The 72,089-nt window shown below is 42.3% G+C and overlaps 1 protein-coding gene across 1 annotated transcript; it reads left to right on the top strand.

The window, feature by feature from the left end:
- Positions 1-36,552: 36,552 nt before the first annotated feature.
- LOC131949394 (BUD13 homolog) lies at positions 36,553-55,053 on the top strand. The gene is made up of 7 exons (XM_059311264.1): positions 36,553-36,895; positions 42,686-42,867; positions 44,771-45,587; positions 49,560-49,719; positions 50,226-50,380; positions 53,327-53,526; positions 54,738-55,053. The coding sequence occupies exons 1-7, from the start codon at positions 36,777-36,779 to the stop codon at positions 54,911-54,913; spliced, it is 1,809 nt and encodes a 602-aa protein (XP_059167247.1). The 5' UTR covers positions 36,553-36,776; the 3' UTR covers positions 54,914-55,053.
- Positions 55,054-72,089: the final 17,036 nt, after the last annotated feature.

The following is a 72,089-nucleotide window of genomic DNA, read 5'->3' as shown; positions in this document are numbered from 1 at the left end:
GGTGTAGGGTAGAGGTGTAGGGTACAGGTGTAGGGTAGAGGTGTAGGGTACAGGTGTAGGGTAGAGGTGTAGGGTACAGGTGTAGGGTAGAGGTGTAGGGTAGAGGTGTAGGGTACAGGTGTAGGGTAGAGGTGTAGGGTAGAGGTGTAGGGTAGAGGTGTAGAGTAGAGGTGTAGGGTACAGGTGTAGGGTACAGGTGTAGGGTACAGGTGTACATTAGAGGTGTAGGGTAGAGGTGTACATTAGAGGTGTAGGGTAGAGGTGTACATTAGAGGTGTAGGGTAGAGGTGTACATTAGAGGTGTAGAGTAGAGGTGTAGGGTAGAGGTGTACATTAGAGGTGTAGGGTAGAGGTGTAGGGTAGAGGTGTAGGGTAGAGGTGTAGGGTAGAGGTGTAGGGTAGAGGTGTAGGGTAGAGGTGTAGGGTAGAGGTGTAGGGTAGAGGTGTAGGGTAGAGGTGTAGGGTAGAGGTGTAGGGTAGAGGTGTAGGGTAGAGGTGTAGGGTAGAGGTGTAGGGTAGAGGTGTAGGGTAGAGGTGTAGGGTAGAGGTGTAGGGTAGAGGTGTAGGGTAGAGGTGTAGGGTAGAGGTGTAGGGTAGAGGTGGAGGGTAGAGGTGTAGGGTAGAGGTGTAGAGTAGAGGTGTAGGGTAGAGGTGTAGGGTAGAGGTGTAAGGTAGATGTGTAGGGTAGAGGTGTAGGGTAGAGGTGGAGGGTAGAGGTGTAGGGTAGAGGTGTAGAGTAGAGGTGTAGGGTAGAGGTGTAGGGTAGAGGTGTACATTAGAGGTGTAGATTAGAGGTGTAGGGTAGATGTGTAGGGTAGAGGTGTAGGGTAGAGGTGGAGGGTAGAGGTGTAGGGTAGAGGTGTAGAGTAGAGGTGTACATTAGAGGTGTAGGGTAGATGTGTAGGGTAGAGGTGTAGGGTAGAGGTGTAGGGTAGAGACATAGGGTAGAGGAGTAGGGTAGAGGTGTAGGGTAGAGGTGTGGGGTAGAGGTGTAGGGTAGAGGTGTAGGGTAGAGGTGTAGGGTAGAGGTGTAGGGTAGAGGTGTAGGGTAGAGGTGTACATAAGAGGTGTAGGGTAGAGGTGTACATTAGAGGTGTAGGGTAGAGGTGTACATTAGAGGTGTAGGGTAGAGGTGTACATTAGAGGTGTAGGGTAGAGGTGTACATTAGAGGTGTAGGGTAGAGGTGTAGAGTAGTGTACATTAGAGGTGTAGGGTAGAGGTGTAGGGTACAGGTGTAGGGTAGAGGTGTAGGGTAGAGGTGTAGGGTAGAGGTGTAGGGTAGAGGTGTACATTAGAGGTGTTTTGTAGATGTGTAGGGTAGAGGTGTAGGGTAGAGGTGTAGGGTAGAGGTGTAGGGTAGAGGTGTAGGGTAGAGGTGTAGGGTAGAGGTGTAGGGTAGAGGTGTAGGGTAGAGGTGTAGGGTAGAGGTGTAGGGTAGAGGTGTACATTAGAGGTGTAGGGTAGATGTGTAGGGTAGAGGTGTAGGGTAGAGGTGGAGGGTAGAGGTGTAGGGTAGAGGTGTAGAGTAGAGGTGTACATTAGAGGTGTAGGGTAGATGTGTAGGGTAGAGGTGTGAGGTAGAGGTGTACATTAGAGGTGTAGGGTAGAGGTGTAGGGTAGAGGTGTAGGGTAGAGGTGTAGGGTAGAGGTGTAGGGTAGAGGTGTAGGGTAGAGGTGGAGGGTAGAGGTGTAGAGTAGAGGTGTACATTAGAGATTTAGGGTAGATGTGTAGGGTAGAGGTGTAGGGTAGAGGTGGAGGGTAGAGGTGTAGAGTAGAGGTGTACATTAGAGGTGTAGGGTAGATGTGTAGGGTAGAGGTGTAGGGTAGAGGTGTACATTAGAGGTGTAGGGTAGAGGTGTAGGGTAGAGGTGTAGGGTAGAGGTGTAGGGTAGAGGTGTAGGGTAGAGGTGTAGGGTAGCGGTGTAGGGTAGAGGTGTACATTAGAGGTTTAGGGTAGATGTGTAGGGTAGAGGTGTAGGGTAGAGGTGGAGGGTAGAGGTGTACATTAGAGGTGTAGGGTAGAGGTGTACATTAGAGGTGTAGGGTAGAGGTGTAGGGTAGAGGTGTAGGGTAGAGGTGTAGGGTAGAGGTGTAGGGTAGCGGTGTAGGGTAGAGGTGTACATTAGAGGTTTAGGGTAGATGTGTAGGGTAGAGGTGTAGGGTAGAGGTGTAGGGTAGAGGTGTAGAGTAGAGGTGTAGGGTAGAGGTGTACATTAGAGGTGTAGGGTAGAGGTGTAGGGTAGAGGTGTAGGGTACAGGTGTAGGGTAGAGGTGTAGGGTAGAGGTGTAGGGTAGAGGTGTAGGGTAGAGGTGTAGAGTAGAGGTGTAGGGTAGAGGTGTACATTAGAGGTGTAGGGTAGAGGTGTACATTAGAGGTGTAGGGTAGAGGTGTAGGGTAGAGGTGTAGGGTAGAGGTGTAGGGTAGAGGTGTAGGGTAGAGGTGTAGGGTAGAGGTGTAGGGTAGAGGTGTAGGGTAGAGGTGTAGAGTAGAGGTGTAGGGTAGAGGTGTACATTAGAGGTGTAGGGTAGAGGTGTAGGGTAGAGGTGTAGGGTAGAGGTGTAGGGTAGAGGTGTAGGGTAGAGGTGTAGGGTAGAGGTGTAGGGTAGAGGTGTAGAGTAGAGGTGTAGGGTAGAGGTGTACATTAGAGGTGTAGGGTAGATGTGTAGGGTAGAGGTGTAGGGTAGAGGTGGAGGGTAGAGGTGTAGGGTAGAGGTGTAGGGTAGAGGTGTACATTAGAGGTGTAGGGTAGATGTGTAGGGTAGAGGTGTAGGGTAGAGGTGGAGGGTAGAGGTGTAGGGTAGAGGTGTAGAGTAGAGGTGTACATTAGAGGTGTAGGGTAGAGGTGTAGGGTAGAGGTGTAGGGTAGAGGTGTACATTAGAGGTGTAGGGTAGTGTAGGGTAGAGCTGTAGGGTAGAGGTGTAGGGTAGAGGTGTAGGGTAGAGGTGTAGGGTAGAGGTGTAGGGTAGAGGTGTAGGGTAGAGGTGTAGGGTAGAGGTGTAGGGTAGAGGTGTAGGGTAGAGGTGTAGGGTACAGGTGTAGGGTAGAGGTGTAGGGTAGAGGTGTAGGGTAGAGGTGTAGGGTAGAGGTGTACATTAGAGGTGTAGGGTAGAGGTGTAGGGTAGAGGTGTAGGGTAGAGGTGTAGGGTAGAGGTGTAGGGTACAGGTGTAGGGTAGAGGTGTAGGGTACAGGTGTAGGGTAGAGGTGTAGGGTAGAGGTGTAGGGTAGAGGTGTAGGGTAGAGATGTAGGGTAGAGGTGTAGGGTAGAGGTGTAAGGTAGAGGTGTAGGGTAGAGGTGTAGGATAGTGGTGTAGGTTAGAGGTGTAGGGTACAGGTGTACATTAGAGGTGTAGGGTAGAGGTGTAGGGTAGAGGTGTACATTAGAGGTGTAGGGTAGAGGTGTAGGGTAGAGGTGTAGGGTAGAGGTGTAGGGTAGAGGTGTTGGGTAGAGGTGTAGGGTAGAGGTGTAGGGTAGAGGTGTAGGGTAGAGGTGTAGGGTAGAGGTGTAGGGTAGAGGTGTACATTAGAGGTGTAGGGTAGAGGTGTAGGGTAGAGGTGTAGGGTAGAGGTGTAGGGTAGAGGTGTAGGATAGTGGTGTAGGTTAGAGGTGTAGGGTACAGGTGTACATTAGAGGTGTAGGGTAGAGGTGTAGGGTAGAGGTGTACATTAGAGGTGTAGGGTAGAGGTGTTGGGTAGAGGTGTAGGGTAGAGGTGTAGGGTAGAGGTGTAGGGTAGAGGTGTAGGGTAGAGGTGTAGGGTAGAGGTGTACATTAGAGGTGTAGGGTAGAGGTGTACATTAGAGGTGTAGGGTAGAGGTGTAGGGTAGAGGTGTAGGATAGAGGTGTAGGGTAGAGGTGTACATTAGAGGTGTAGGGTAGAGGTGTAGGGTAGAGGTGTAGGGTAGAGGTGTAGGGTAGAGGTGTAGGGTAGAGGTGTAGGATAGAGGTGTAGGGTAGAGGTGTAGGGTAGAGGTGTAGGGTAGAGGTGTAGGGTAGAGGTGTAGGGTAGAGGTGTAGGGTAGAGGTGTAGGGTAGAGGTGTAGGGTAGAGGTGTAGGATAGAGGTGTAGGATAGAGGTGTGGGGTAGAGGTGTAAGGTAGAGGTGTAGGGTAGTGTAGACTGACAGAAATAGATTCCCTCACAAAGATACCATCATAGACTGACAGAAATAGATTCCCACACAAAGATACCATTATGGTGTAGGGTAGAGGTGTAGGGTAGAGGTGTAGGGTAGAGGTGTACATAAGAGGTGTAGGGTAGAGGTGTACATTAGAGGTGTAGGGTAGAGGTGTACATTAGAGGTGTAGGGTAGAGGTGTAGGGTAGAGGTGTAGGGTAGAGGTGTAGGGTAGAGGTGTACATAAGAGGTGTAGGGTAGAGGTGTACATTAGAGGTGTAGGGTAGAGGTGTACATTAGAGGTGTAGGGTAGAGGTGTACATTAGAGGTGTAGGGTAGAGGTGTACATTAGAGGTGTAGGGTAGAGGTGTAGGGTAGAGGTGTAGGGTAGAGGTGTAGGGTAGAGGTGTAGGGTAGAGGTGTAGGGTAGAGGTGTACATTAGAGGTGTTTTGTAGATGTGTAGGGTAGAGGTGTAGGGTAGAGGTGTAGGGTAGAGGTGTAGGGTAGAGGTGTAGGGTAGAGGTGTAGGGTAGAGGTGTAGGGTAGAGGTGTAGGGTAGAGGTGTAGGGTAGAGGTGTAGGGTAGAGGTGTAGGGTAGAGGTGTAGGGTAGAGGTGTAGGGTAGAGGTGTAGGGTAGAGGTGTAGGGTAGAGGTGTAGGGTAGAGGTGTACATTAGAGGTGTAGGGTAGAGGTGTACATTAGAGGTGTAGGGTAGAGGTGTACATTAGAGGTGTAGGGTAGAGGTGTAGGGTAGAGGTGTAGGGTAGAGGTGTAGGGTAGAGGTGTAGGGTAGAGGTGTAGGGTAGAGGTGTAGGGTAGAGGTGTAGGGTAGAGGTGTAGGGTAGAGGTGTACATTAGAGGTGTAGGGTAGAGGTGTACATTAGAGGTGTAGGGTAGAGGTGTACATTAGAGGTGTAGGGTAGAGGTGTAGGGTAGAGGTGTAGGGTAGAGGTGTAGGGTAGAGGTGTAGGGTAGAGGTGTACATTAGAGGTGTAGGGTAGAGGTGTACATTAGAGGTGTAGGGTAGAGGTGTACATTAGAGGTGTAGGGTAGAGGTGTAGGGTAGAGGTGTAGGGTAGAGGTGTAGGGTAGAGGTGTAGGGTAGAGGTGTAGGGTAGAGGTGTAGGGTAGAGGTGTACATTAGAGGTGTAGGGTAGAGGTGTACATTAGAGGTGTAGGGTAGAGGTGTACATTAGAGGTGTAGGGTAGAGGTGTAGGGTAGAGGTGTAGGGTAGAGGTGTAGGGTAGAGGTGTAGGGTAGAGGTGTAGGGTAGAGGTGTAGGGTAGAGGTGTAGGGTAGAGGTGTAGGGTAGAGGTGTAGGGTAGAGGTGTAGGGTAGAGGTGTAGGGTAGAGGTGTAGGGTAGAGGTGTAGGATAGAGGTGTAGGATAGAGGTGTGGGGTAGAGGTGTAAGGTAGAGGTGTAGTGTAGTGTAGACTGACAGAAATAGATTCCCTCACAAAGATACCATCATAGACTGACAGAAATAGATTCCCACACAAAGATACCATTATGGTGTAGGGTAGAGGTGTAGGGTAGAGGTGTAGGGTAGAGGTGTACATAAGAGGTGTAGGGTAGAGGTGTACATTAGAGGTGTAGGGTAGAGGTGTACATTAGAGGTGTAGGGTAGAGGTGTAGGGTAGAGGTGTAGGGTAGAGGTGTAGGGTAGAGGTGTACATAAGAGGTGTAGGGTAGAGGTGTACATTAGAGGTGTAGGGTAGAGGTGTACATTAGAGGTGTAGGGTAGAGGTGTACATTAGAGGTGTAGGGTAGAGGTGTACATTAGAGGTGTAGGGTAGAGGTGTAGGGTAGAGGTGTAGGGTAGAGGTGTAGGGTAGAGGTGTAGGGTAGAGGTGTAGGGTAGAGGTGTACATTAGAGGTGTTTTGTAGATGTGTAGGGTAGAGGTGTAGGGTAGAGGTGTAGGGTAGAGGTGTAGGGTAGAGGTGTAGGGTAGAGGTGTAGGGTAGAGGTGTAGGGTAGAGGTGTAGGGTAGAGGTGTAGGGTAGAGGTGTAGGGTAGAGGTGTAGGGTAGAGGTGTAGGGTAGAGGTGTAGGGTAGAGGTGTAGGGTAGAGGTGTAGGGTAGAGGTGTAGGGTAGAGGTGTACATTAGAGGTGTAGGGTAGATGTGTAGGGTAGAGGTGTAGGGTAGAGGTGGAGGGTAGAGGTGTAGGGTAGAGGTGTAGGGTAGAGGTGTACATTAGAGGTGTAGGGTAGAGGTGTAGGGTAGAGGTGTAGGGTAGAGGTGTAGGGTAGAGGTGTAGGGTAGAGGTGTAGGGTAGAGGTGTAGAGTAGAGGTGTACATTAGAGGTGTTGGGTAGATGTGTAGGGTAGAGGTGTAGGGTAGAGGTGTACATTAGAGGTGTAGGGTAGAGGTGTAGGGTAGAGGTGTAGGGTAGAGGTGTAGGGTAGAGGTGTAGGGTAGAGGTGTAGGGTAGAGGTGTACATTAGAGATTTAGGGTAGATGTGTAGGGTAGAGGTGTAGGGTAGAGGTGGAGGGTAGAGGTGTAGAGTAGAGGTGTACATTAGAGGTGTAGGGTAGATGTGTAGGGTAGAGGTGTAGGGTAGAGGTGTACATTAGAGGTGTAGGGTAGAGGTGTAGGGTAGAGGTGTAGGGTAGAGGTGTAGGGTAGAGGTGTAGGGTAGAGGTGTAGGGTAGAGGTGTAGGGTAGAGGTGTAGGGTAGAGGTGTAGGGTAGCGGTGTAGGGTAGAGGTGTACATTAGAGGTTTAGGGTAGATGTGTAGGGTAGAGGTGTAGGGTAGAGGTGGAGGGTAGAGGTGTACATTAGAGGTGTAGGGTAGAGGTGTACATTAGAGGTGTAGGGTAGAGGTGTAGGGTAGAGGTGTAGGGTAGAGGTGTAGGGTAGAGGTGTAGGGTAGAGGTGTAGGGTAGCGGTGTAGGGTAGAGGTGTACATTAGAGGTGTAGGGTAGAGGTGTAGGGTAGAGGTGTAGGGTAGAGGTGTAGGGTAGAGGTGTAGGGTAGAGGTGTAGGGTAGAGGTGTAGGGTAGAGGTGTAGGGTAGAGGTGTAGGGTAGAGGTGTAGGGTAGAGGTGTAGGGTAGAGGTGTAGGGTAGAGGTGTAGGGTAGAGGTGTAGAGTAGAGGTGTAGGGTAGAGGTGTACATTAGAGGTGTAGGGTAGAGGTGTAGGGTAGAGGTGTAGGGTACAGGTGTAGGGTAGAGGTGTACATTAGAGGTGTAGGGTAGAGCTGTAGGGTAGAGGTGTAGGGTAGAGGTGTAGGGTACAGGTGTAGGGTAGAGGTGTAGGGTAGAGGTGTAGGGTAGAGGTGTAGGGTAGAGGTGTAGAGTAGAGGTGTAGGGTAGAGGTGTACATTAGAGGTGTAGGGTAGAGGTGTACATTAGAGGTGTAGGGTAGAGGTGTAGGGTAGAGGTGTAGGGTAGAGGTGTAGGGTAGAGGTGTAGGGTAGAGGTGTAGGGTAGAGGTGTAGGGTAGAGGTGTAGGGTAGAGGTGTAGAGTAGAGGTGTAGGGTAGAGGTGTACATTAGAGGTGTAGGGTAGAGGTGTAGGGTAGAGGTGTAGGGTAGAGGTGTAGGGTAGAGGTGTAGGGTAGAGGTGTAGGGTACAGGTGTAGGGTAGAGGTGTAGAGTAGAGGTGTAGGGTAGAGGTGTACATTAGAGGTGTAGGGTAGATGTGTAGGGTAGAGGTGTAGGGTAGAGGTGGAGGGTAGAGGTGTAGGGTAGAGGTGTAGGGTAGAGGTGTACATTAGAGGTGTAGGGTAGATGTGTAGGGTAGAGGTGTAGGGTAGAGGTGGAGGGTAGAGGTGTAGGGTAGAGGTGTAGAGTAGAGGTGTACATTAGAGGTGTAGGGTAGAGGTGTAGGGTAGAGGTGTAGGGTAGAGGTGTACATTAGAGGTGTAGGGTAGTGTAGGGTAGAGCTGTAGGGTAGAGGTGTAGGGTAGAGGTGTAGGGTAGAGGTGTAGGGTAGAGGTGTAGGGTAGAGGTGTAGGGTAGAGGTGTAGGGTAGAGGTGTAGGGTAGAGGTGTAGGGTAGAGGTGTAGGGTACAGGTGTAGGGTAGAGGTGTAGGGTAGAGGTGTAGGGTAGAGGTGTAGGGTAGAGGTGTACATTAGAGGTGTAGGGTAGAGGTGTAGGGTAGAGGTGTAGGGTAGAGGTGTAGGGTAGAGGTGTAGGGTAGAGGTGTAGGGTAGAGGTGTAGGATAGTGTAGGGTAGGGGTGTAGGGTAGAGTGTAGGGTAGAGGTGTAGGGTAGAGGTGTAGGGTAGAGGTGTACATTAGAGGTGTAGGGTAGAGGTGTAGGGTAGAGGTGTAGGGTAGAGGTGTAGGGTAAAGGTGTAGGGTAGAGGTGTAGGGTAGAGGTGTAGGGTATAGGTGTACATTAGAGGTGTAGGGTAGAGGTGTACATTAGAGGTGTAGGTTAGATGTGTAGGGTAGAGGTGTACATTAGAGGTGTAGGGTAGAGGTGTAGGGTAGAGGTGTAGGGTAGAGGTGTAGGGTAGAGGTGTAGGGTAGATGTGTAGGATAGTGTAGGGTAGAGGTGTAGGGTAGAGGTGTAGGGTAGATGTGTAGGGTAGAGGTGTAGGGTAGAGGTGTAGGGTACAGGTGTAGGATAGTGTAGGGTAGAGGTGTAGGGTAGAGGTGTAGGGTAGATGTGTAGGGTAGAGGTGTAGGGTACAGGTGTAGGGTAGACGTGTACATTAGAGGTGTAGGGTAGAGGTGTAGGGTAGAGGTGTAGGGTAGAGGTGTACATTAGAGGTGTAGGGTAGAGGTGTAGGGTAGAGGTGTAGGGTAGAGGTGTAGGGTAGAGGTGTACATTAGAGGTGTAGGGTAGAGGTGTAGGGTAGAGGTGTAGGGTAGAGGTGTAGGGTAGAGGTGTAGGGTACAGGTGTAGGATAGTGTAGGGTAGAGGTGTAGGGTAGAGGTGTAGGGTAGAGGAGTAGGGTAGAGGTGTAGGGTAGAGGTGTAGGGTAGAGGTGTAGGGTAGAGGTGTAGGGTACAGGTGTAGGGTACAGGTGTAGGATAGTGTAGGGTAGAGGTGTAGGGTAGAGGTGTAGGGTAGAGGTGTAGGGTAGAGGTGTACATTAGAGGTGTAGGGTAGAGGTGTAGGGTAGAGGTGTAGGGTAGAGGTGTAGGGTACAGGTGTAGGGTAGAGGTGTAGGGTAGAGGTGTAGGGTACAGGTGTAGGGTAGAGGTGTAGGGTAGAGGTGTAGGGTAGAGGTGTACATTAGAGGTGTAGGGTAGAGGTGTAGGGTAGAGGTGTAGGGTAGAGGTGTAGGGTAGAGGTGGAGGGTAGAGGTGTAGGGTAGAGGTGTAGGGTACAGGTGTAGGGTAGAGGTGTAGGGTAGAGGTGTAGGGTACAGGTGTACATTAGAGGTGTAGGGTAGAGGTGTACATTAGAGGTGTAGGGTAGAGGTGTAGGGTAGAGGTGTAGGGTAGAGGTGTAGGGTACAGGTGTAGGGTAGAGGTGTAGGGTAGAGGTGTAGGGTACAGGTGTAGGGTAGAGGTGTAGGGTAGAGGTGTAGGGTACAGGTGTACATTAGAGGTGTAGGGTAGAGGTGTAGGGTAGAGGTGTAGGGTAGAGGTGTAGGGTAGAGGTGTAGGGTAGAGGTGTAGGGTAGAGGTGTAGGGTAGAGGTGTAGGGTACAGGTGTACATTAGAGGTGTAGGGTAGAGGTGTAGGGTAGAGGTGTAGGGTAGAGGTGTAGGGTAGAGGTGTAGGGTAGAGGTGGAGGGTAGAGGTGTAGGGTAGAGGTGTAGGGTACAGGTGTAGGGTAGAGGTGTAGGGTAGAGGTGTAGGGTACAGGTGTAGGGTACAGGTGTAGGATAGAGGTGTAGGGTAGAGGTGTAGAGTAGAGGTGTACATTAGAGGTGTAGGGTAGAGGTGTAGGGTAGAGGTGTAGGGTAGAGGTGTAGGGTAGAGGTGTAGGGTAGAGGTGTACATTAGAGGTGTAGGGTAGAGGTGTAGGGTAGAGGTGTAGGGTAGAGGTGTAGGGTAGAGGTGTAGGGTAGAGGTGTAGGGTAGAGGTGTAGGGTAGAGGTGTACATTAGAGGTGTAGGGTAGAGGTGTAGGGTAGAGGTGTAGGGTAGAGGTGTAGGGTAGAGGTGTAGGGTAGAGGTGTAGGGTAGAGGTGTATATTAGAGGTGTAGGGTAGAGGTGTACATTAGAGGTGTAGGGTAGAGGTGTACATTAGAGGTGTGGGGTAGAGGTGTAGGGTAGAGGTGTAGGGTAGAGGTGTAGGGTAGAGGTGTAGGGTAGAGGTGTAGGGTAGAGGTGTAGGGTAGAGGTGTAGGGTAGAGGTGTACATTAGAGGTGTAGGGTAGAGGTGTAGGGTAGAGGTGTAGGGTAGAGGTGTAGGGAGAGGTGTAGGGTAGAGGTGTAGAGTAGAGGTGTACATTAGAGGTGTAGGGTAGAGGTGTAGGGTAGAGGTGTAGGGTAGAGGTGTAGGGAGAGGTGTAGGGTAGAGGTGTAGAGTAGAGGTGTACATTAGAGGTGTAAGGTAGAGGTGTAGGGTAGAGGTGTAGGATAGTGGTGTAGGTTAGAGGTGTAGGGTACAGGTGTACATTAGAGGTGTAGGGTAGAGGTGTAGGGTAGAGGTGTAGGATAGTGGTGTAGGTTAGAGGTGTAGGGTAGAGGTGTTGGGTAGAGGTGTAGGGTAGAGGTGTAGGGTAGAGGTGTAGGGTAGAGGTGTAGGGTAGAGGTGTAGGGTAGAGGTGTAGGGTAGAGGTGTAGGGTAGAGGTGTAGGGTAGAGGTGTAGGGTAGAGGTGTGGGGTAGAGGTGTAGGGTAGAGGTGTAGGGTAGAGGTGTAGGGTAGAGGTGTAGGGTAGAGGTGTAGGGTAGAGGTGTAGGGTAGAGGTGTAGGGTAGAGGTGTAGGGTAGAGGTGTAGGGTAGAGGTGTAGGGTAGAGGTGTAGGATAGAGGTGTAGGGTAGAGGTGTACATTAGAGGTGTAGGGTAGAGGTGTAGGGTAGAGGTGTAGGGTAGAGGTGTAGGATAGAGGTGTAGGGTAGAGGTGTAGGGTAGAGGTGTAGGGTAGAGGTGTAGGGTAGAGGTGTAGGGTAGAGGTGTAGGATAGAGGTGTAGGGTAGAGGTGTAGGGTAGAGGTGTAGGGTAGAGGTGTAGGGTAGAGGTGTAGGGTAGAGGTGTAGGGTAGAGGTGTAGGGTAGAGGTGTAGGGTAGAGGTGTAGGATAGAGGTGTAGGATAGAGGTGTGGGGTAGAGGTGTAAGGTAGAGGTGTAGGGTAGTGTAGACTGACAGAAATAGATTCCCTCACAAAGATACCATCATAGACTGACAGAAATAGATTCCCACACAAAGATACCATTATAGACTGACGGAGAAATGATCAGAGCAAAAACACCCTGAAACCCCCACCAAGAGAATCGATGACGTCATGAGGAGTGGACTGATAAAACGACTCTAAAATGACCCGACCGATGGACGTCTGACCACCAAAGCTGCTCTCTCGGGGCGCTCCCCGGGGAGCGGGGCGGAATGAAATCTTCTGTTTCACAATGTTCCGTCCGTGATTGTTCGCGAGGCTGGCGATTGGTGTGTGGGGGGGGGGGGGGGGGGGAGGGGGGGAGAGGGGGCGTTAAGCTGTGCTATGTTGAATCGGTTATAGATTGGTTAGTGTTTGGTTAAGGTTATGGTTAGGTTAAGGTTTAGGTATAGGTATAGGTTTTAAAAAATTGTAATTAAATCATAAAAAAGAATTAGGCATCATTTATCATTTGTTTTTCCCTTTTTAGTGCATCATTAAATGCAAGCTTGTAAGTAAAACGTTTTTTATGCTATTTCTTTTCAGTACTTCAATTTTTTTTACAATAGAGTTGCATGACTAAAATCTATTGCCTACCAAATGAACATGAAAACTAATTTCAGAAAATTTTAATTCATTTGTAAAACTTAATTAGGCATCCAATTAAGTCAAATTTAAAGTCTGCATTATCTTAAAGTATTAACGCTTTAATAACAAGCTTGCATGTAATAATGCACAAAAGAAGGAGAAAATAAATGATTTTCTTTAAATACATAATAATACACTACTATTTAAATAACTATAAAGTCTGTCTATTTGTCTGACTGTCTTCGTCTGTCTGTCTACCCGCCCAACAGTCTGCCTGCCTCCCCTGGGCTAGGATTAGAGACGTTATGTTTATGCAGAGGCACCGAGACACATCATTTTAGGGGGGGGGGGGGGGTCACACACCAAGACGAAAAATTGCAAAATACATGGAAGAAAAATGCTGTTTGCCTGACAGTTAATGAATAATTCGTGTTTAAAAGTCTTGTAAGTACACTTGACCATTTCGACTATACATACACACTCACACACACACACACCCCACGTATATATATATATATATATATATATATATATATATATATATATATATATATATATATATATATATATATATATACTTTTTTCCCTTTGGTGTTGGGGGGGGGGGTGATACCATGAAGTGCCGCACTGAGCGACACCTGACCTAGCGACGTCATTTGGGCTTATGATAGTATAATGTAGCAGCTATCTTTAGCAGAGTGTAGCAACTAGCTTTAGTGGAGTGTAGCAACTAGCTTTAGTGGAGTGTAGCAACTAGCTTAAGTGGAGTGTAGCAACTAGCTTTAGTGGAGTGTAGCAACTAGCTTAAGTGGAGTGTAGCAACTAGCTTTAGAAGAGTGTAGCAACTAGATTTAGTAGAGTGTAGCAACTAGCTTTAGTGGAGTGTAGCAACTAGCTTTAGAAGAGTGTAGCAACTAGCTTTAGTGGAGTGTAGTAATTAGCTTTAGAAGAGTGTAGCAACTAGCTTTAGAAGAGTGTAGCAACTAGCTTTAGTAGAGTGTAGCAATTAGAATTAGCAGAGTGTAGCGACTAGATTTAGCTGAATGTAGCAACTAGCTTTAGCAGAGTGTAGCAGCTAGCTTTAGTAGAGTGTAGCAGCTAGCTTTAGTAGAGTGTATCAACTAGATTTAGCAGAGTGTAGCAACTAGCTTTAGTAGAGTGTAGCAACTAGCTTTAGCAGAGTGTAGCACCTAGCTTTAGTAGAGTGTAGCAACTAGCTTTAGCAGAGTGTAGCAGCTAGCGTGAGTAGAATGTAGCAACTAAGAGTAACATCTGTTGTATGTTATATGTTTTATGTCTTTACTCGGCCTGGGCCATTTGGCATTCACAAAAGTTTATAAATCTACTTGGCGTCCAATTGGGTACGTTCTGAAGTAGAGAATAAATCTAGGCACACGGATGTGTGTTGCCATGACGACGACTGGCTCGGCGAGCACATTGTTTATTCCATGCCATGATTCATCAATATCGGGCTAACTACTAACACGTCACATCCGATCTCTCGCTCCATCATTTTCTTTCTTGCTCAATGTCCATGCGTCATTCTGGCTGAAATGGTCGAGTTTCAGCCCGGCCTCATGGCCAAGCTGACTTCCATATCAATTGTTTATGACTTGATCTGCCCGTCGACCCAGAGTCAACTCCTGGTTCCGGCCTGTCTATTCCTGGCAGTTTGGGATTCCTGTTATCTCATTTGGCACACGGGCGAAATTTTACTCCGTCAATGTTTACCTCATTCATCCTGTGCGCGGTGTGACGGAGAGAGGGAAGGTGAGGGGGAGGGGGGAGGGCAAGGCAGGTAGTTCACGAGGCCAGAAAAAAAAATTGGTAGGTCGTAAAAATGAACATTTATAGCTTCATTGAACCAACACCACCACCTAAGACATTCAAACACAAGTCACCACCAAACCAGCATAACAGCCCTACAGTTACGACAGCGATGACAATAAATAGCACGTTATTGGATCTACTGACAGGATCTTAAAGCTTACAACCACCACACCCTTTTCAACCACCAGAAAGCTAAGCTGGCAAAAATCACATCAAACAACCACACACCTGACAACCACACACCAGAACAACCACACACCTGACATTTGACAACCACACACCTAACAACCACACACCTGACAACTGACAACCACACACCAGACAACCACACACCTGACAACTGACAACCACACACCTGACATCTAACAACCACACACCAGACAACCACACACCTGACAACCACACACCTGACATCTAACAACCCCATACCTGACAACCACACACCAGACATCTAACAACCACACACCAGACAACCACACACCTGACAACCACACACCTGACATCTAACAACCCCATGCCTGACAACCACACACCTGACATCTAACAACCACACACCAGACAACCACACACCTGACAAACACACACCTGACATCTAACAACCACACACCAGACAACCACACACCTGACAACCACACACCTGACAACTGACAACCACACACCAAACAACCACACACCTGACAACTGACAACCACACACCTGACACCTGACAACCACACACCAGACAACCACACACCAGACAACCACACACCTGACAACTGACAACCACACACCTGACATCTAACAACCCCATACCTGACAACCACACACCTGACATCTAACAACCACACACCAGACAACCACACACCTGACAAACACACACCTGACATCTAACAACCACACACCAGACAACCACACACCTGACAACCACACACCTGACAACTGACAACCACACACCAAACAACCACACACCTGACAACTGACAACCACACACCTGACACCTGACAACCACACACCAGACAACCACACACCAGACAACCACACACCTGACAACTGACAACCACACACCTGACATCTAACAACCACATACATGACAACCACACACCAGACATCTAACAACCACACACCAGACAACCACACACCTGACATCTAACAACCACACACCAGACAACCACACACCTTACAACCACACACATGACATCTGACAACCACACACCTAACAACCACACATCAAACAACCACACACCAGACAACCACACACATGACATCTGACAACCACACACCAGACAACTACACACCAGACAACCACACACCAGACAACCACATACCTGACAACTGACAACCACACACCAGACAACCACATACCTAACAACTGACAACCACACACCTGACATCTAACAACCACATACCTGACAACCACACACCAGACAACCACATACCTGACATCTCACAACCACACACCTGACATCTGACAACCACACACCTGACATCTGACAGCCACACACCTAACAACCACACTTTACAACCACACACCAGACAACCACATACATGACATCTGACAACCACACACCAGACAACTACACACCGGACAACCACACACCTGACATCTGACAACCACACACCTGACATCACACAACCACACACCAATAACCCAACAAATACTTCATACAATAACCCTATCCCTGCAACAAATACAAACGCCTGCCATGCATTAGCGTGCAGCTTACCAGTTATTTACCTATTTACCACTTATGTACCAATTAGTTACCACTTATTTGCATACCCTAACCCTAACCCTTAACTACTACCCCACTTACCCCTACTGCGCCTTGCCCCGCCATTGAGCCACGACCACGGGGCCGCCAATTCTACCAGGGGATTACTTTTTCTAAGCAATTTCCGGGTAGAAAATGGCGTCTCAGCACTGCTTGCTGATTGGCTGGATCTGAGCTGACGTCTGATCAACGAGACGTAATTGAAAAGGGCGGTGTCCACCTAGCTGATACACGGCCACAGTAGCTTGCAAACCCAACCACACTCAATCACACCAACACCAACCTCGGTGGTTCACACGCCAACCCAAGTGGTTCTCAAGCCAACCCCAAAGGTTCACACACAAGCCAAATGGGTTGACAAGTTCAACCAATAGGACAAACATTTTAATATCCAGTAACCCAAGTCTGGACAACCACGTGTACAACCACGTGAACAACCACGTGGACAACCACGTGGACAACCACAAAGACAACAGGAAATACAACCACAAAGACAACAGGAAATACAACAACAAGAACTAAATGAGACTCCGTAAGCGTGGCTTACCTCCCTACTTGAATGCTGAACGAAAGCTGAAAAAAAAAAGAGGTGATAACTCTGGAATAGCTATGCTAATACAGAAGTCAATGCATTTGCCATCGTCATTCAAAGAAGAGAGGGACAAGAGTTAGGTCTCCTGCTATTCATGATGAATCACAACAGTTAGGTCCCCTGCTATTAATGATAACTCAATGACAAGAAAGGTCCCTTTCTATTCATGATAACTCAATGACAAGAAAGGCAGCGTTTTGAAATAATTTGTTGTCATTTTTATTTTAAGGACCAGCCAGCAGTCACAACCCACTAAAGTCATAAAACCCACTGATAGACAGTAGTTAGAACGCACCCCCAACATCAGACCCCACCCCTAACGTCAGACCCCACCCCTAACGTCAGACCCCACACCTAACGTCAGACCACACCCCTAACGTCAGACCCCACCCCTAACGTCAGAACACACCTCTAACGTCAGGCCCCACCCCTAACGTCAGACCCCACCCCTAACGTCAGGCCACACCCCTAACGTCTGGCCCCACCCCTAACGTCTGGCCCCACCCCTAACGTCAGGCCACACCCCTAACGTCTTGCCCCACCCCTAACGTCTGGCCCCACCCCTAATGTCAGGCCCCACCTCTAACGTCAGACCCCACCCCTAACGTCAGACCCCACCACTAACGTCAGAACACACCCCTAACGTCATGCCCCATTCCTAACGTCAGGCCACACCCCTAACGTCAGGCCCCACCCCTAACGTCAGACCCCACCACTAACGTCAGACCCCACCACTATCGTCAAACCACACCCCTAACGTCTGGCCCCACCCCTAATGTCAGGCCCCACCACTAACGTCAGAACACACCCCTAACGCCAGACCCCACCACTAAAGTCAGAACACACCCCTAACGTCAGGCCCCACCCCTAACGTCAGACCCCACCCCTAACGTCAGGCCACACCCCTAACGTCAGACCCCACCCCTAACGTCAGACCCCACCCTTAACGTCAGACCACACCCCTAACGTCAGACCCCCACCCCTAACGTCAGAACAAACCCCTAACGTCAGACCACACGCCTAATGTCAGACCCCACCCCTAACGTCCGACCCCACCCCTAACGAAAGACCACACCCCTAGCGTCACAACGCACCCCAAATCCCGCTCTGATCAATGGTGCCATCTGGGCTAAATAAAACTAGGTCAGGTTAGTTTACGCAAGTTTCTTGCAGAAGACGCTATCCCACTGATCTGGCGTCTGAAGGGAAGATTGGTTTCGAATATGTGTGTGTTTGATTCGTATCGTAAACTCGGGTATAGTTGTTAAACCTTTGCTAAATGGGTTATATGTCGATGTTCAGTACAAAAAGTGTAAAAGTTGAATGAAATAAAACAAACATCAAATCTATACCGTAAAGTTCAAATGGACTCAAATGTATCTTTGTATCAGAAATGTTTGTTGGTAATCAACAAGCATATAGTAAAATATCGACGGGATCACAATTGTATACTACTTTTAAGGTGTTAATATTTGTACTAAAATCTCACTTGATGTCTTGATAACTCACTTAGGATCATTTTCAAAATACATTTTTCATTTTACAACTCAACATTTTAATTGACTTACAGTGCGGAGAACAAAATCAAACTAAATGTATTACCCTTCCCAAAATTCTAATTTGCTCTGAAATATTATACAAATTACATCCCTTTGTACCAATAATTCCCATGGTCGGAATATATAAACAAACAAAAGAAGAAAAAAAAAACACATCGGAAAAAGAATTACGTCCGTTTAGTTAGTTTTCAAGTAAGGAAAGACATTTTTTAGATGAATAACGTTTAATAAAGTGCAATTTGGTAGCTAAAACAGGTATTTGGAATACTACATTTAAAAAAATGTAAACACTGAATGTACTTCTCCTAAATGTCCTTTTTTGCGTTTGCATTATTACAAGCCTTTATTTAACTCACTTCCTCGTCAGTCTGTCTAGATGGAAACGCCGGAGCGAAAATTCGGACACTTCTACTTGACGAATACGGTTCACAATTGGCACGTGGGTAAAGACATGAAGACAATGTAGTCTGAAATTAAATTTGACTTAATTGGATGCCTAATTAATTTTTTATGAATTAATTAAAATTTGGACCAAATTAGTAGGCATGTTTATCCAACCACATCACACGCGTATCACGTTCAATAGCTGCGGTCTCTTCTCAAATATTAGTAAAGGTATCCAATAGGTACTAAATTGACCCACGCTTTTTTAAATAGTAATTTAAATAGTAAAGTATAATTTATTTTCTACTTTTTAGTGCATTATTACATAAAAGCTTGTTATTAAAACGTTTTTGATTAATTATTTTTTTGCGTTTAAGTTTGCGTTTATGATTATGTCTGATTTTATGTTTGCGTTTATATTTGCGTTTGTGTTAACATTTTCCCATAAGTCCATATTTACATGTATACGTTTAATTAATTTTTTTAGATATTTCCAAAACCCAAGGGGGCGTAGGGTATATGCTGCTTAATTAGCATACAAATAACAATAATTTAAAGATAAGTTTATCACAAATGCCAGGATCTGGCCGGTACGTCAAGTACTTCTTAAAATAAGCTTTAAAAAAAACTAAAACAAAGTTTTAAAAAGAAAATTAAAACGAAAGTATGCACCATAGTGCTCACAGGATAGCCCAGGGCGACAAGTCGAAACGTGCCGGGGCGCCGGCGGACGCGCCCGTTTTAATTTATTGAACAATTATAATACCCCACGCTTATCCTCAAACGGAAAGAAGTAAACATAGAGGATATTTAGGAGCTGGCTTCTGCATTGCTATTGATTTAAAAAATTATTAGTAAATAGTACTTTCAGTGCATAAAATTCTAAGGCAGTATTTAAAATACCTACAACATAGTAGGCCTACTTCTCTGTATAGTGTATAAATTTATTTTCTCTTTTTACTTTCTCGTATATACGAAGTAGAGAGAAAGTCTTGTAATCGTGCACAAAAAAAATCGAGATTTTTACAAATCTCGACGTTTTACATCTCACTGATACGGAAAAACATAATTTTGCAATCTTGTCCGTATGTCTGTGTGTCTGTCTGTCTGTGTGTCTGTGTGTGTGTAAACACGATAAGTACCGTTACAGCTAGGTTGATGAAATTTTATATATAAGTATTTTATCAAAATCGTAGATCTGTATCAACTTTTGTGCGATTTCCAATAAACGGAAGTGGTACTTTTTCTACTTTGAATTTTTCAAAAGCCTATAACTTGAGTACTATTTCAGATAGATAAATGAAATTTCACATGTAAGTAGATAGATAATTGAAATTTCACATGTAAGTAAAAGATCTAAGTCTCTACCTTCTGTCAAATTTTGAGTAATTTCCGTTGAACGGCAGTACTAATTTACGCTATTTCCGATTTCTCAAAAAACTAATGTAAATTTTTAAAGTACTAATAATATTGCGCACTATTATGCACTTTTTTATTTGGCATTCACTTGGTGTGCAATTCTTTTGTCTATGAGATTTTATTCTATTTTTAAAACTTTAAGTATTTAAAATTGATTAAAAATCATGTCTATAGCCCGAGTTCCCATCCCCTGTTGTTTTATATACGAATATTCGAGAAAGTTTAGGGGAGATCACTCCCGGTTTATTTAGTTAATTATTACATAAAAGCTTGTTATTAAAACGTTTTTACAAGCTTTTATTTAACTCACTTCCTCTGTCTGTCGTCAGTCGTCAGTCTAGATCGAAACACCGGAGCGAAATTGCAGGCACTTCTGCTTGACAGATACGGTTCGTAATTGGTACGTGGGTCAAGACATGAAGACAATGCATCGCGACATCAAATTGGACTTAGCTGGATGCCTAATTAATTTTTTATGAATTTATAAAAAATTTGACCAAATTAGTAGCCATTTCTAAGAGAACGTGGCGCCTTATCGCTGGACTAGAGGGTTGTGGAACCAATAGGTCTCAGGCCCCACTTCGCACTGACTCAAAGGTCGCCTCCATGGACGAGGACGAGGACTCTGTCGCAATCTTCAACGAGTTTTTCGCCACAGCGAGCGAGCGAATAGAACAATGTGCACGAACCGTGGAGGTTGAAGGTTTATTGAGCACGGCGGAGAAGGTGGAGCCGGCGGTTCCCGATCCTCTCTTTTGCTCCCCATTTACGATGTCTGAGCTACAGAGAGCAAGGCCAAAAACGGAAAGGCACCAAGACCCGACTTGGTGTCAAACGAAATGCTTAGCAGCTGGGGCCGGAAAGTAGGCAACGCCTACTCGCCCTAATCAACCAGTCGTGGGAGATAGGTCTCCTCCCCACCAGTTGGAAAAAAAGCAGACGTGGTGGCACTACCCAAGTCGGGCAAGGATCTTAGCTCATATGCGGGCTATCATCCTATTTCCCTCTACTCCAACATGAGTAAACTCATGGAAAGACTGGTGAACGCGCGGTTGTACTGGTTTCTTGAGCAGAATAAAATCATAGATCCAGCCCAATGCGGCTTCCGTAGAGGTAAGCAGCCCATGGACTCCAATTCTCCGTTTGATCTAAGAGATCACCCGTGGCTTCCACTCAAAAAAGAGCACCTACGCGGTGTTCTTCGAACTGTTTAAACTCAGGAAAATCGGTGTGAACGGGAAGCTGTACCTGTGGCTAAAAGACTTCCTGGGTGAACAAGAAATTTGTACCAGAGTCGGCGAGGACCGCTCGGGAAGTGCAAAAATCCCCCGAGGTCTGCCGCAGGGATCAGCCCTGAGCTGCACGCTGTTCTTTATTAACGACCTCGCTCGTGAGCTCGACGGTGGCAAGGGACTGTTCGTAGACGACCTGGTGACCTGGGTACAATGTACCCGGGCGGATGGTGGCAAGGGACTGTTCGTAGACGACCTGGTGACCTGGGTACAATGTACCCGGGCGGATGGTGGCAAGGGACTGTTCGTAGACGACCTGGTGACCTGGGTACAATGTACCCGGGCGGATGGTGGCAAGGGACTGTTCGTAGACGACCTGGTGACCTGGGTACAATGTACCCGGGCGGATGGTGGCAAGGGACTGTTCGTAGACGACCTGGTGACCTGGGTACAATGTACCCGGGCGGATGGTGGCAAGGGACTGTTCGTAGACGACCTGGTGACCTGGGTACAATGTACCCGGGCGGATGGTGGCAAGGGACTGTTCATAGACGACCTGGTGACCTGGGTACAATGTACCCGGGCGGACGGTGGCAAGGGACTGTTCGTAGACGACCTGGTGACCTGGGTACAATATACCCGGGCGGATGCTGCCCAGCAGAGGGCCCGACTCCAGGGAAACCTGGATCGTATAACACGTTTCTGCCACAAGTGGTTCTTGGAGATCAACACGGAGAAGACGGTTTATTCCCTTTTTACCACAGGGACGCTACTCTTGAAGGAAGCGGCCAACTTCCGAGTGAACGATAAAGTGCTTCGCTGGGATAAGCACCCGGTGTACCTCGGCGTGCTACTGGATCAAAAGTTGACCCTGATAAAGCATATTAGAAATCTATGCGATAAAAGCTCAAGGAGGTTAAGTATATTGAAAACTTACCCATACCAGGTGGGGCGCGGACGCAAGGCTACTCAGAACTGCTTATATTGGCTAAGTAAGGGGAGCGATTGAGTATGGGCTACCCATACTGGCCCACGCAAACAAGATGACCCTCGAGTCTCTGGATAGAGTCTAGGACGAGGGGCTACGCATGCTTACCGGGCCTATAGAACAACGCCCATCTCGGCCTCTGAGATTATAGCGAACGTTGAACCCCTGAAGTTCAGGAAAGAAAAGGCAATTTTAAAAACGGCTGACAGATTCGTACGGCTGGACGAAAGCGAGCTTAAGCACAATGTCTTGGCTGAAGGACGGCTCAAAAGTGGGGATGCCTCAGCTAACGGTGCGGTAATCTTTACCGACGCCATGTCTGCACTGCAGGCAATGGCGAGCTACGATAGATATTCTGGCGTCCTATCAATGCTTTATGGTGCCGATTGCACTGCCAAAATCCTAGGCAGAAGAATCTGCTTTCAATGGGTGCCCGGCCACGTCGGGTCAGCAGGGAACGAAAAAGCTGACTCTCTTGCGAACATGGGGGGCAAAAAAAGTGACCGCTACCTTCCCTGTTACATACGGCGAATGTCTCGTGAGACTAAAGTTTCAAACAGGAGTAGGAAAGAGAGTGGACAGAGGGGTCCAAAGCCCGGGCTGTCTTCAAGCACATGAAGAGGCCCTCTAAGTCGAATCCATGGTGGAATTTGCATAGATGGCAACAGTCCATTATTACCCAGCTTAGAACAAGACACTGCCCGTCTAAGTCATATCTGTATGGCCTACAGATTACCCGTGATGACCAATGTCGCCACTGCGGCAATGTCGTAGAAACGGTGGAACATGTCATCTTAGAGTGCCAGCCCTGGACCAGCAGCGCCGGGAGCATATTGACGTGACCTGTGACGTGGATAGCTCTTGTACAAGAACCTGGGATTGATGAAGGACGTTTGCAATTTCGTACGAGAGTCTAATGTCCTCTCGTATTACCGCGCGGCGGACCATGTGACCTAACTTAGAAACAGGCTTAGGACGAGCCCCCACCAGAACCAACTCGCAGCCCCTGCCGACGACCTAGTAGGTGCGCGGGCACGAATCAAAGCCAACGGCGACCCGGCCATAGGCGGGGCAGCGGGCGTAGATCCAAGTTGGGCCGATAACCGCGTAAATGGCAGCTCGAGATGAATGCCTCTCCCCGCACGTGTGAGATGTGCGCTAGCCTGGTTGCCCGAATGTCCCTATTCGCCAGGGTACGGAAAGGCCTCCATAGCTACGACTTACCCATGGAAGCACGTAAAGATTTCTGTCCTTGAACACCGACGTCTACTTTCGGTTAGATGCCCCCCGCGTTGCACCCCCCTCCCCCGCAGTTTTTAGGTGTACCTGGCTTGCGACTGTTTAAACTCAGGAAAATCGGTGTGAACGGAGCAGGAGACAAGCCCGAGTCCGCCCAGCAGGCAAGGGGGAGCGCCAAGGGGGGCGCCAAGGGGGGCGCCAAGGGGTGGCGGCGACGCACTGTGCGATGCCATAGAACAACGTCATCTCCTGCCAAAGCGTTTGGGGGAAACTGCGTTGGGAGCCCGACTGGGGGGTTAGACTCCGGCGCAGAGGAACCCACTCGCTAGAGCAATCCGAAGCTCTCCCACCCTGTTTTTAAAATGCCCGAAGGTCACCCACGATCAAGCTGGGTACCATGACGGTGGGACGACGTTCTGCGTCAGGTGGTGGGGAAGGTAAGGCGGGTGAAAGCCCACGGAAGGCAAGCCTGGTGAGAGCCCACGGAAGGTAAGCCTGGTGAGAGCCCACGGAAGGTAGGCCTGGTGAGAGCCCACGGAAAGCAAGCCTGGTGAGAGCCCACGGAAAGCAAGCCTGGTGAGAGCCCACGGAAGCAAAGCAACCGACGTGCAGTGTTCGAACCGACATCTTCGTGAAGCTGCCAACAGCCCACACTAAGCCAGTTAGTCGGAGTACACTGCGCAGAGGCCGGCCTGGCTTAAGGGAGCGCAACTCCTGAGCCGGTGATCCGTGTTGTTCGAGTAGGCATTTCTATCCTACCACCCCACAGGCGTCATCACGTTCAATAGGCGCGCAATGGTTTTTAGTCATGAAACTCTATTGTAAATAAAAACATGTAAAGTACTAAAAAAAATTCATAAAACACGTTTTAATAACAAGCTTTTATGTACTAATGCACTAAAAAGTAGAAAATAAATTATAGACTACTATTGAAATTACTATAAAGAAAAGCGTGGGTCTCTTCCTAAACATTAGTAAAGGTATCCAATAGATACTAACGTGACCCACGCTTTTCTTTATAGTAATTTAAATAGTAATGTATAATTTATTTTCTACTTTTTAGTGCATAAAAGCTTGTTATTAAAACGTTTTTTATGAAATTTTTTTAAAGTTTACGTATTTAAAAATGGATTAAAAATCATGTCTATATCCCGAGTTGCAATCCCCCGTAGTGTTATATAAGAATATTCGAGAAAGTTTAGGGTATATCACTCCCAGTTTATTTTAAACAATAACCACCAATGACAGTTTTTTCACAAGCTAAGTGCAACATTGTCAATAATTTTCTACTAATTTTTACCTTACGTGTCTTCCATAAATGACGTCCCACTCGTAGCGAGAGGGGGGGGGGGAGGGGTGGGTCCGTAGTTCTGTGACAGTGTGTTATCATGGGTAGTGGGGTCAGATTGTGTGACGTCACATTTATGCATTATATAGAAGCACTGTTAGACAACTAATTTGAGCCGCTATTTCGCGTTTTAGAAAACTGTTTTAATAAATTGTAATAGGAATTTATTAAAATACTCTATGTTGACAGAGTTCAGACGAGATGATTTTGGAAAAAAAATCGTATTTTAAGAAAAATTCAACTGCAATATTGCTGAAGGGGGGGGGGGGTTGTAGACTGAGGTGTGCCTTCAATGGGGGGGGGGAGGCTGGTTTTTAGTGAGGTAAAAATCGTCCAAAAAAGCGTGACCCCATAATGACATTTCATTTTGTTGATCTAATCAACCTTTAATCAATCTACTGACACTGTTTTTGGGCTTCATCCAATCGCCAATACAATTTTGGATGTATTTTTTTCCAGACATTTTCTGAAAAGTTGCCAGAGTGAAACTTTGACTTTTGGGAAGGTTTCTGCCAATAAATGTATATTTTATATCGGAGGGCGGCACCCCGACAGTAAGGCGGTGCGGTTTGTAACCCAGAGTTTCCCAGCGGCTATCGTTGTACCTGGGGTCCTTTGATTGGGTGTCTGATGCAACGAGTCAGCCTTGCTACTTTTTTCAGCGGTCAAACTACACATCAATCTAGGTGTGGGTTCTTGATCTACAGACAAAAGCATTAGGCAAAAACATAAGACAACATCATCAGACAACAACAGACAACATCATCAGACAACATCAGGCAACATCATTAGACAACAACATCAGCCAACCACATAAGACATCAGACAACATCTGACAACAACATCAGACAACAACAATAGACAATCACATCAGATATCAGACAACATATGACAACAACATCAGACAACAGCATCAGACAACAACAGACAACATCAGGCAACATCATTAGACAACAACATCAGACAACCACATAAGATATCAGACAACATCTGACAACAACATCAGACAACAACATCAGACAACAACAGATAACATCAGACAACATCTGACAACAACATCAGACAACAACATCAGACAACAACATCAGACAACAACAATAGACAACATCAGACAACAACATCAGACAACAACATCAGACAACAACAATAGACAACATCATCAGACAACATCAAACAACAACATCGGAAAACAGCATCAGACAAGCCCGTCAGACAACAGCATCAGACAAGCCCGTCAGATAACAGTACGGGAACCTGAGCCAACACTAGCAGAGCGACTTCCAAGCACGGATTAGCATATAAATGAGGCGACAGCAGTCGACCGGGGATGTCGCGAGAGAAATGTCGCGGTTATGTCTGGCGAATGCAGGTCACGTGAGCACCCAGTTCTCGCGGCGTGCTAATCAAAGATTTCAGCATCTAATCGTAACTTTTCTCGCTAAAATAAGACCGGCGATACCGATATTCAAGTGAGCTGGTCGATACAGAGCACACCAATGAAATGAGCGGAGCTTCACCTGAAGTATACTCAGCGCAGGGTTTTTTTTTCTGTCTAACGCAGAAATTATTTAGCTAATTTAAATACTTTTCCAAATGGGTTTAGATCCCCACAGTTATGGGCGATCATGTTATTACAACGCCCACGGTACGGGCGCACATGTTATTAAAACGCAGTGTTTCTTTCAGGCATCTCATCAGGGGGGCTTCACCCCTCCACCAAGAGAGTCTACACCCCCCTCCCCCGGAAATTTTAGTCCGCTCCCCCGAAAGTGTCAACCCCCCCCCCCCCCACCCCCGGAGAAAAAATCTGGAAGAAACACTGATAGTACGGGCACACATAACCCTAGCTCAGCGTTTTTTCGAGGACTTCCTTAAAGAAATATTTTATCGATTATTGCGAGGTAGCTTAAAAATTTTAATCCATTTTTAATGAGTTTTAAAAGTTGTTGAATTAATATAACATTATTGATATGATTTTAGAACGACGAGATTTTTCAAATTAATTTTATCTTTAGGGAAAGTACATTTCTAATATATACATATCTTATTAGGAAGGTAGAAACTGTTTGAGGTAAGGAAAGAGTTTTAAGTAAGGAAAGAATAATTCGACCAATAATTTGTTTAGGCCGTCTAGACAGACATCAAAATGATAGGCAATCTGTCATGTCATTTCAAAATGATAGGCAATCTGTCATGTCATTTCAAAATGATAGGCAATCTGTCATGTCATTTCAAAATGATAGGCAATCTGTCATGTCATTTCAAAATGATAGGCAATCTGTCATGTCATTTCAAAATGATAGGCAATCTGTCATGTCATTTCAAAATGATAGGCAATCTGTCATGTCATTTCAAAATGATAGACAATCTGTCATGTCATTTCAAAATGATAGGCAATCTGTCATGTCATTTCAAAATGATAGGCAATCTGTCATGTCATTTCAAAATGATAGGCAATCTGTCATGTCATTTCAATAAAATACTTAAAAAATTTTTTTTTAAAAACCACGTTTTTCTTGTGGACTAAAAAGTAGAAAATAAATTTTTCTTCTTACATTTGATGACAAAAAACGTGGGTACGTTCACCATCAAATTTCCAAAATTCGTGTGTTGTGTGCTTTTCGCTTTAATCATAAATCTGCCCGACCCACGTTTTTTTGTCATCAAATGTATGAACAGTCATCACAAGAACCTGCACAGCTCGAGGAAGCACACAATCTACGAGCAGTCATTGGTAGATCCCCTAAGGTCGGAAGAAAAATTTATTTTCTACTTTTTAGTCCACAAGAAAAACGTGGTTTTTTAAAAAGTTTTTTTTAAAGTATTTTATATTCTCATTTTTAGTCCGTTGCTACACATGAAAAACGTGGTTTTTAAAAAGTTTTTTTTTTAGTATTTTATTCAGAAGTATACTATCGCATATCGGTATATCCAATCCTCATGCCACAACGATTTGTTCAGTTCAACGCAGTCAACACGAATGTAATGGACACTTACAGGTGTGTAGCTACCGAAGCTGGCGTGGAGATCTACTCACGAATCACGTGATGGTCTGGGGTTGTCAACAAACATACGGACTAAAAATCTTGAGCAACCAATACGCTTTAAACAGAGAAGGGGCGTAATTTTATTAAGCTAATTTAGGTCTCTAATTGCTAGTTTTATGATTGCATCTGAAATTGTTAGGCGAAAATAGCCTTTATGCCGAATTTCAGATGTCTAGAGCAATCAGAAGTGGGCTAATTTTCGTTGTCAATTTTAACAACAAACAAACAAACGCGACCTGAGTTAATAAAAACGTGTTAATAATTTTAAAAAATGATAGGCAATCTGTCATGTCATTTCAAAATGATAGGCAATCTGTCATGTCACTTCAAAATGATGGGGAAGGGGGGGAGGCGAGGGTTGCGGACCGCACCGGGTGACACCATTTATGGGGGTGACACGAAGGCCAATCCCGAAAAGAGTGGGTTGGGGAGGGGGGAGACTTCAACTAAACGTTCTAACATTTGCCTGAGGAAAAAGGTTTTGTTGAGAATTGTAATTACCGTTATGTCAATCGATTACTGGGATTGGGGTGACACCACCAAATTTAATAACTTTCTACAAAAGCAATGATTTTCCCACTTGAATTAGGCCCCTCAATGCTTTTTCTAGTAAGTGGGGGGGGGGGGGGAGGTGACACCAAATACACCGTCCACCGAAGTCGATTGAGGTTAAACCACATTGTAAATTTACAAATCTACATATCAAAAGGCAATAAAAAGCGTGCAAAAGATAAATAGAACAGGTTGATTTGCAACATTGACACATTTTGACGCTTTTCGTTGGATATGAAAAGAGTTAACAAACGTTTTGAAACAATTAATTCACCTCTAAAATCAATTAATCTTGAAATTGTGTATATTATGCAAAGGAATCAGAGGCGTATCGAAGGGGGGGGGGGGTGCGGACCAAGGCAAAAAATAGCAAAATATATAGAGAAAAATGATAATTCCACTTAATTAAGTGATTAATTCGAGTGTTAAATAGTGTTTTAAGAGGTGAAAGTTTGAGGGGGGGGGGGGGGGCAAATCGAAAGTTTGAGGGGGTTGCAAATCGAAAATTGAAAGTTTGTCCCCGGGAAGGGTCGCTACGCCTCTGGGGGTGACACCTTTAAGTGCCGCACCGGGTGACACCCGACCTAGCTACGCCACTGAATGGAATATGTAAAATTATAATGATTTAATTAGAAATTTAGTATATCCATAAGAGGTAAAGAGCTTCCAGCGGATACAAACGTTGTAAAAAAGTATATGGTCGCTGTGTTACTCATTCTCCTATACATGAAACAAAGTAGACGAAGTTTAGCCCAAAAATGCGTAGCTTCAGAAACATTTAAATACATACATAAAAAGATATGTTTAAATGCCTATATATATAATATATTCTTTCGGGGGGAGGGGGGATTAAACCGTTAAATACTGCACCGGGTGACATCCGACCTAGCGACGCCATTGGTGGGCATGTAGATAAATACAAGAAAATATTGATGTGCCCTATCCACCATCTATTCGTAACTCAAATATCGCTCGCCACTTTTTGTTACCCTATGTCGCCGTTGCGTAGCTAGAGAAGGTGTGATGAGGCGGAAGGGGGGGGGGGAGTTGGCCTTCCCAGGAGATACACCAACGTAATTTTCTTATCGGTTTACCTTTGTCACACACTATTAACTTGTAAGAGGGACCACCGACGAATTCAGAAATATTTTCATCTCACAAAGTTACTTCCCACTTTTAAGTATAAAACACTACATTTTTTTTCTTGTGTTAGTGAGCTCTCTTTCTAAATATTTGTCAAGGTATCCAATAGATACTAAAGTGACCCACGCTTTTCTTTATAGTTATTTAAATAGTAGTGCACAATTTATTTTGTACTTTTTAGTGAACTATTACAAAAAAGATAGATATTAAAACGTTTTTTATGAATTTTTTACAAGCTGTTATTTAACTTGCTTCCTCTGTCGTCAGTCGTCAGTCTGTCTGTCTTGATCAAAACGCCCGAGCAAAAATTAGGCACTTCTAACTGAAAGATTCGGTTCATAGTTGGTACGTGGGTCAAGACATGAATACAATGTAATATGTCATTAAATTGGACTTAATTGGATGCCTAATTAATTTTTTAATCAATGAATTAGTATTTGTCTAAATTAGTAGGTTGTCTCATCAAACTATTCCGCACTATTAGACACGCGTTATCACGTTCATTAGGTGCGCAATAGTTTTTATCCACATTGTAAATTTTTAAAATTTAAAGTACTGAAAAAAAAAATCATAAAAAACGTTTTAATATCAAGCTTTTATGTAAGCCCGAAGTGCGGCCAAAGCATTGGCCGGCTCTATTGGCCAAAAGCCCGAAGAACTTGGCACTAAGAGCGTATTTCGTACATTGGCCGGCCAATGCACGCACTGGCCGGGATGTCCAGGCCAATGTTCTATCTCGGCTAAGTTGTGATCGCGTTTTCACTATTCTGTGTGCGATTTCATTGTGAGTAACGTATTGTTTGTTTAGCATTCTATTTGCAAGGCGACATGGACCTAAAAGGCCGTCAGACCATGAGACAGACATAGCAGATGGCTGTCAAAAGACAAAATGTAAATCCTTCTGACAGCCTCCTCCATGATGACGAGGTGAGACAATCATCAAAGAACAAAATCAAAGACAGTCGGAAAACCAAGGCATAGCCAAAGCCAATGTTCAGTCGAACGTGCCAACCAAGATGTTCAAAACATGATGATGACATGGATGCAAGCAAATGAATCAGCTCATCGGGCTTAGAGTCTCCAATTCATTTAATTTATGAAAAATCGTTCTTTTTATCAAGGCATCCAACAATCGCCATACGAAACCTTGTTTGGATGCAAAGCAAAAATGATACTTAACACTTCAAATCTACCAAGAGAGGCTCTTGATAATTTAGCTACTGAGGACGATTTTGAGAAGATTGAACAAGAAATGGAGGTTGCCATAAATGCAACGACATCCTCAGCTAACACATCTGCTACCGTGGCGCAACGTCCAGACCAGTTGCGTGACAATAATATGGACAATAGATGTGTAGTTTGTGAAAAATATTGTAGTGCAGCCCATTCTTGTGGATCCTGTTGCAACGATGTCCATGCAATATGCGGAATAGCCAATAAAGCAGACGAAGGTTACGGAGGGGAAATCACCTGCAGATTATGTCACAATAATCAAGAAATCATGGACAACAGGTCAGTATCTCATACTAGCTGGTAAACTCAAGGTGCCAAGGGGCTAAAAAAAATCAGATACAAATTTTAAACAAGCTGAAGTGGGAGATAATGTTCGCATCTGTATACCAGATGTTGACAGAAGTCGCGGTGATCCCCGAAGCGTCATTGCAGTTGTCATGAGCGTCGAGGGCGCTTTGTACAAGCTAGGAAAGGAACATGGTGTTCTAAAACAACTATATGCTAGAAGTGAGTTTTCAATTCTTCACGAAAAACTGCTCTCATTGTCGTCCGTTGGCACTGAGGAAAAATCACTACGAACCATCGCATCTTCACAATCACTGACCGCCGGCCAAGGCTACACTCGCTGCAATTGCATAACCAAGTGCACAACAAATCGCTGCAAGTGTAAAAATAACAAGCTACTATGTAATTCTAAATGCCATAAAAGTTCAACTTGTTGTAACTAGTGATAATATTGATTGAGACTATAGTACAATCAGGGGCGTAGCGAGGGGGGCGGGGGGTACGGACCGCACCGGGTGACACCATTTATGGGGGGGTGACACCAAGGCAAAAAATAGCAAAATATATAGATAGAGAAAAACTTGAGGGGGGGTGGAAATCGAAAGTTTGAGGGGTGGTGCAAATCGAAAACTTGAAGGGGGGAGGGTGTGCAAATGGAAAGTTTGATGGGAGGGGTGCAATTCGAAAAATTGAGAGGGGGTGCAAATCGAAAACTTGAGGGGGGGGGGGGGGTTGCAAATCAAAAACTTGAAAGTTTGTCCCCGGGAATGGTCGCTACGCCACCGGGGGGTGACACCATTAAGTGCCGCACCGGGTGACACCCGACCTCGCTACGCCACTGAGTACAATAACATAATTTTAATGTTTCTGTCATTTACTTTAATTAATAATCAATAAAGACTTATTTTCGTGATCCTTACGGTATGAAAAAAATCCTAAATCTGCTCATGATCTTCTAATTTGAACTTTGGCCAGTCCACCATTGCTAGTCCGCGGACTGGCCGGCCAAAGGCCGAAATCAAGTTAAGTTTCGGACTTTGACCGGTCAATGAGAGGCACTATTGGCCAATGCGCGCATTGGCCGACTTCGGGCTTTGACCGTAACACACACACACACACACATATATATATATATATATATATATATATATATATATATATATATATATATATATATATATATATATATATATATATATATATATATATATATATATACATACATATTATAATATGGTGGTCCGAAAAAAAATTGCGGGGGGGGGGGGGGCGTTTTAGTAAGTTTTGCCTAGGGCGCTAATTGACCTGGCGTCGGCACTGCTGTTATGTAATATTGTAGTAAAAATGAGAAATAAATGATTTTTTAAAAATATTATAATAAATTACTAGGCCTATTAAAAAAAACAACTAAAAATAAAAGCATGGGTCGCTTCTTGAATACTAGATGCTGTAGCTTTTTTGTGTCTTTTTTTTTCCTGCGACTTTTTTACGTTCACCAGTTTTTAGATAGCTGTTCTAAACATACATATGCATTAATATACAATTATACATATGAACTGATTCAGAAATAGATTTAAATAAAATAAAAAATTTATTTACAGAGGGGTCCATAAGTTGCCTGCCCATGCCACTACTAATGTCGATTAAACTTGAAGTTAAAACTTTAATTTATTACAATCGACTTTATTTATATTTTACCAGTCAAATCAACAATGGTTTACAATAAATAATGTTTAAGAAAGTCAACAAACATTACCGGATAGTTTCTGACGGTATAGATCTAGATCAGTGTTTCTTCCAGACTTTTTTCTCCGGGGGTGCACTTGAAATGTTCGGGGAGGGAGGCGGACATTGTCAAAATTATATATTTTCTATATAAATTCCATTTCGTTCCGGGGGGGGGGGGGGGGAGGTAGATTTTCTGGAGAGATGCCTGGAAGAAACTCCGATCTAGATCTACTTGAATAGATCTAGATCTACTAACCTACAATCAGTCAGTCACGTCTTCTTGGAATCCGCCGAAGTACTGTAAACCATACTTATTTGGCGCTATCTTTTATTTTTAATACACAACGTATAGGCCTAAAATTTGGATATATTGATATTTATTGCATGTTAAATAGTAGATCGTATATTAAATACTGTTTTACTAATCATTTTATATTGCAAATTATTTTTTTAAGTGCCACTGGTCCTGGATATAGATCTAAAGTAGATCGAGCCTAGCTAGTAGCTAGGCCTATCTGATTCTTTTTTGGTTGTTGGGAAATTGCGAGACGCGAAAAGCGAAATGGCGAGGCGGGAAAATGCGAGAAGATAATGCGAGACATACCTGTGGAATCCAACTCCCTGTCTGGCTGCCACGATGTGGTAACAGTTACCGACGGCCGAACATGAACATGTTTCCCTTGGGAAAAGGGTGACCACCCAGGGGTCTGTTGACCTTTTAATGGTGGACACACCAAGTTTAGTATTTAAACTTATCAGTTCATTGTCAAGCACGAATTGTGCCCTTTTGGCAACAGTTGAACAAACAGGCAAACAGTCCTTCCCTATGGGTGCAGTTACTAAGGCTGCTTCTTGATGTAAGTTCTCTCGAATTCTTTCAACAATGTCATCGGGGTTAACTGCAGGCGGAATGGCGGTATGCTCCTCCCTATACAGATGAACAAGATCATCCTTAAGAAGCCAATTTCTCATGAGCCTTCGTCCTCTGTAAGTTTCTGTGACGTAGAACTGTCCAAGCCTGAAGAGGCTCAAGACCATAGCGTCAACAGGCGCTTCCTCCAAGTTATGAATTCTTTTAAGTACAGCATTAAACGATTCACTTTGGTTCGCTGAGATTTCGGAAAGGCCATAATCTGCTAAGACCCAAGAGCCCACTTTGTTCATTGATGGGTGAACATTTTTGCTGAAATACTCTGTAAAATGTAAGCTCCATCTGGAAATAAGAGATATGAAGTTATCCTTGTATTCTTCTTCACTTGTTGCCTGCAGAAGGGATCTTACAGTGTCAATATAATATGCCATTTCATCAGATGACTGTACCCCATGGGACCTAAGCCATCGCTTGCAGTCGTGCAGTACATGGTTCTATAACAGTTAAATGTATATTATTGTATGTTGCGAGTGTGTGTATTAAAAAGGCGAGATAAAATATAAAATATAGTGTGGGTGTGCGCATGCGCGAAAGGATAGCGCGCGAACAACATGGCGATGTCTGGAGGTGAATGCGATGCTCTTTTGAACCAATAAAGTTATGGAAATTACAGGAACAAGGGTTGATTTTGTTTTTGAGTGTGTGCCATGTAATAGGTAGGAGAAAAGCCTGTGACAGGTTCCAACACATAAAACGCTGCAGATTTGGAAAACTGCCCTGGGTCGCATCAATTATAGTTTTTTCATGGTCTGTGACTATAATTACTTGCTTAGACTTAGAGGTATTCAGCTCTGGGCAAACAGACTTGATGTGTTGCCAAAAAAATTCATGAGTCTTTGTTGTTTTCCTTTCATGAATCATGAAGGCAAGTGGTATAACTGGTTCATTCGTGAATTCCGTTTCACGAAACAAAAGCACTGAGACGTAAAAATCCCCTAGGCAGAATGTCGTGTCATAAGACAACTGTTCGTTTTCTTTAAAATGTCCCGAAATATTTGAATGGTCTCATCCATCCACATTACAAGAGTTAGGTCTGGGTGGGACGTGATGTGACGAACGAAATTGGTATCCAAGGCAATTTCATGCAAATTACACAAGGCATCCCTTGATAGTCTAAATTTTTTGCTACTTGCCTTCAATGCACAACGGACTTGCTCTTGATCACGAGGGACTGATGTAGAACTTGACGGGTTTCCTTCCTCTACCAGCGTTTGATAGACCTTACGAGCTGTTCCACTACCCCAGCTTTCTTTGATTTTGTTCAGAACGCCAGGTTGTGTTCTAACATAATTTTTGGTCGATTTGCTGGCATTGCCATGTGCAAAGTCCCTAGCCACTGTTTCGTCGCCACCTTGTCTCCATCTAGAACTATCGGCTATCCAGTCATCTGACAATTACAAGAAATTTATAAGTTTGATACGACAAATAGGTAAGGTAATTTGATACACGGGTGTGTGAAATGGGGGAGGGGGGTTCTATTTAAAGTGGACATAGAAATGCTTACATGTAATAAACTAGCTTTCTACATATATAAGTGTTCTTGTGAAAATAAACCACGGAAACGTAAGAAGTATAAAGAAAGCACCCCTCCTCCCTCACAATACACACAGCATGCCTTAAAAATGTTAATGATTATGCTTGACGTCGCTAATGGACGAGCCTTTAATATAAAAAAAATAGCGCCTGATGTAAACGTTTAAAACAATTATTTTTCTACATTGCTGCATTACTGTACAGCATGACTGCAAATCAAATCTGTATTGGTTAATAGTTATTGGGCGGAAATGCGGGGGTGGGGGTTGTTATAAATTTCTTTTTTGGACGTCATGAATGAATGTTGTCTGGGATTTAATACATAGATTGCTCACCTTTGTTTTTATCTTCTGTCCACGTATAAATATAGGTGGTTCCACTTGGAGGTCTATGTCTTACCAAGAATTCAACAGGTAATGAGTTAAATAAGGGGTCACCCATAAATGACTTCACACTCGTAGGGGGGAGGGTTTGTCCGTAATTTTGTGACGATGTGTGATGAGCGGGGAGGGGGAGGGGTTCAGATGTTGCGACGTCACATTTTTGCATTATAAAAAAGCAATGTTAGAAAACGAATTTTAGACGTTATTTCGCGTTTTAGATAGCTGTTTTAATTAATTGTAATAGTTTAGACAAGATTTTGGAAAAATATCGATGTTTAAAAAAAATTCAACTGGAATTTTGAGGGGGGGGGGGGTTGTAGGTTGAGAAGTGACGTCATTTTAGGGGGGGTCTGGCTTTTTGTGACGACGTGTGACGGAGGGGAGGGGGGAGGTAAAAATCGTCCCAAAAAAGCGTGACGTCATTTATGGATTACCCCTAACTCTTCCATTTTTCTGAAGAAAAAGATTAACGAAGTTACTGATGGTAATTTATATCTGTGCTAACACAGAACACGAATATGAACAGAATGAAAAAAAAAAGTGCGTCTGTAGATAATCTGAATAAAGTCCGCTATCGACAAAACTACCATTTAATAGCTAAAAGGGGTCATCCACAAATGACGTCACGCTTTTTTGACGATATTTACCCCCCCCCCCCCTCCCCCACACATCGTCACGAAAATCCAGACCCCCCCCCCCCCAATAAAATGACGTCACACCTCAGCCTACAACCCCCCTCAAAATTGCAGTTGAATTTTTTTTTAACATCGATATTTTCCCCAAATCTTGTCTAATTTCTGTCAAAATAGAGTATTTTAATAAATTCCTATTACAATTTATTAAAACAGTTTTCTAAAAAGCGAAATACCGTCTAAAATTCTTTTTCTAACATTTTTCTAATTCTTGTGCTTATATTTATATGGTAAAATAGCTAGAAAAAAAAACGTAGGCGGCGGCTATAATACAAAATTTCTATGCAACAATACAAAATATGTTTGCGGCGGCAGTGGATTCGGGCACGGTGATCTTCAAAGACGGTAAAGCAGGCGGCCTCGGCGTTCCACACAAAAGAAAGAAGTTGATCTATCGGGCGGTTTCGAACATGGTCGACACAAAAGAGGGGGGGGGGGGAGTTAAAAAATCATCAGTATGTCTAGCGACGGAAAAATCGGAAGTTTTAACAATGTAAACGAAACGTCTTTGAAGTCTGCACCAAATACCACTGTAAATCGGGTGCGGTAAATTTTTCGCAGAAATCTTTGCATCTTAACACCACCCAGCGTAAATATCGGGTTGTGGAAATATGCGAGACTAAAAGTTACGTGACCGACCATTTTCGCGCCCTTCTCGCATTTTCCCGCCTCGCCATTTCGCTTTTCGCGTCTCGCAATTTCCCAACACCCTTCTTTTTTAAAGAAAACTACGTTTAGGCGCTAGATCTAGAATCTACCTTATTTCCGCTGTGCTGTTGTTTTTAATTTCTAGAGTCCAGATTTAAATTTGTAGATTGAATCTAGATATCTAGAAAATCTAGATCTAGTCCTATCTAGATCTGATCTAAAAATATAGATCTAGGCTATCTATAGAATAAATATTTGAGATCCAGTCTACAGTTTCGTCTAGATCTAGAATCTAGACTAGATTCTAGACTAGATCTAGATCTAGATGTCTTCACCAGGCATGAGTAAGGCAGATTATCTAAAACGTTATTTGTCAAATGATGAATTGCCAAAAGAAGAAAAGAAAAAGAAAAGAAGAAAAATCAAAACACCTAAAGAGTCTAAGTGAGGATTCAAAATAACAATTAAAATAACTGATCCTAAATCAGATTTAGATCTAGATATTCTAGATCTAGATTCTAGATAGATCTTCTAGTAGTACTACTACTACTAGATCTAGTATAACTAGATCTAGATCTAGTAACTAAACTAGACTAGTTTGACTAGTAGCCGTAGGCTAAATCTAGATTCTAGATCTAGTCCATAAAATTAATAAAATGCATAAAACTTCATAGTTTTCGTAGCTAGACTCTAGAATCGAATCTAGATCTAGATTCTAGCAGACAGAAGTAGGTAATCTATCGTTTTGGGCTATTAATGTACGAAAACGTTACCTCATTGTCAAGGCTGTAATAGAAGTATATTGTGATATGTTTGTGTCAAATATTATAGATAAATGAATAATAAACCTAAATCAATGGCTAAACATATCAATATAGGCCCGAAATTAACTTTAAACAGCAGTGTCTGCAAGCAAGATTTGCTATATAAACAGCAGCCATTTGTAAAATAGAGTGACTTCCGCCTGAATCTTGCGCTATAAGTCTATAAAAATAAAACTTTAACAAGATGGCTGCTATAGTAAATGAGCATGGTTGCATCTGTTGGAAACATCGCTGGTGTTCATTTATTACTGAAAAGTTTTAATTCAATTGTTTAGAAACAGGTACATAAATGAAACAAGGAAACATTTTTGTATTTTTCAAAACATAAATCCTCCTCAAAATGTGAAATAATTATTAAAATGTAAGGTGTCACCTGTTTTTCACATTACTAGTCGCGGGCTATTTTACGTACCTAAAACGATAGATTACCCAGAAGTATGATGATAGATCTAGATCACGGGTTCCCAACCTGGGGGTCGTGACCCCCCGGGGGTCGCGAAGGTCTTTCTCGGGGGTCGCCAACTGGTATACTAAACCTTATTAATTTGAAATAAAACATAAATATTTAGAAGAATTTTTGAAATTCGGCTTTACTAACATCACTGGAAATGTAATAGAGAAGAAACAAAGCGCACTGTACAAAGTTGTTCTCATTCACGAATCTATGAAATCTTCAAAACTAAAATGTCATTTGAGACGAGTCATTCGGAACACACCAAAAAATATATGGAGTTCTTTCATTGATAAGAAGCTAGTTGCAAACGCCAGAGACTTGATCGAACAGGAAGTTTTCACCAGCTTTAGTGCAAGCATCAAATGAAATCGCGATAGAAAATGCCAAGCAAAAAAAAAAAAAAAAAAAACAATTGGAGAAAATCTCGTCAGACGCTGCATGTACGTAAATGTTAAATAACACATTTTTATTGAAATTAAGCTTTCACCATTGTTTGCTTTTTAAGTTGAGTTCGTGTTCGCATTTGCTGGTCTGTGTCTATATTCATGCGGATGATAGCAAAGATAAAAGAGTTGCTCTTTTGTGAAGATAGCATGGAGAAAATAAATATCTTTTTTGAAACAGGATGATTAAATTGGGTAAGAACGGCTGTGGGGGTTTGTACGGATGGTGCACCATCTATGTTTAGCTCAAAATCGGGCTTTCAGAAAACAAAAGATTTAGCTCCCTAACCACTGCCCTAACCAATTGACATCAAGAGTCCATAGCTAGTATAAGTCGTAAATTATATAAAATCTGGAGCCTTCAAAGAACTGAGCAAAAACATTAATATAGATCACGAGGTTCTTCTCTTCTACACTACAGTACGCTGGCTGTCAAACGAAATGTTGTAAATTGTGTTTTTGAATTGAAATCTGAAATCAAATCTGAAAACAAGACTTTTTGGTATACTTAAAACGACATAGAGTGGTTGGAGAGAGTATCAAACCTAGCAGATATGTTCGAACATCAAGATAAGCTTAACCTGAAGCTTCAGGGAAAATGAACGAATATTATAACTTTCCATGATAATCTCTGGGCATTTTTATCAAAGCTGCAAAATCGGTAAAGAAAACAAATCTTGGAAATATTGTAAATTTGAGAAACTCTGCGGTGTGGTAGATGAATCTGATTGTGAGATAATTAAAATTTTGAGAGAAGCTATTTCTGGGCATCTTGAATCTCTTGAAAATGAACTGTATCGCTATTTCTCTGAGTTGAAAAAAGAAGAATATGCATTTACGCATTACCCATTCTCTTCTTCCCTTGATGTTGCCAGCATTCCCGATGAATTACAAGATGAATTCTTTGATTTGCAGAATGATTCCGTGTAAGATGAAAAACTGCAGACACAATTTTGGTGTAGTATGCACCATTCATACCCAAACGTAAAATTGATTGACTTTTCGAGAATATATTTTCAACACTGTTCTTCGATTAAAAACAAAATTAAGATAATTACAATGACATAGGTTGGCGTTAGCAAATTTTAAAAAAAATTAAAAACTTAACCACGAAGGTTTAGTGAATAGTATGCAATTTTACTCATGCTATTAAAACAGTTATCAAGAGTAGTTCATATTGAAAGTCTACTAGAAAATCTTATTTTAGTGCTTATTAATTTCCATACTAATTTCGGCTTTTTAATTCTATGGGGGTCGCGGGTCACTTAATTTTTATAAAAGGGGGTCGCCACTCGAAAAAGGTTGGGGACCACTGATCTAGATATATTGATCTAGTAGTTATTGATGGACCATATAGGCCTAATTAAATTTTATTAAATAGGCCCTATAGGAATTTAGGCCTATGTCATATATTTATTATATTATTATAGTATTTTATATATATATATAGGTCTAGGCATATATAATAAATCGTTGGTAATCTATCGTTTTGGGTACGTAAAATCGCCCGCGGCTAGTAACGTACGAAAAAATTACCTCATTGTCAAGGCTTTAATAGAAGTATATTGTGATATATTTGTGTCAAATATTATAGATAAATGAATAATAAACCTAAATCAATAGCTAAATATATCAATATAGGCAAGAAATAAACTTTAAACAGCAGTGTTTGGGAGCAGGATTTCCTATATAAACAGCAGCCATTTGTAAAATAGAGTTGCCTTCCCCTGAATCTCACACTATAAGTTAACAAAGAAAGAACTTAAACAAGATGGCTGCTATAGTAAATGAGCATGGTTGCATCTGTTGGAAATATCGCTAGTATTCATTTATTATTGAAAAGTTTTAATTCAATTGTTTAAAAACAGGTAGGCCTACATAAATGAAACAAGGAAACATTTTTGTATTTTTCAAAACATAAATCCTCCTCAAAATGTGAAATAATTATTAAAATGTAAGGAGTCGCCTGTTTTTCACATTACTAGTCGCGGGCGATTTTACGTACCTAAAACCAAAGATTACCAAATAGTTAAAATAGGCCTATAGATCTATGTAGTTGGCCTATCTCAATATCTTGCTCTAGTAGGGCCTATTATTATTATTTTTAATTTATTTAGACTTCTTGAATTATTGTAGAAAGAAAACTTTCCACTAGATCTGGCTAGTAGCTAGATATATCTATTACTAGAGTTCACTACTAAAAGTCTAGATCGAGATTTAGGCCTAGACATAGAATGATACCCTGCGACCACCCTCTTGTTTTTCGCTCAATATAAAAATTGTTTGGATGTTCTAAATGTAACAACCACTATCTGCTGCACGCATGTCCATTTCTAAACACATCCTGGTGTCAAATTCTTTTATTTTCTCCTTCTTGAAGACAAGTTTAATTAAAAACTTTTTAAGTTTCGAGGTACCATGGTGTATATATTATATAAAGGAGAACAGATTTTTACTGCAAAATGTATATTCAATCGTCGCTGTTTATAAACCTCTAAACCAGACATTGTTTGATGATTTTGTTGATAGACAAAACGTCTTCAAAGCTTCTTCAATTTTAAAGTTGTTTTGCATCTAGATCTGGCGTATTTTTTAAAATTGTGTATTTGACAACCTTGACAGTAAAATTAAGTTACCACTCCTAGATTCTTAGATCTTAGGTTTTAATTATGTTTAATTCATCTGATCTATTATAAGTAGCTGTATAAAGACTGCATCTATCATTAAAATTGTTTTATGGACCAGTTCTAGTTATACATTCTATTAATTACCAATTCTAATGAAATTGTATATGGCCCTAATGGTTGACCTATACTATTTGAATTAGGTCACGGACAGTCGTAGCTTTTAATTAATGTTTAAAGTACTAAACAGTTATAATTAGCCATGTAAATGCTGCAACTATAATAAAAATTGGTTTACAGACATATTTGACTAATGTTTCATATATATTTAACTGTTATATTTTTCATCCTCATAGTTTTTATGATGATGATGATATAGACCTTTTTCTCTGCAGGCTACGTATCATTGATGATGATATAGACCTTTTTCTCTGCAGGCTATGTACCACTAGGCATGCTGCCCAGCTTCGCTTAGGCTTTCGAAAACATTGAGAATTTGAATGCTTAATTAATTTGCCCGAGGGTCGGTCTACGACCTCAAGAGTTATGAAGAGGTTCCTCCTTGGACATTTGTTTTTCGATTTATATAAGGCGCCGGTCAGTCGAAGTCAGTTTTGACCCCCTCATCGTAGACTTTTCGGCCAACCGGCCCCCGTGTTCTGTCGCCCCAAGGCAAGATCCTGCCAAATTTGAAGCGCCTGCGGCGCCGGGAAGTGCCCTATCGGACACCCGACAACTTTGCTTTATATATTATAGAGATTAGCAAATTGCACAGATAAATAAAAATTTCAATAAAGTAATTAAGGCCTGAAATACTTTAGTATAGAAATGTATTGTTTGAATAGATTCTAGATCTAGGTAGGGTCTACATCTGTGTAAGTCTAGTTTTTCCGTAGATCTAGATCTAGATGATCTCATTCATGACTAAAGTCGCATTTAGAGTTTCTTTCAGGCAACTCTACTTGGGAGGATGATCTAGATCTAGAATCCTAATAGAATTTTTTTTTAAGTTAAGTACACTATCATCTCCGCTATATAGGCACCTTATAAAACATGGAGAATCAAAGACGTATTTTAAAATCTTACGCGAATATGCCTATTCTTTCAAATTAATTTTTTTTTATCCCAAATTAGCCAGTTCCAAACAAAGATTTTGTATAAAATAATTATGTCTTGAAATAGTTTAGTCCTAATATAGAAATTTATTTTTGGAATAGATTCTAGAGAAGTTAGAGTCTAAATCTAGATCTTAGCGTCTACATCTCGATCTAGTTATTGCATAGATTTGTAGATTTAGATCTAGTCTAGATCTAGAATCTCTAGATCTAGAATCCAAATAAATAAAATCAATTTTATGAGTTTAGGCCGGAAAAATTGTATTGTGTACATTTCATAGTGTACGTAGATCTAAATCAAATTTGAATGAAATAGTTCATTTCTTTTTATTCTAAACACGGCATATGACGTCATTAGTTAATGTATAAACATTAGTGACGTCACAGTTTTAAGCGTTGTTGTTCACAACCATATATCCTTTTCCGGTTGCATAAATAATACTGTTTCTCTACATTCGAATACACCTTTATTTTATATTTTTCTTCTTTAAATAAAATTGTGGTTATACATTTAAAACATCTAACATATTATTTTCAACAAAAGTCCGTAAAAAGTTCTCGATATATCGCTGTAGATTCTGATGTGATGTCCGGCGAAAATATTTTGCGGACAGACAGAGAGAGAGAGAAGTGCGAACGTGGCCCATTATAGATTTAGATTGATGATGATATAGACCTTTTTCTCTGCAGGCTATGTACCATTGATGATGATATAGACCTTTTTCTCTGCAGGCTATGTACCATTGATGATGATATAGACCTTTTTCTCTGCAGGCTGCGTATCATTGATGATGATATTGATCTAAAAGAGCTGCGGGTCAACCAAGCCAGTGAGGAGCTGTTTGATGATGCTCCAACAGTTGCTGATGTGGTGGATGAGAGACCAAAACATGTGCAGTTGCTGGAGCAGTACAGAAAAAACTCCCGCTGGAAGGTTTTAGGGGAGGATGATGAAGGTAGGCTAATGCTAGCCAGTTCTAATGCTTCCAAGTGTATTTCTGTTCAACCAGTTACTAAATCCTACAGCACAAAGCTTTGCTTTCTATGAAAAGTTTTTTGTAATTTGATATCATCTGGTGAGGTCTTCAGCTCCTCCAACCAGGGTCATTGTTGTACTTACAACTCTACAGATTTGAGCATGGGAAAGATGATATATAATATTAGCTGTTGCTGTTTTATAATCAGTGCCTTTAATAATTAATTTCATTAGTATCATGGGAGGAGTCAGCATTTGAGATAGACTAGAAAATGTCCATAGATTTAATAACGTCATCAATACACATCCTTTGGGGAATTTGAGTTTCTAAGTTTATTGTGCAATAGGAAAAGGGGATTCAAGAAATGTGGTTCTAGGGGAAAAAGAAAATGTTGGTTTTAAGATGTTATTTTATGGGTTGGGAATGGGTAGATGCATTTTTAGATGATAAAGGGGGAAGTTGATAAAAATGGACGAATGCCATTTCTGGATAACCGCTTTCACACATAATTTTTAAAATGTTACACAATGGTACAATGCACTTTAGTACAATTAGTTTCTGTTGTGATAAAGGTTGTTACTTGTTGATATCTGAGCACTGACTCATCTATATATATAATTCTCTTCATGGAGACCATAGAAAACACCTCGCAGCATAGCTACCACCATCATCCCCAACTGTCAGGTGAGCTGTGGTTCACCCCGAACGTTTACAATAGTAGAGCCGGTTAGAATACGTGATGGCTATTAGGGGCAGATAATTTAGTTTTTAGACGATTTGAAACTAAGGAGAGATAATAAGTTCTGCTTGATCTTTTTATTGTCGTCTGTAAACGGCTGCTTTCACTGGGGGGGGGGGGGGGGGCAGGGGGGGTATTGTCAAATTCACAAATTATGAACTGTTGATAAGTAGAAAATAAAACAACTAGATAGCGGCGTATGCTACGTCACTGGTCAGCTTGTTTAATATAATTCTCATTACAGATGGCACTGACTGATTTAATAAAATTCTCATTACAGATGGCACTGACTGATTTAGTATATTTCTCATTACAGATGGCATGGCTGATTTAATCAAATTCTCATTACAGATGGCACTGACTGATTTAGTATATTTCTCATTACAGATGGCACTGACTGATTTAGTATATTTCTCATTACAGATGGCACTGACTGATTTAATAAAATTCTCATTACAGATGGCACTGACTGATTTAGTATATTTCTCATTACAGATGGCACTGACTGATTTAATAAAATTCTCATTACAGATGGCACTGACTGATTTAGTATATTTCTCATTACAGATGGCACTGACTGATTTAATAAAATTCTCATTACAGATGGCACTGACTGATTTAGTATATTTCTCATTACAGATGGCACTGACTGATTTAATAAAATTCTCATTACAGATGGCACTGACTGATTTAGTATATTTCTCATTACAGATGGCACTGACTGATTTAATAAAATTCTCATTACAGATGGCACTGACTGATTTAGTATATTTCTCATTACAGATGGCACTGACTGATTTAATAAAATTCTCATTACAGATGGCACTGACTGATTTAGTATATTTCTCATTACAGATGGCACTGACTGATTTAATAAAATTCTCATTACAGATGGCACTGACTGATTTAGTATATTTCTCATTACAGATGGCACTGACTGATTTAATAAAATTCTCATTACAGATGGCACTGACTGATTTAATAAAATTCTCATTACAGATGGCACTGACTGATTTAATAAAATTCTCATTACAGATGGCACTGACTGATATAATAAAATTCTCATTACAGATGGCACTGACTGATTGAATAAAATTCTCATTACAGATGGCACTGACTGATTGAATAAAATTCTCATTACAGATGGCACTTCAGCCTTGGACTACGGGGTGATTGCTACCAGAGCTAGCCATCATGACAGTGATAGAGATGTTACTTCATCAGTTGGTGGCAAATCAAAAGAGAATTCAAGGTCAAAACTGCTAGAAAAACGTAGTGGTGTCCAGAATGAAACAAAGAGACATAACCCAGACCAATCACCCATCAGACATATGATTGATTCCCCCATCAATAAAAGAGTCAGAAATTCTACAGACCAATTGTCACCTCGTAATCATAGCAACAGGCATGACTCTGGTTCAGACAATTCGCCACCTCGTAACCATAGCAACAGGCATGACTCTGGCTCAGACAATTCGCCACCTCGTAACCATAGCAACAGGCATGACTCTGGTTCAGACTACTCGCCACCTCGTAACCATAGCAACAGGCATGACTCTGGTTCAGACAATTCGCCACCTCGTAACCATAGCAACAGGCATGACTCTGGTTCAGACAATTCGCCACCTCGTAACCATAGCAAAAGATATGAATCCAGGGGTATGAGAAAGATGGTGTCATCAGCAAGTGTTGACCATGGTGGATCCCCCCCAGCTAGAGCATTACTGTCTGGTGGCTTACACAGACCCTTGTCTGACTCCTCCCCTCCAGGCAGGGACCAGAGCAATATTCCCAGCAAGTCCGGCATCAATGGTCATCTGTCTGATCCACACACACCACAGAACTTGAACCCATCTGAAAAGAAAAGCAATTCATCAGAATCTGACCTTTCCCCTCCCAGGTTGGGCAAAAGATCATCCCCACCCTACAAGAGGACAAGTCCTGATCAGTCTCCACCCAGGTACTTTCATGTCATGTGCCAACATTACTGTCACATTTTGTGTCACATTTTGTGTCAATTGTGTCACACTTTGTCATTTGTGTCATTCTTTGTGTCATTTGTGTGTCATACTTTGTGTCACACTTTGTGTCACACTTTGTGTCATTTGTGTCACACTTTGTGTCACACTTTGTGTCATTTGTATCACACTTTGTGTCATTTGTATCACACTTTGTGTCATTTGTCACACACTTTGTGTCATTTGTCTCACACTTTGTGTCATTTGTGTCACACTGTGTCATTTGTGTCACACTTTGTGTCATTTTAGGTCACATTCTTTCACAGATGTTGTAAACATTTCCTGTTGCTTCTCTCTCACAGATGTAAACATTTCCTGTTGCTACTCTCTCACAGATGTAAACATTTCCTGTTGCTACTCTCTCACAGATGTTGTAAACATTTCCTGTTGCTACTCTCTCACAGATGTAAACATTTCCTGTTGCTACTCTCTCACAGATGTAAACATTTCCTGTTGCTACTCTCGCACAGATGTTGTAAACATATCCTGTTGCTACTCTCTCACAGATGTTGTAAACATTTCCTGTTGCTACTCTCTCACAGATGTAAACATTTCCTGTTGCTACTCTCTCACAGATGTTGTAAACATTTCCTGTTGCTACTCTCTCACAGATGTAAACATTTCCTGTTGCTACTCTCTCACAGATGTAAACATTTCCTGTTGCTACTCTCTCACAGATGTTGTAAACATTTCCTGTTGCTACTCTCTCACAGATGTAAACATTTCCTGTTGCTTCTCTCTCACAGATGTAAACATTTCCTGTTGCTACTCTTTCACAGATGTAAACATTTCCTGTTGCTACTCTCTCACAGATGTAAACATTTCCTGTTGCTACTCTCTCACAGATGTAAAAATTTCCTGTTGCTACTTTCTCACAGATGTAAACATTACCTATTGCTACTCTCTCACAGATGTAAACATTTCCTGTTGCTACTCTCTCACAGATGTAAACATTTCCTGTTGCTACTCTCTCACAGATGTAAACATTTCCTGTTGCTACTCTCTCAAAGATGTTGTAAACATTTCCTGTTGCTACTCTCTCACAGATGTAAACATTTCCTGTTGCTTCTCTCTCACAGATGTAAACATTTCCTGTTGCTACTCTTTCACAGATGTTAACATTTCCTGTTGCTACTCTCTCACAGATGTAAACATTTCCTGTTGCTACTCTCTCACAGATGTTGTAAACATTTCCTGTTGCTACTCTCTCACAGATGTTGTAAACATTTCCTGTTGCTACTCTCTCACAGATGTTGTAAACATTTCCTGTTGCTACTCTCTCACAGATGTAAACATTTCCTGTTGCTACTCTCTCACAGATGTAAACATTTCCTGTTGCTACTCTCTCACAGATGTAAACATTTCCTGTTGCTACTCTCTCACAGATGTAAACATTTCCTGTTGCTACTCTCTCACAGATGTTGTAAACATTTCCTGTTGCTACTCTCTCACAGATGTAAACATTTCCTGTTGCTACTCTCTCACAGATGTTGTAAACATTTCCTGTTGCTACTCTCTCACAGATGTAAACATTTCCTGTTGCTACTCTCTCAAAGATGTTGTAAACATTTCCTGTTGCTACTCTCTCACAGATGTAAACATTTCCTGTTGCTACTCTCTCACAGATGTAAACATTTCCTGTTGCTACTCTCTCACAGATGTAAACATTTCCTGTTGCTACTCTCTCACAGATGTAAACATTTCCTGTTGCTACTCTCTCACAGATGTTGTAAACATTTCCTGTTGCTACTCTCTCACAGATGTAAACATTTCCTGTTGCTACTCTCTCAAAGATGTTGTAAACATTTCCTGTTGCTACTCTCTCACAGATGTTGTAAACATTTCCTGTTGCTACTCTCTCACAGATGTTGTAAACATTTCCTGTTGCTACTCTCTCACAGATGTAAACATTTCCTGTTGCTACTCTCTCACAGATGTTGTAAACATTTCCTGTTGCTACTCTCTCACAGATGTTGTAAACATTTCCTGTTGCTACTCTCTCACAGATGTTGTAAACATTTCCTGTTGCTACTCTCTCACAGATGTTGTAAACATTTCCTGTTGCTACTCTCTCACAGATGTAAACATTTCCTGTTGCTACTCTCTCACAGATGTTGTAAACATTTCCTGTTGCTACTCTCTCACAGATGTTGTAAACATTTCCTGTTGCTACTCTCTCACAGATGTAAACATTTCCTGTTGCTACTCTCTCACAGATGTAAACATTTCCTGTTGCTACTCTCTCACAGATGTAAACATTTCCTGTTGCTACTCTCTCACAGATGTTGTAAACATTTCCTGTTGCTACTCTCTCACAGATGTTGTAAACATTTCCTGTTGCTACTCTCTCACAGATGTAAACATTTCCTGTTGCTACTCTCTCACAGATGTTGTAAACATTTCCTGTTGCTACTCTCTCACAGATGTTGTAAACATTTCCTGTTGCTACTCTCTCACAGATGTAAACATTTCCTGTTGCTAGTCTCTCACAGATGTTGTAAACATTTCCTGTTGCTACTCTCTCACAGATGTTGTAAACATTTCCTGTTGCTACTCTCTCACAGATGTAAACATTTCCTGTTGCTACTCTCTCACAGATGTTGTAAACATTTCCTGTTGCTACTCTCTCACAGATGTAAACATTTCCTGTTGCTACTCTCTCAAAGATGTTGTAAACATTTCCTGTTGCTACTCTCTCACAGATGTAAACATTTCCTGTTGCTACTCTCTCACAGATGTAAACATTTCCTGTTGCTACTCTCTCACAGATGTAAACATTTCCTGTTGCTACTCTCTCACAGATGTAAACATTTCCTGTTGCTACTCTCTCACAGATGTTGTAAACATTTCCTGTTGCTACTCTCTCACAGATGTAAACATTTCCTGTTGCTACTCTCTCAAAGATGTTGTAAACATTTCCTGTTGCTACTCTCTCACAGATGTTGTAAACATTTCCTGTTGCTACTCTCTCACAGATGTTGTAAACATTTCCTGTTGCTACTCTCTCACAGATGTAAACATTTCCTGTTGCTACTCTCTCACAGATGTTGTAAACATTTCCTGTTGCTACTCTCTCACAGATGTTGTAAACATTTCCTGTTGCTACTCTCTCACAGATGTTGTAAACATTTCCTGTTGCTACTCTCTCACAGATGTAAACATTTCCTGTTGCTAGTCTCTCACAGATGTTGTAAACATTTCCTGTTGCTACTCTCTCACAGATGTTGTAAACATTTCCTGTTGCTACTCTCTCACAGATGTTGTAAACATTTCCTGTTGCTACTCTCTCACAGATGTTGTAAACATTTCCTGTTGCTACTCTCTCACAGATGTAAACATTTCCTGTTGCTACTCTCTCACAGATGTTGTAAACATTTCCTGTTGCTACTCTCTCACAGATGTTGTAAACATTTCCTGTTGCTACTCTCTCACAGATGTAAACATTTCCTGTTGCTACTCTCTCGCAGATGTTGTAAACATTTCCTGTTGCTACTCTCTCACAGATGTTGTAAACATTTCCTGTTGCTACTCTCTCACAGATGTTGTAAACATTTCCTGTTGCTACTCTCTCACAGATGTAAACATTTCCTGTTGCTACTCTCTCACAGATGTAAACATTTCCTGTTGCTACTCTCTCACAGATGTAAACATTTCCTGTTGCTACTCTCTCACAGATGTAAACATTTCCTGTTGCTACTCTCTCACAGATGTTGTAAACATTTCCTGTTGCTACTCTCTCACAGATGTTTCACCTTATGGTTGGGACTGTCTTCAGATGAAATCATGTTGTTTAGTATGTTGCTCAGAAGGGGTAGGGGAGGGAGGTGGGAATGTCCAAGAGCCTTATTTCACATACTTGACTGAAGCAAACATTGTAAATGTTCTTTTTGTGTCATTTGAACTCCAACTTTCAGGAAAAAACGTGCTATGTTGATTTCACCCTGTGAGAGAGATGGAGAAAGTAAAAAAGCTAAAAAGACTTTAGGCGGAGCCAAAGCTGGCTTATCAACTGCTCAAGAAATGAAAGATGAAACACAAAAACTCAGGGAGAAGGAAAATAAATCATTTCAGATGGTCAGTCATTTCTTTAATTTTTGTTGTAACATTTGTTGTTTGTTCTAATGTCTTAATGTCATTTGTTTGTTTGTGTTTGTTTGTTCTAATGTCTTAATGTCATTTGTTTGTTTGTTCTAATGTCTTAATGTCATTTGCTTGTTTGTGTTTGTTTGTTCTAATGTCTTAATGTCATTTGTTTGTTTGTACTTGTTTGTTCTAATGTCTTAATGTCATTTGTTTGTTTGTTCTAATGTCTTAATGTCATTTGTTTGTTTGTTCTAATGTCTTAATGTCATTTGTTTGTTTGTTCTAATGTCTTAATGTCATTTGTTTGTTTGTTCTAATGTCTTAATGTCATTTGTTTGTTTGTTCTAATGTCTTAATGTCATTTGTTTGTTTGATCTAATGTCTTAATGTCATTTGTTTGTTTGTTCTAATGTCTTAATGTCATTTGTTTGTTTGTTCTAATGTTTTAATGTCATTTGTTTGTTTGTTCTAATGTCATGTTTTTTTTTTTACACCAGATTGGGTCTGAGTTGCTGGGTAAAAACTCTAAGACTGTATTCAGAGACAAAGAGACAGGCAGAAGAAGAAACCTCAAAGAGGAGGAGGAGAGAAAGCAGGAGGAGGAGAAGAGAAAAGAGGAGACAAATAAAAAATATCAACGATGGGGAAAAGGGTGTGTTATTTTTTATTTTATTTTTAAATCAATGAGTAGCTACTATCTTTACTTGAACCTTAAATCAATGAGTAGCTACTATCTTCACTTGAACCTTAAATCAATGAGTAGCTACTATCTTCACTTGAACCTTAAATCAATGAGTAGCTACTATCTTCACTTGAACCTTAAATCAATGAGTAGCTACTATCTTTACTTGAACCTTAAATCAATGAGTAGCTACTATCTTTACTTAAACCTTAAATCAATGAGTAGCTACTATCTTTACTTGAACCTTAAATCAATGTGTAGCTACTATCTTTACTTGAACCTTAAATCAATGAGTAGCTACTATCTTTACTTTAACCATAAATCAATCAGTAGCTACTATCTTTACTTGAACCTTAAATCAATCAGTAGCTACTATCTTTACTTGAACCTTAAATCAATGAGTAGCTACTATCTTCACTTGAACCTTAAATCAATGAGTAGCTACTATCTTTACTTGAACCTTAAATCAATGAGTAGCTACTATCTTTACTTGAACCTTAAATCAATGAGTAGCTACTATCTTCACTTGAACCTTAAATCAATGAGTAGCTACTATCTTTACTTGAACCTTAAATCAATGAGTAGCTACTATCTTTACTTGAACCTTAAATCAATGAGTAGCTACTATCTTTACTTGAACCTTAAATCAATGAGTAGCTACTATCTTTACTTGAACCTTAAATCAATGAGTAGCTACTATCTTCACTTGAACCTTAAATCAATGAGTAGCTACTATCTTTACTTGAACCTTAAATCAATGAGTAGCTACTATCTTTACTTGAACCTTAAATCAATGAGTAGCTACTATCTTTACTTGAACCTTAAATCAATGTGTAGCTACTATCTTTACTTGAACCTTAAATCAATGAGTAGCTACTATCTTCACTTGAACCTTAAATCAATGAGTAGCTACTATCTTTACTTGAACCTTAAATCAATGAGTAGCTACTATCTTCACTTGAACCTTAAATCAATGAGTAGCTACTATCTTTACATGAATCTTAAATCAATGAGTAGCTACTATCTTCACTTGAACCTTAAATCAATGAATAGCTACTATCTTCACTTGAACCTTAAATCATTGAGTAGCTACTATCTTCACTTGAACCTTAAATCAATGAGTAGCTACTATCTTCACTTGAACCTTAAATCAATGAATAGCTACTATCTTCACTTGAACCTTAAATCAATGAGTAGCTACTATCTACACTTGAACCTTAAATCAATGAGTAGCTACTATCTTCACTTGAACCTTAAATCAATGAGTAGCTACTATCTTCACTTGAACCTTATATCAATGAGTAGCTACTATCTTTACTTGAACCTTAAATCAATGAGTAGCTACTATCTTCACTTGAACCTTAAATCAATGAGTAGCTGCTATCTTTACTTGAACCTTAAATCAATGAGTAGCTACTATCTTCACTTGAACCTTAAATCAATGAGTAGCTACTATCTTTACTTGAACCTTAAATGAATGAGTAGCTACTATCTTCACTTGAACCTTAAATCAATGAGTAGCTACTATCTTCACTTGAACCTTAAATCAATGAGTAGCTACTATCTTTACTTGAACCTTAAATCAATGAGTAGCTACTATCTTTACTTGAACCTTAAATCAATGAGTAGCTACTATCTTCACTTGAACCTTAAATCAATGAGTAGCTGCTATCTTTACTTGAACCTTAAATCAATGAGTAGCTACTATCTTCACTTGAACCTTAAATCAATGAGTAGCTACTATCTTTACTTGAACCTTAAATGAATGAGTAGCTACTATCTTCACTTGAACCTTAAATCAATGAGTAGCTACTATCTTCACTTGAACCTTAAATCAATGAGTAGCTACTATCTTTACTTGAACCTTAAATCAATGAGTAGCTACTATCTTCACTTGAACCTTAAATCAATGAGTAGCTACTATCTTCACTTGAACCTTAAATCAATGAGTAGCTACTATCTTCACTTGAACCTTAAATCAATCAGTAGCTACTATCTTCACTTGAACCTTAAATCAATCAGTAGCTACTATCTTCACTTGAACCTTAAATCAATCAGTAGCTACTATCTTCACTTGAACCTTAAATCAATGAGTAGCTACTATCTTCAATTGAACCTTAAATCAATGAGTAGCTACTATCTTCACTTGATTGACTTGGCTTGATCCCTTTTACCCCTTGTGGAGAATAGGGTCTCAACCTTAATCTTTTATGTTGTCTGGTCCCAAACTGTTCACTTATGCAGCCTCCCAAGACACCCCTGCTGTCTTCAGTTCTAGACTCCGCCTCCAGGCCTGTTTTTTGCCTACCCTAGGGGTTTGACTCAAGCACCTTAATATGGAATTTCTTGAGACACATTTGAGTTAACCTTTCACAGTGTGTGCCCCACCCTTTCTCCTTATTTGCACTGTCATGGGTGTCTGTCTTGTTCCTCTCCATGGGTCTGTATTAGAAACTTGACCTGCCACCTTAATTTCAGAATCTGGTTTCAATTATAAGTTACAATGTAGTTTAAACCTTAGTGTATCATTTGTCACAATGAAGTTTAAACCCAAGTGTATCATTTGTCACAATGAAGTTTAAACCCAAGTGTATCATTTGTCACAATGAAGTTTAAACCCAAGTGTATCATTTGTCACAATGAAGTTTAAACCCAAGTGTGTGTATCATTTGTCACAATGAAGTTTAAACCCAAGTGTATCATTTGTCACAATGAAGTTTAAACCCAAGTGTATCATTTGTCACAATGAAGTTTAAACCCAAGTGTATCATTTGTCACAATGAAGTTTAAACCCAAGTGTATCATTGGTCACAATGAAGTTTAAACCCAAGTGTGTGTATCATTGGTCACAATGAAGTTTAAATCCAAGTGTATCATTGGTCACAATGAAGTTTAAACCCTACTCTACTTATCCAGTGTCAAGCAGCAAGCAGATAGGGAAGCCAGGCTTGAAGATGATCTCCATGAAGCCTCTAAGCCGCTGGCCCGCTATGCTGATGATAAGGACCTGGACAAGATGTTAAGAGAGGAAGAGAGGGCAGATGACCCCATGTTGGCCTACATTCAAAGTCAAAAGAAGAAGGTGGAGGACAAATGTGAAAAAAGCAAAAGAAATGGTAAGCAATTCTTCCTCTTTTTCCTGACCTTGTAAGCTTTTCTTCCTCTTATTCCTGACCTTGTAAGCATTTCCTCCTCTTATTTCTGACCTTGTAAGCATTTCTTCCTTTTATTCCTGATCTTGTAAGCATTTCTTCCTCTTATTTCTGACCTTGTAAGCATTTCTTCCACTTATTCCTCACCTTATAAGCATTTCTTTCTCTTATTCCTGACCTTGTATGCATTTCTTCCTCTTATTCCTAACCTTGTAAGCATTTCTTCCACTTATTTTTGTCCTTGTAAGCATTTCTTTCTCTTCTTTCTTATCTTGTAAGCATTTCCATGACCTCCCCTGTTAGCCATGTTATTAGTGTCATCCTGTTAGCCATGTTATTAGTGTCATCCTGTTAGCCATGTTATTAGTGTCATCCTGTTAGCCATGTTACTGGTGTCACCCTGTTAGCCATGTTATTAGTGTCATCCTGTTAGCCATGTTATTAGTGTCATCCTGTTAGCCATGTTATTAGTGTCATCCTGTTAGCCATGTTATTAGTGTCACCCTGTTAGCCATGTTATTAGTGTCATCCTGTTAGCCATGTTATTAGTGTCATCCTGTTAGCCATGTTATTAGTGTCATCCTGTTAGCCATGTTATTAGTGTCATCCTGTTAGCCATGTTATTAATGTCATCCTGTTAGCCATGTTATTAGTGTCATCCTGTTAGCCATGTTATTAGTGTCATCCTGTTAGCCATGTTATTAGTGTCACCCTGTTAGCCATGTCACTGGTGACAGGACAAATGATCTCATACAAAATATCCCAGACAACTTTTCTAATGGACAAAACATATCAGGACAAAATATCTCACAATATGTCTTGGAATCATTTGTCATGGGATCATTTGTCATGGGATCATTTGTCATGGGATCATTTGTCATGGGATCATTTGTCATGGGATCATTTGTCTTGGGATCATTTGTCTTGGGATCATTTGTCATGGGATCATTTGTCTTGGGATCATTTGTCATGGGATCAATTGTCATGGGATCATTTGTCATGGGATCATTTGTCTTGGGATCATTTGTCATGGGATCATTTGTCATGGGATCATTTGTCATGGGATCATTTGTCTTGGGACCATTTGTCTTGGGATCATTTGTCATGGGATCATTTGTCTTGGGATCATTTGTCATGGGACCATGTCACCTTATCTTGTCACCTTGGGTCTACAGAGCTACCCAGATACAAAGGGCCTGCACCGCCACCAAACCGCTACAACATCCCCCCAGGGTACAGGTGGGATGGTGTTAACCGCTCCAATGGCTTTGAAAACAAAATATTTGCCAGCCTGGCCAACAAGAAGGCCACTCAAGAGTTGGCCTACAAGTGGAGTACAGAGGATATGTAAAGATATCTGCTTGTAATAAGAAATTTCTTTTAAACATTGAATACAATCTGTTTTACAACTTTTTATTTAGTAAAGATTATTCAATTCTTTTTATTTTATAGTAATTTGTAAAGAAATAAAGTGGTCCCTTGATATATGAGTGCTCAGATGTAGAGATTTTTTTAAGAGCAAAATTTGAGCTACGAGTAACCGGATTAGCAAGTTTAACAGTTTGTGGGAAAGAAACATCTGCGAAAGTGCAACTGATTTTGCATCTGATTGTGCAACTGATTGTGCATCTGATTGTGCAACTGATTGTGCATCTGAGCTATTTAATGACACCTGCGTTCTAGGACTGGTTGACTTGAAGTGGCAAAAAACAAAAGATCAGCAAAGAAAAAGGCTGTGCTAAAAACTAAGCGTAAGTCACAAAACATTATATATGGTAACATTTAGGTTCAATTATGTGTGGTGAAGTTACTGCTTTCGGTTTATCAAAACCTTTTTAGGTGGCATTTTGGGGGCTGGAACAGATTAAATTGATCATTAATGGCATTTCAATGGAGAAAATTCATTTGAGATATGAGCTATTTGACATGCCCAGCAACAAACTAATTCAACCGGTATCTAGAAGTAGCACTCTACTTGACATGGCCCGGTATCTAGAAGTAGCACTCTACTTGACATGGCCCGGTATCTAGAAGTAGCACTCTACTTGACATGGCCCGGTATCTAGAAGTAGCACTCTACTTGACATGGCCCGGTATCTAGAAGTAGCACTCTACTTGACATGGCCCGGTATCTAGAAGTAGCACTGTACTTGACATGGCCCAGTATCTAGAAGTAGCACTGTACTTGACATGGCCCGGTATCTAGAAGTAGCACTGTACTTGACATGGCCCGGTATCTAGAAGTAGCACTGTACTTGACATGGCCCGGTATCTAGAAGTAGCACTCTACTTGACATGGCCCGGTATCTAGAAGTAGCACTCTACTTGACATGGCCCGGTATCTAGAAGTAGCACTGTACTTGACATGGCCCAGTATCTAGAAGTAGCACTGTACTTGACATGGCCCGGTATCTAGAAGTAGCACTCTACTTGACATGGCCCGGTATCTAGAAGTAGCACTGTACTTGACATGGCCCGGTATCTAGAAGTAGCACTGTACTTGACATGGCCCGGTATCTAGAAGTAGCTCTGTACTTGACATGGCCCGGTATCTAGAAGTAGTACTCTACTTGACATGGCCCGGTATCTAGAAGTAGCACTGTACTTGACATGGCCCGGTATCTAGAAGTAGCACTGTACTTGACATGGCCTGGTATCTAGAAGTAGCACTGTACTTGACATGGCCCGGTATCTAGAAGTAGCACTGTACTTGACATGGCCCAGTATCTAGAAGTAGCACTGTACTTGACATGGCCAGGCAACGAACTAATTCAACCGGTAACTAGAAGTAGCACTCTACTTGACATGGCCCGGTATCTAGAAGTAGCACTGTACTTGACATGGCCCGGTATCTAGAAGTAGCACTCTACTTGACATGGCCCGGTATCTAGAAGTAGCACTGTACTTGACATGGCCCGGTATCTAGAAGTAGCACTGTACTTGACATGGCCCAGTATCTAGAAGTAGCACTCTACTTGACATAGCCCAGGAGTTGAATGGGGGGTGGAATAGAAAATGGTTGCCACTGTCAGTCGCCACTGACTAAAATATCATTTCACTGATGGTTTTCAATGAATTGAATGAGATTGCAGCAACTATACAAATACAAGTGACAGTGAATTTATAACCCACAAGATTCTTTAACCTTGTATTCACAAATGAAAAAAAATAAAAATGTATAACATGATAACCAAAAATACAAAAATAAAATTATATTGTGAAAATAAGAATGCAAAATTTGACTTACAACTAAAATCTATAAACATCCGCATGGTTACCTTAAAAATTCTAGCATTCAATTGTAAATATCAAATAGATTTGATACTTATGCCATGAGTAATGCTCGGCTTCAAGTTTGCATCAACACAAAACTTGTCAGTTATTTTTTCATTCCATTTAGAATCAACACAACTTTCAAAAGAAGTGTTTACTAAGAGCACAAAATATTAGTTCAAAGTTAAAATATGTCAATTGTGGTCTATTTTCCATGAGATAAGTCAGGTTTGTTCACATCCAGGTGTAGTCAGGAACTAGACCGAGTCGCCTTAAGTCAGGTTTGTTCACATCCAGGTGTAGTCAGGAGCTGAGTCGCCTTAAGTCAGGTTTGTTCACATCCAGGTGTAGTCAGGAACTAGGCCGAGTAGCCTTAAGTCAGGTTTGTTCACATCCAGGTGTAGTCAGGAGCTGAGTCGCCTTAAGTCAGGTTTGTTCACATCCAGGTGTAGTCAGTAGCCGAGTCGCCTTAAGTCAGGTTTGTTCACATCCAGGTGTAGTCAGGAGCCGAGTCGCCTTAAGTCAGGTTTGTTCACATCCAGGTGTAGTCAGGAGCCGAGTCGCCTTAAGTCAGGTTTGTTCACATCCAGGTGTAGTCAGGAGCCGAGTCGCCATAAGTCAGGTTTGTTCACATCCAGGTGTAGCCAGGAACTAGACCGAGTCGCCTTAAGTCAGGTTTGTTCACATCCAGGTGTAGTCAGGAGCCGAGTCGCCTTAAGTCAGGTTTGTTCACATCCAGGTGTAGTCAGGAGCCGAGTCGCCTTAAGTCAGGTTTGTTCACATCCAGGTGTAGTCAGGAGCCGAGTCGCCTTAAGTCAGGTTTGTTCACATCCAGGTGTAGTCAGGAGCCGAGTCGCCTTAAGTCAGGTTTGTTCACATCCAGGTGTAGTCAGTAGCCGAGTCGCCTTAAGTCAGGTTTGTTCACATCCAGGTGTAGACAGGAACTAGGCCGAGTCGCCTTAAGTCAGGTTTCTTCACATCCAGGTGTAGTCAGGAGCCGAGTCGCCTTAAGTCAGGTTTGTTCACATCCAGGTGTAGTCAGGAGCCGAGTCGCCTTAAGTCAGGTTTGTTCACATCCAGGTGTAGTCAGGAGCCGAGTCGCCATAAGTCAGGTTTGTTCACATCCAGGTGTAGCCAGGAACTAGGCCGAGTCGCCTTAAGTCAGGTTTGTTCACATCCAGGTGTAGTCAGGAGCCGAGTCGCCTTAAGTCAGGTTTGTTCACATCCAGGTGTAGTCAGGAGCCGAGTCGCCTTAAGTCAGGTTTGTTCACATCCAGGTGTAGTCAGGAGCCGAGTCGCCTTAATTCAGGTTTGTTCACATCCAGGTGTAGTCAGGAGCCGAGTCGCCTTAAGTCAGGTTTGTTCACATCCAGGTGTAGTCAGGAGCCGAGTCGCCTTAAGTCAGGTTTGTTCACATCCAGGTGTAGTCAGGAGCCGAGTCGCCTTAAGTCAGGTTTGTTCACATCCAGGTGTAGTCAGGAGCCGAGTCGCCTTAAGTCAGGTTTGTTCACATCCAGGTGTAGTCAGGAGCCGAGTCGCCTTAAGTCAGGTTTGTTCACATCCAGGTGTAGTCAGGAACTAGGCCGAGTCTCCTTAAGTCAGGTTTGTTCACATCCAGGTGTAGTCAGGAACTAGGCCGAGTCGCCTTAAGTCAGGTTTGTTCACATCCAGGTGTAGTCAGGAACTAGGCCGAGTCGCCATAAGTCAGGTTTGTTCACATCCAGGTGTAGTCAGGAGCCGAGTCGCCTTAAGTCAGGTTTGTTCACATCCAGGTGTAGTCAGGAACTAGGCCGAGTCGCCTAAAGTCAGGTTTGTTCACATCCAGGTGTAGTCAGGAGCCGAGTCGCCTTAAGTCAGGTTTGTTCACATCCAGGTGTAGTCAGGAGCCGAGTCGCCTTAAGTCAGGTTTGTTCACATCCAGGTGTAGTCAGGAGCCGAGTCGCCTTAAGACAGGTTTGTTCACATCCAGGTGTAGTCAGGAGCTGAGTCGCCTTAAGTCAGGTTTGTTCACATCCAGGTGTAGTCAGGAGCCGAGTCTCCTTAAGTCAGGTTTGTTCACATCCAGGTGTAGTCAGGAGCCGAGTCTCCTTAAGTCAGGTTTGTTCACATCCAGGTGTAGTCAGGAGCCGAGTCGCCTTAAGTCAGGTTTGTTCACATCCAGGTGTAGCCAGGAGCCGAGTCGCCTTAAGTCAGGTTTGTTCACATCCAGGTGTAGTCAGGAGCCGAGTCGCCATAAGTCAGGTTTGTTCACATCCAGGTGTAGTCAGGAACTAGGCCGAGTCGCCTTAAGTCAGGTTTGTTCACATCCAGGTGTAGTCAGGAGCCGAGTCGCCTTAAGTCAGGTTTGTTCACATCCAGGTGTAGTCAGGAACTAGGCCGAGTCGCCTTAAGTCAGGTTTGTTCACATCCAGGTGTAGTCAGGAACTAGGCCGAGTCGCCTTAAGTCAGGTTTGTTCACATCCAGGTGTAGTCAGGAGCCGAGTCGCCATAAGTCAGGTTTGTTCACATCCAGGTGTAGTCAGTAGCCGAGTCGCCTTAAGTCAGGTTTGTTCACATCCAGGTGTAGTCAGGAACTAGGCCGAGTCGCCTTAAGTCAGGTTTGTTCACATCCAGGTGTAGTCAGTAGCCGAGTCGCCTTAAGTCAGGTTTGTTCACATCCAGGTGTAGTCAGGAGCCGAGTCGCCATAAGTCAGGTTTGTTCACATCCAGGTGTAGTCAGGAACTAGGCCGAGTCGCCTTAAGTCAGGTTTGTTCACATCCAGGTGTAGTCAGGAGCCGAGTCGCCTTAAGTCAGGTTTGTTCACATCCAGGTGTAGTCAGGAACTAGGCCGAGTCGCCTTAAGTCAGGTTTGTTCACATCCAGGTGTAGTCAGGAGCCGAGTCGCCTTAAGTCAGGTTTGTTCACATCCAGGTGTAGTCAGGAGCCGAGTCGCCTTAAGTCAGGTTTGTTCACATCCAGGTGTAGTTGTAACGGACACCTATCTACCAGCCAGATAGATGGTGAACGCCCCCGGATTCTTTTTTGGGGTTATATGCAAATGACTTAAAGCCTAAATGAATGAACACTAACTCAACAACACACTAGGGCTCGATTTCGATGTCTAGGGAAAACTAGTGATACTATTGAAGTTAACAACTCATTCAATCTGCATACAACCTTTAATAAGCGAACACAGTTGTGGCAGAACACTAGGTTAAACGAGATAAAATATTTAATTTAGAAAATAACAAAACCCAACTCACAAAGCGTAAAAAAATGCTATCACAGATTCTAACACTGTATAAAAATAGCCACAGGTCACATAACACTGCTATAGCATCAAGAATCACTTGGCGACAAGTAATATAATACTAGAATACTAAAACAACTTAAGAATGCATAGCACACTCAGGACTTAAGTTCTCTCACGTTCAAATGGTCAGAATGACTGGCCGGACAAGATGGACGGCCGGGTCAAGATGGACTGCCTCGTGCTGCCTGTGTGCAATCCAGTTAAAGACTTAGGCAACAGGGGAGGTTATCCTCAACTCATGTAGCCATTGGTTGGGGTGGTCATCTGATCTGAATCAATCAATCAGATCTTGATGGAAAATTTCTTAGTCTTAGACACTCTTAATAAGACAGTGGAAAAAACCCGGTTGTTGCACCATCAATCCATATATGGTATTATAACACTGTCAAACTAAAAATAAAACATGACTAGACCTAAGTAGGTCACATCCCCTCCCTTTTTGGAAGTGACAGATAGGTTCCACAAAAACATACATAAGGAACCAATCTGGCAATGAAAATAAAAAAAAAAATGTTTTACAAAAGTAGGCAATCAAAATCTTAATACCAGATGAAAGTATCCCTGAACATAAAAGGGAAGTAACTCAAACTTTTACAATTGGTGAAAGGGGAGTAACCCTTCAAAAAATAATTATACATCAAAATCCCTCAGAATAGGGGTATTACAATATTTCCATGGGGATATTAAAAGTGGTAAACCCGCCAGGGTAAAACCTTTATTTCAATGACTAGCTACAATATCAACTGAGTCATATGAGACATATTATCATAAAAGATTACATATAATCAAAAACCACCTTTAATTAAGGTTCACCTACAAATAAACAAAATATTCAACATGATTGTCATTTTGAAAAAATTCAAAACTCAAACCACTCACATTCATGTGAGTGTCACCCAAACAAAACTTGTGAATGGTCCTAATGAACCACAAAATATGTCACATGATCAATGTGTGTAATAAGATTTTACATCCTTGACAGACAATCAGCCACAACATTATCAATACCCTTAATGTGTGAAATTTCCAGATTAAAATTTTGGAAATATAAACACCATCTCAATATTCTTTGATTCTTCTGTCCTAACTTAGAGGTAAATTTCAGGGGATCATGGTCAGAAAACACTCTGACTGGATTGGTTGAAGAAGAGACATAGACTTCAAAATGTTGTAAAGACAAAACCAAAGCTAAAGCTTCTTTTTCAATAGTAGAGTAATTCTTTTGGTTCTCATTTAACTTCCTGGAAAAAAAAGCAATGGGATGGTCAATCCCCATGTTGTCTTCTTGAAATAAGACTGAGCCAATGGCTAAGTTGCTAGCATCAATGGCAAGTTTAAAGGGCTTGCTGAAATCTGGTGCAGCCATAACAGGAGCATTAGATAAAAATGACTTAATGGTTAAAAAAGCTTCATGACATTTATTTGACCATTCAAACTCAACACCCTTTTTCAATAATGCTGTAAGAGGTTCAGCAACAGCTGAAAAGTTTTGACAGAACCGCCTATAGTAACCAGCCATCCCAAGGAACTTTTTGATTTCTTTACAATTTTTGGGAGGAGGCAACTTTACAATAGCATCTACTTTAGCTTCAATGGGCCGAACTTGGTTCGTTCCCACTTGATAACCCAAATAGGTAATTGAACCTTTACAGAAATCACTTTTATGCAGGTTTACAATAAAATTAACTTCAGACAATTTTCTAAAAAGGTTAGTCAACTGAACAATATGTTCTTCAAAAGTATTAGAAAATACAACTATATCATCTATGTATGCCTCACATTGGTCTATGTCAGCAATGACAGAGTTAATGACCCGCTGGAAAGTTTGACCAGCATTTCGCATACCAAAGGGCATACGTTTGTATCTATAAAAACCATTAGGGGTTACAAAAGCAGATATTTCTTTTGCACGGTCAGATAATGGGATTTGCCAGTATCCTGAAAGTAAATCAATTTTGGAAATTATCTTAGCTTGACCAACTTTATCAATAACGTCTTCTATCCGAGGTAATGGATAGGAATCAGCTTTGGTGAGCGCATTTACCTTCCTAAAGTCGGTCACAAACCTGAAAGATCCACCGTCTTTCGGGACTAGAAGACATGGGGAACTCCAGTTGCTGAAACTGGGTTCAATGATATCATTCCTGAGCATATAATCAATTTCATCTTTTATCAAAACAGCTTTTTCCGGGTTAACTCTATAGGGGTGTTGTTTGATGGGTTTTGCATCACCTACGTCTACATCATGAGGTGGAACCTTCGCTTCTTTGGGGACATCCCCAAAAAATAGAGGGAAATGTCTCAAATAACTGAGACAATTTATGGCTTTCCTCTGTGGACAAATGCATAAGGTGGTCATTTAGATGATCTAAAAAGGAAGAATTTACCAATTTTGGGGGTTTCAATTTATCATGTATCACATCATCAGAAACATTTGAACATACAGGTAAAGTAATTTTAGCTGTGGAATGAAAACTGTTACAATTATCATAATACTTTTTCAGTGAGTTAACATGATACACTGTCTGTTTCTTTCTTCTGTCAGGCGTATTGACAACATAGTTCAAATCACTTAATTTTGAATGCACAGTAAAGGGTCCACAATATCTTAAGGATAACGCATTGTTCAGATTAGGCACTAGCACAAGAACTTTCTCGCCTGGATTGAATGTTCGTTTACGAGAACTCTTATCATACAGTCCTTTCATTCTCACTTGGGCCTTTCTTAAGTTCTTGTGAGCCATTTCGCACACGGCTTTCAGTCGAACGTGAAAATCGTCAAAGTTTTCCACTGGATGATCACTGGTACCTGTCCAACGTTCGTGGATCAGCTTCAGGGGACCACGGACAGAATGTCCAAACACAAGTTGAAAAGGAGAGTAACCTAAAGCTTCCTGGACACAGTCTCTCGCGGCGAAAATAATCCAAGGAACAGTCTCATCCCATTGGGTGTTACTTTTAGCGAATGTTCTTAGCATGGATTTTAGGGTCTGGTGGAACCTCTCAAGTACGCCTTGAGACTGAGGGTGGTAGGCTGAGCTGGTGATGTGGGTAACGCCTAGCTTGGCTAGCGCTTCCTGAAAATGGCGACTGGTGAAGTTGCTGCCTTGATCTGTTTGAACGATTCTAGGTAATCTAAAGGTAGTGAAGAACCGGGTCATGGCTCTGACTACAGTCTTTGCCTTAATGTTCCGTAAGGGGAACGCCTCGGGAAAACGGGTACTTGAACACATAAAGGTAAGTAGGTACTCGTTGCCCGCCTTGGTTTTAGGCAAGGGACCTACACAGTCCATGACAATTTTAGAAAAGGGTTCTTCTAATACAGGAATCGGACTCAAAGGGGCCTTAGGAATTTTCTGGTTTGGCTTTCCGGCCAACTGACAGTTCGTGCAACTTTTGCAGTAACGCGACACATCATTTCTCATTTTGGGCCAAAAGAACAGTTCTTTGATCTTCGCCACTGTTTTAGTGACTCCTGGGTGCGCTGACATTGGATGGTCATGTGCCAGTTTCAGTATTTCATGCCGATAAGGTGGAGGTACCCACAGCTGGTTTTTACCCAACCATGGTTCGGCAGGTGAGGCATCCACTGGTACAGAGCGACGAAAGAAGAGGCCGTTCTCGGAGAAATATTCCCCATCGTCAGATGATAGAGATTTTTCGACCATTGCTTTGAGTTCCGCGTCGACTTGTTGAGCTTTAATGATGTCCTCCTGAGATATCCTCAGGGGTAAGCCCAGGCTTGTGTTTTCTGGAAGCATAGACTCCAGTTTGGGAGTTGAATTTCTTGACGATGATGGTAGGTGTGGTTCAGACGTTGTGTCAGCCAATTGTTTGGTCTGGCTTCTTGTCACCACACATGCAGGATACAGTTCATTATCATTATCTGGAACTGTTGACAAAGGGTTTTGAACCGTACAGGGGTATACTTTGCTTCCCGCAAGGTCATTCCCTAGAAGTAGGTGTACTCCTGGGACAGGAATACTATCTATCACACCTAATATGACTTCGCCTTCGACGAGATGATGTTTCAGGGAAAACTTGTGTAGAGGGACGACAGTAGGTTTTGTCCCCACTCCCTGGATAATGGAAACATTTCCGGTGTTCGTCCCCGGTGTAATGTCCATTGAACTTTTCAAAAGAAGTGACTGTGACGCTCCTGTGTCTCTTAGGACGGTGATATTCCGCTGGGACAACGGATCACCTGGTTTGCTAATGGTAGCTTCTGTAATGAAAGATGAAAAGTCAACCTTTCTCGATCCCTCGAGATCGGTAGACTCGGAAGAAACTGGATGGTGGCGTGAACAATCAAAATGTGACTGCACATAATGTGTGGAGACTTGACTGCCTTCTTGCGGACACTTAGGGTTAGCGTCCCTTAGAATTCTAGAGTTCATATTTGAACCGGTTGCTTGAGGGGATAGAGCATAGTGCGCAGAAGTACGCACCGCCTCTCTGTTAAATTGAAGACGCTTGTAGCAGTCCTTGACATGGTGACCAGGTCTTTTGCAGAACTGGCATACTGCTCGACGATTGAGAGTTGATCTTGGTTTCTCTCTGGACTGTAATGCCTTCAAGTGTTGGCCAACAGGAGGATTGCTACCAAAAAGGGGAAGCACGGGGTTGAGGCGGTTTCCTGACACTGGTGGTTTCTTATGCACCAACATATATGTGTCAGCCGACTCAGCAGCCTTCTGGATGTCAATTATCTTGTTATCCAGTATGTGTAGTCGTATGTCTTCAGGCAGGGACTTTAGGAATTCTTCCCTTAGGATAAGTGACCTGAGTTTCTCAAACTCAGAAACTTCTTCAGAGTGTAGCCACCTTGAGAAAATTTTCTCTTTTTCAAAGAGAAATTCCACATATGATTGAGTGGGTAACTTGCGGAGTGCTCGGAATTTCATCCGATAGGCCTCGGGCGTCAGTTCGTAGGCCTTTAAAATGGCAGTCTTGACCAAACTATAGTTATTTTGAACGTCGTGAGAGAGTGCCTGGTATGTTTTTGCAGCTTTCCCTGTAAGGACCGAGCTCAATAAAGCAGTAATGGAAGTTTCGGGCCATTCACATGTCTTCGCTAAACTCTCAAATGAGTTAAAGAAAACGACCAAATCTGTTTCATCAAATTTAGGAACTAATTTCCCAAATTTGGCAATCACTTGCCCCACCGACAACTTTTTTGGATCTACCAGAGAAGTGACATCACTAACTTTACCAAATTCTAATTCCAACCTCCTCTTATCTAAAGCAATTTTAGCATCTAATTCCTGTTCTTTTAAAGCCTTCTCTAAAGCAACTTTCTCCTTCTCTAAAGCAATTCTAGCTTCTAATTCTACCTTCTCTAGAGGTTTCTCCTCACGGAGTAACACACCAGCCAACAAACTTTCATCAAATACCCCTTCATTAATAAAATGAACAACAATTTTATCTCTCAACACCTCTGATTTCTGCGTAACAGAATAATCCAATTTCAATTCCTTAACAACACTAATCAAAACTTTCCTACTCAACTTTTCTACCTCCTCAACATTGGGATTAGCCAAAAAAGATTCCATTTCACTAACTTCAAAATCACAACAAGCCTAGATTCTCTAAATTAACACGGAGCGTTGGGCCGTGTACTTGACCTCTTCAATCTAGGACGTGGCACGTCTGACTTTTGACCTAGATAATTCTAGCCTTGCGCGCGTTTCAATAACACGGCTTCACTGGATAGAAAAACAACTAAATCAAACTAAACTTAGTGTTTAACTGATATAACCAACAACTGGAACGACAGATTAAATCCCGGACGAGCCCCCACTTTGTAACGGACACCTATCTACCAGCCAGATAGATGGTGAACGCCCCCGGATTCTTTTTTGGGGTTATATGCAAATGACTTAAAGCCTAAATGAATGAACACTAACTCAACAACACACTAGGGCTCGATTTCGATGTCTAGGGAAAACTAGTGATACTATTGAAGTTAACAACTCATTCAATCTGCATACAACCTTTAATAAGCGAACACAGTTGTGGCAGAACACTAGGTTAAACGAGATAAAATATTTAATTTAGAAAATAACAAAACCCAACTCACAAAGCGTAAAAAAATACTATCACAGATTCTAACACTGTATAAAAATAGCCACAGGTCACATAACACTGCTATAGCATCAAGAATCACTTGGCGACAAGTAATATAATACTAGAATACTAAAACAACTTAAGAATGCATAGCACACTCAGGACTTAAGTTCTCTCACGTTCAAATGGTCAGAATGAATGGCCGGACAATATGGACGGCCGGGTCAAGATGGACTGCCTCGTGCTGCCTGTGTGCAATCCAGTTAAAGACTTAGGCAACAGGGGAGGTTATCCTCAACTCATGTAGCCATTGGTTGGGGTGGTCATCTGATCTGAATCAATCAATCAGATCTTGATGGAAAATTTCTTAGTCTTAGACACTCTTAATAAGACAGTGGAAAAAACCCGGTTGTTGCACCATCAATCCATATATGGTATTATAACACTGTCAAACTAAAAATAAAACATGACTAGACCTAAGTAGGTCACATAGTCAGGAGCCGAGTCTCCTTAAGTCAGGTTTGTTCACATCCAGGTGTAGTCAGGAGCCGAGTCGCCTTAAGTCAGGTTTGTTCACATCCAGGTGTAGTCAGGAGCCGAGTCGCCTTAAGTCAGGTTTGTTCACATCCACGTGTAGTCAGGAGCCGAGTCGCCTTAAGTCAGGTTTGTTCACATCCAGGTGTAGTCAGGAGCTGAGTCGCCTTAAGTCAGGTTTGTTCACATCCAGGTGTAGTCAGGAGCCGAGTCGCCTTAAGTCAGGTTTGTTCACATCCAGGTGTAGTCAGTAGCCGAGTCGCCTTAAGTCAGGTTTGTTCACATCCAGGTGTAGTCAGGAGCCGAGTCGCCATAAGTCAGGTTTGTTCACATCCAGGTGTAGCCAGGAACTAGGCCGAGTCGCCTTAAGTCAGGTTTGTTCACATCCAGGTGTAGTCAGGAGCCGAGTCGCCTTAAGTCAGGTTTGTTCACATCCAGGTGTAGTCAGGAGCCGAGTCGCCTTAAGTCAGGTTTGTTCACATCCAGGTGTAGTCAGGAGCCGAGTCGCCTTAATTCAGGTTTGTTCACATCCAGGTGTAGTCAGGAGCCGAGTCGCCTTAAGTCAGGTTTGTTCACATCCAGGTGTAGTCAGGAGCCGAGTCGCCTTAAGTCAGGTTTGTTCACATCCAGGTGTAGTCAGGAGCCGAGTCGCCTTAAGTCAGGTTTGTTCACATCCAGGTGTAGTCAGGAGCCGAGTCGCCTTAAGTCAGGTTTGTTCACATCCAGGTGTAGTCAGGAGCCGAGTCGCCTTAAGTCAGGTTTGTTCACATCCAGGTGTAGTCAGGAACTAGGCCGAGTCTCCTTAAGTCAGGTTTGTTCACATCCAGGTGTAGTCAGGAACTAGGCCGAGTCGCCTTAAGTCAGGTTTGTTCACATCCAGGTGTAGTCAGGAACTAGGCCGAGTCGCCATAAGTCAGGTTTGTTCACATCCAGGTGTAGTCAGGAGCCGAGTCGCCTTAAGTCAGGTTTGTTCACATCCAGGTGTAGTCAGGAACTAGGCCGAGTCGCCTAAAGTCAGGTTTGTTCACATCCAGGTGTAGTCAGGAGCCGAGTCGCCTTAAGTCAGGTTTGTTCACATCCAGGTGTAGTCAGGAGCCGAGTCGCCTTAAGTCAGGTTTGTTCACATCCAGGTGTAGTCAGGAGCCGAGTCGCCTTAAGACAGGTTTGTTCACATCCAGGTGTAGTCAGGAGCTGAGTCGCCTTAAGTCAGGTTTGTTCACATCCAGGTGTAGTCAGGAGCCGAGTCTCCTTAAGTCAGGTTTGTTCACATCCAGGTGTAGTCAGGAGCCGAGTCTCCTTAAGTCAGGTTTGTTCACATCCAGGTGTAGTCAGGAGCCGAGTCGCCTTAAGTCAGGTTTGTTCACATCCAGGTGTAGCCAGGAGCCGAGTCGCCTTAAGTCAGGTTTGTTCACATCCAGGTGTAGTCAGGAGCCGAGTCGCCATAAGTCAGGTTTGTTCACATCCAGGTGTAGTCAGGAACTAGGCCGAGTCGCCTTAAGTCAGGTTTGTTCACATCCAGGTGTAGTCAGGAGCCGAGTCGCCTTAAGTCAGGTTTGTTCACATCCAGGTGTAGTCAGGAACTAGGCCGAGTCGCCTTAAGTCAGGTTTGTTCACATCCAGGTGTAGTCAGGAACTAGGCCGAGTCGCCTTAAGTCAGGTTTGTTCACATCCAGGTGTAGTCAGGAGCCGAGTCGCCATAAGTCAGGTTTGTTCACATCCAGGTGTAGTCAGTAGCCGAGTCGCCTTAAGTCAGGTTTGTTCACATCCAGGTGTAGTCAGGAGCCGAGTCGCCTTAAGTCAGGTTTGTTCACATCCAGGTGTAGTCAGGAGCCGAGTCGCCTTAAGTCAGGTTTGTTCACATCCAGGTGTAGTCAGGAACTAGGCCGAGTCTCCTTAAGTCAGGTTTGTTCACATCCAGGTGTAGTCAGGAACTAGGCCGAGTCGCCTTAAGTCAGGTTTGTTCACATCCAGGTGTAGTCAGGAACTAGGCCGAGTCGCCATAAGTCAGGTTTGTTCACATCCAGGTGTAGTCAGGAGCCGAGTCGCCTTAAGTCAGGTTTGTTCACATCCAGGTGTAGTCAGGAACTAGGCCGAGTCGCCTAAAGTCAGGTTTGTTCACATCCAGGTGTAGTCAGGAGCCGAGTCGCCTTAAGTCAGGTTTGTTCACATCCAGGTGTAGTCAGGAGCCGAGTCGCCTTAAGTCAGGTTTGTTCACATCCAGGTGTAGTCAGGAGCCGAGTCGCCTTAAGACAGGTTTGTTCACATCCAGGTGTAGTCAGGAGCTGAGTCGCCTTAAGTCAGGTTTGTTCACATCCAGGTGTAGTCAGGAGCCGAGTCTCCTTAAGTCAGGTTTGTTCACATCCAGGTGTAGTCAGGAGCCGAGTCTCCTTAAGTCAGGTTTGTTCACATCCAGGTGTAGTCAGGAGCCGAGTCGCCTTAAGTCAGGTTTGTTCACATCCAGGTGTAGCCAGGAGCCGAGTCGCCTTAAGTCAGGTTTGTTCACATCCAGGTGTAGTCAGGAGCCGAGTCGCCATAAGTCAGGTTTGTTCACATCCAGGTGTAGTCAGGAACTAGGCCGAGTCGCCTTAAGTCAGGTTTGTTCACATCCAGGTGTAGTCAGGAGCCGAGTCGCCTTAAGTCAGGTTTGTTCACATCCAGGTGTAGTCAGGAACTAGGCCGAGTCGCCTTAAGTCAGGTTTGTTCACATCCAGGTGTAGTCAGGAACTAGGCCGAGTCGCCTTAAGTCAGGTTTGTTCACATCCAGGTGTAGTCAGGAGCCGAGTCGCCATAAGTCAGGTTTGTTCACATCCAGGTGTAGTCAGTAGCCGAGTCGCCTTAAGTCAGGTTTGTTCACATCCAGGTGTAGTCAGGAACTAGGCCGAGTCGCCTTAAGTCAGGTTTGTTCACATCCAGGTGTAGTCAGTAGCCGAGTCGCCTTAAGTCAGGTTTGTTCACATCCAGGTGTAGTCAGGAGCCGAGTCGCCATAAGTCAGGTTTGTTCACATCCAGGTGTAGTCAGGAACTAGGCCGAGTCGCCTTAAGTCAGGTTTGTTCACATCCAGGTGTAGTCAGGAGCCGAGTCGCCTTAAGTCAGGTTTGTTCACATCCAGGTGTAGTCAGGAACTAGGCCGAGTCGCCTTAAGTCAGGTTTGTTCACATCCAGGTGTAGTCAGGAGCCGAGTCGCCTTAAGTCAGGTTTGTTCACATCCAGGTGTAGTCAGGAGCCGAGTCGCCTTAAGTCAGGTTTGTTCACATCCAGGTGTAGTTGTAACGGACACCTATCTACCAGCCAGATAGATGGTGAACGCCCCCGGATTCTTTTTTGGGGTTATATGCAAATGACTTAAAGCCTAAATGAATGAACACTAACTCAACAACACACTAGGGCTCGATTTCGATGTCTAGGGAAAACTAGTGATACTATTGAAGTTAACAACTCATTCAATCTGCATACAACCTTTAATAAGCGAACACAGTTGTGGCAGAACACTAGGTTAAACGAGATAAAATATTTAATTTAGAAAATAACAAAACCCAACTCACAAAGCGTAAAAAAATGCTATCACAGATTCTAACACTGTATAAAAATAGCCACAGGTCACATAACACTGCTATAGCATCAAGAATCACTTGGCGACAAGTAATATAATACTAGAATACTAAAACAACTTAAGAATGCATAGCACACTCAGGACTTAAGTTCTCTCACGTTCAAATGGTCAGAATGACTGGCCGGACAAGATGGACGGCCGGGTCAAGATGGACTGCCTCGTGCTGCCTGTGTGCAATCCAGTTAAAGACTTAGGCAACAGGGGAGGTTATCCTCAACTCATGTAGCCATTGGTTGGGGTGGTCATCTGATCTGAATCAATCAATCAGATCTTGATGGAAAATTTCTTAGTCTTAGACACTCTTAATAAGACAGTGGAAAAAACCCGGTTGTTGCACCATCAATCCATATATGGTATTATAACACTGTCAAACTAAAAATAAAACATGACTAGACCTAAGTAGGTCACATCCCCTCCCTTTTTGGAAGTGACAGATAGGTTCCACAAAAACATACATAAGGAACCAATCTGGCAATGAAAATAAAAAAAAAAATGTTTTACAAAAGTAGGCAATCAAAATCTTAATACCAGATGAAAGTATCCCTGAACATAAAAGGGAAGTAACTCAAACTTTTACAATTGGTGAAAGGGGAGTAACCCTTCAAAAAATAATTATACATCAAAATCCCTCAGAATAGGGGTATTACAATATTTCCATGGGGATATTAAAAGTGGTAAACCCGCCAGGGTAAAACCTTTATTTCAATGACTAGCTACAATATCAACTGAGTCATATGAGACATATTATCATAAAAGATTACATATAATCAAAAACCACCTTTAATTAAGGTTCACCTACAAATAAACAAAATATTCAACATGATTGTCATTTTGAAAAAATTCAAAACTCAAACCACTCACATTCATGTGAGTGTCACCCAAACAAAACTTGTGAATGGTCCTAATGAACCACAAAATATGTCACATGATCAATGTGTGTAATAAGATTTTACATCCTTGACAGACAATCAGCCACAACATTATCAATACCCTTAATGTGTGAAATTTCCAGATTAAAATTTTGGAAATATAAACACCATCTCAATATTCTTTGATTCTTCTGTCCTAACTTAGAGGTAAATTTCAGGGGATCATGGTCAGAAAACACTCTGACTGGATTGGTTGAAGAAGAGACATAGACTTCAAAATGTTGTAAAGACAAAACCAAAGCTAAAGCTTCTTTTTCAATAGTAGAGTAATTCTTTTGGTTCTCATTTAACTTCCTGGAAAAAAAAGCAATGGGATGGTCAATCCCCATGTTGTCTTCTTGAAATAAGACTGAGCCAATGGCTAAGTTGCTAGCATCAATGGCAAGTTTAAAGGGCTTGCTGAAATCTGGTGCAGCCATAACAGGAGCATTAGATAAAAATGACTTAATGGTTAAAAAAGCTTCATGACATTTATTTGACCATTCAAACTCAACACCCTTTTTCAATAATGCTGTAAGAGGTTCAGCAACAGCTGAAAAGTTTTGACAGAACCGCCTATAGTAACCAGCCATCCCAAGGAACTTTTTGATTTCTTTACAATTTTTGGGAGGAGGCAACTTTACAATAGCATCTACTTTAGCTTCAATGGGCCGAACTTGGTTCGTTCCCACTTGATAACCCAAATAGGTAATTGAACCTTTACAGAAATCACTTTTATGCAGGTTTACAATAAAATTAACTTCAGACAATTTTCTAAAAAGGTTAGTCAACTGAACAATATGTTCTTCAAAAGTATTAGAAAATACAACTATATCATCTAT

This window comes from Physella acuta, unplaced genomic scaffold, assembly GCF_028476545.2.
Source record: "Physella acuta isolate Inbredline_101_S28 unplaced genomic scaffold, ASM2847654v3 ptg000693l, whole genome shotgun sequence".
NCBI lineage: Eukaryota > Metazoa > Mollusca > Gastropoda > Physidae > Physella > Physella acuta.
This window is presented reverse-complemented; position numbering and strand designations above follow the sequence as displayed.

Coding starts and splice junctions, on each gene's coding strand:
- LOC131949394 (XM_059311264.1), top strand. CDS start 36,777: ATGTCTTCACCAGGCATGAGTAAGGCAGATTATCTAAAACGTTATTTG. Junction 45,588..49,559: donor CCTGATCAGTCTCCACCCAG/GTACTTTCATGT, acceptor TCCAACTTTCAG/GAAAAAACGTGCTATGTTGA. Junction 53,527..54,737: donor TGAAAAAAGCAAAAGAAATG/GTAAGCAATTCT, acceptor TTGGGTCTACAG/AGCTACCCAGATACAAAGGG.